At 48.0% G+C, this 71,790-nt stretch overlaps 2 protein-coding genes across 3 annotated transcripts in view; one reads left to right on the top strand and one right to left on the bottom strand.

Annotated features, from left to right (window-relative positions):
- dclre1c (DNA cross-link repair 1C, PSO2 homolog (S. cerevisiae)) overlaps nt 1-18,008 on the top strand; it is a 67,708-nt gene extending 49,700 nt beyond the window's left edge. The window contains exons 11-15 of the mRNA XM_086010828.1: nt 3,761-3,815; nt 4,731-4,819; nt 5,189-5,289; nt 12,207-12,988; nt 17,574-18,008. Coding sequence (XP_085866954.1) covers nt 3,761-3,815; nt 4,731-4,819; nt 5,189-5,289; nt 12,207-12,988; nt 17,574-17,792 — 1,246 coding nt within the window. The 3' untranslated portion in view covers nt 17,793-18,008. The remainder of the gene's footprint in view (nt 1-3,760; nt 3,816-4,730; nt 4,820-5,188; nt 5,290-12,206; nt 12,989-17,573) is intronic.
- Nucleotides 18,009-28,810: 10,802 nt separating this feature from the next.
- LOC147105912 (histone-lysine N-methyltransferase SUV39H2-like) lies at nt 28,811-65,277 on the bottom strand. Of its 2 annotated transcripts, none has more exons than XM_086010826.1 (6): nt 65,172-65,277; nt 50,564-50,709; nt 42,819-43,508; nt 38,226-38,372; nt 34,179-34,308; nt 28,811-29,830 (listed from the first exon to the last, which is right to left on the bottom strand). In XM_086010826.1, the coding sequence occupies exons 1-6, from the start codon at nt 65,203-65,205 to the stop codon at nt 29,718-29,720; spliced, it is 1,260 nt and encodes a 419-aa protein (XP_085866952.1). In that variant the 5' UTR covers nt 65,206-65,277; the 3' UTR covers nt 28,811-29,717. The 2 variants fall into 2 exon arrangements, with proteins under 2 accessions (XP_085866952.1, XP_085866953.1); XM_086010827.1 differs by having other exon boundaries at nt 42,840-43,508.
- Nucleotides 65,278-71,790: the final 6,513 nt, after the last annotated feature.

The following is a 71,790-nucleotide window of genomic DNA, read 5'->3' as shown; positions in this document are numbered from 1 at the left end:
GGGATCTCATTGAAACATATAAAATTCTGACAGGGCTGGACAGACTGGATGCAGGGAGGATGTTTCCCCTGGCTGGGGGGTCTAGAACGAGGGGTCACAGTCTCAGGATACGGGGTAAGACATTTAGGGCTGAGATGAGGAGAAATTTCTTCACTCAGAGGGTGGTGAACCTGTGGAATTCTCTACCGCAGAAGGCTGTGGAGGCCAAGCCACTGAATATATCTACGAAGGAGATGGATAGATTTCTAGACACAAAAGGCATCAAGGGGTATGGGGAGAGAGCGGGAATATGATATTGAGATAGAGGATCAGCCATGATCATATTGAATGGCGGAGCAGGCTTGAAGGGCCGAATGGCCGACTCCTGCTCCTGTTTTTCGATGTTTCCTGGTGATGGTGAGCTGGCAGCATTCGCTGTCATTTCACCTCGGAAACTGATCGCAACTTCAGGATGTAGCGTGTGCGCATTCTAACGTGGTAATCCTGAAGTCGCAGTCAGTCCTTCACTGCTCCGACACTGGCTGCGCTGTGGATCACCTCCCCCGCCCTCCCCCACAGAGCCGGCAATCAGTGAAATCACTAATCTGATGAAAACTTCCCTTTCTCCAAACAAATATCGCTGTTAGAAACCCCATAAAAAGTCAGACCCGTTCAAATGAGGTGTAACTGGGTTTTTAACAGCGATCTGAGTAATAACTACAGATAAACAACCGTTCTGACCCTGAAAAACTAATTTTATGTTGGTGGAACGTCACATTTCTCCATTAAGTTAAAAATGATTAGATTTCAAAATTATTAAAAAAAAATTTTTTTTAAAGCTTGTTCATGATATTTCAGCTTCTACCTGAACCCAATGTGTATGTCCCAATCTTTATTTCACTCTCTGTAACTTTTTAAAAAGTGATTGATTGATTATTAGTGCTTTCTATTTCCTGGTCTGTGAGAATTCTGCATTGTGATTGGCTGCTTAGACAGCTTGTTGACGTCACAGCAGCTCACATTAGGGGATTCCCACTAAACTACGCTGGAACATTGGAAAAGCTGACCCTCTCGCCACAGGGATGATGAGATCTTTGTGCGAAGCGTACTTCGGGGCCAGAGGCGAGCACCTTTGCTTTGCCGCTGACCGCAAATTACGGACCAATACTTTAGATACAAACCCCATTTTTAAAAAAAGTATTGTAATGATAAGGTCATTAAATTATACATTTTTAAACCATAATTCATTTTGCCCAATAAATAATTTTAATCAAAAATTGTTTTGAAAATGTGTTAAGCTATCACACCAACTGAACATGGTGAAGTTCGGTATCTTGGGCTAGTCATAAATGTGTATGTAAACCCTTCATTGTGTTGGGTATGTAGTATCCTTAGAACAGCTGTTCCTGTCGGTCAGTTCTTCTTCTTAGGCAGTCCCTCGGAACCGAGGATGACTTGCTTCCACGTTAAAAATGAGTTCTCAGGTGACTGATGAGTCCAATGCGGGACCTACAGTCTCTGTCACAGGTGGGGCAGACGGTGGTTGAAGGGGCGGGTGGGTGGGGTGCTTGGGTTGACGTGCGCTCCTTGCGCTGCCTGCGCTTGGCTTCCGCTTGCTCCCGGCGAAGAGACTCGAGGTGTTCGGCACCTTCCTGGATGCTTCTCCTCCACTTTGTGCGGTCTTGGGCCAGGGATTCCCAGGTGTCAGTGGGGATGTTACACTTTTTCAAGGAGGTTTTGAGGGTGTCCTTGAAGCGTTTCCTCTGCCCACCTGGGGCTCTCTTGCCGTGTTGTACTGTCAGTCAGTATTGTGCATGACTTGGGATGGGAACATACAGATCTTTTTACCATACAATAAATTATATTTTCACATATACGTAATGGTTAGTTTAGATTGTTAAGTGGTATTTAACTGGGTGATCTACACGTCAGAAATGTCCCTGACCATAGTCCAGGAGAAATCACACTTGACTTGGTGGTTGGCATGTGAGTAAATCTTCTTATCCTCTTGGCTAAGAAAAAGAAAGACTTGCCTTTATACAGCACCTTTCACGACCTCAGGATGTCCCCAACACGCTTTACAGCCAATGAAGTACTTTTTGAAGTGTAGTCACTGTTGTAATGTGGGAAACACGGCATCCAATTTGCGCACAGCAAGCTCCCACAAACAGCAATGTGATAATGACCAGATATTCTGTTTTAGTGATGTTGATTGAGGGATAAATATTGGCCCCAGGACACCGGGGAGAACTCCCCTGCTCTTCTTCAAAATAGTGCCGTGGGATCTTTTATGTCCACCCGAGAGAGCAGACGGGGCCTCAGTTTAACGTCTCATCCGAAAGACGGCACCTCCGACAGTGCAGCACTCCCTCAGCACTGCACTGGAGTGTCAGCCTAGATCTTTCTGCTTAAGTCTCTGGAGTGGGACTTGAACCTATGACCTTCTGACTCAGCGAGAGTGCTGCCCACTGAGCCACAGCTGACACTTTACAACAGTGACTACACTTCAAAAAGTACTTCATTGGCTGTAAAGCGCTTTGGGGCGTCTGGTGATCATGAAAGGTGCCATAGAAATGCAAGCGTTTCTTTTTCAATGTAAGGAACTGAGGAGCTCCAAAACACAGGAAATATACGGATATTTCAAAGTTATTGGGAAGGAAACGCTGGGCTGGAATTTCATTGAGGAGTCGGGTAGGAGGCGGGACTACAACTTTCGGGGTTGTAGTCCTGCCTCCATCGAGTTGTGGCCAACCCACGCGATTTTGACTTGATTGATCTTGTTGAGCCCACCCAGCGGGCTCAGCAGGCCAATTAAGGGCCACCCGGCAACAGGTGACGTCACAGATTGACGTTTCATCTGTCAAGACCTTTTGACAGATGAAATATCAGCGTTTCACAGCTCTTTGAAGCTGTCAAACACTGGCAATCTGTACTCCAGGTTAATTCCTTCCTCTCAGGATGATTTAGAGATCTCTCTGGAACAGAAAGCTGAATGCTGCAATTTTTGACAGCTCGCAGCCATTCCGCTTTCTGTGCCGGTGAGATGAGGGATTCCCGACACCGGAAGGAAGGAAGGCTGTAAAGGTAAGTACATGTAAGTAAAACTTCTTTAAACACTTTACACACACCAAACGCATTTACCTCTGCACTCATGCACCCATCACTCACCTGAACACCGGACATCTCGATCCCTCCAAGCCCTTCATCCCGACGGTCCGCCTCCTCTAACTTGGCGTGGTTTGGAGCCGTCGGGAATCCCACACTTCATCATTAAAAATAAGGATTAGGCTAAAAACTGCCTGTTAACTACCTGCTAACAGGCAGTTAATTGGCACTAATCCCCTTCCCGCCTCGGGGAGGCGGGTCCCAATGTGGGGCGGGTACCCGCCTCCTTCGGATCTGGCATGGAGGCAGGTTGGGGGCGGGATGGGGTCGGGACCCCCGATTTCAGGATTTTAAACCCCCACACGCCTCCAATCCCGACTCCACAGCCCAAGGAAAATCCTGCCCTTTGCATCCGGGGTGCAGACTGTTTATAAAGCAGCATTAGTGAAGGAATGTGTACAGGATGGATATTGATGCTGGCCATGTTTATCGTTCAGGAGCTGTTGGAGCTCGGTAATGAAACCACTTGATTATGTTTCGATTGAAAAAACAGGCTTTCTAAATATTGAATATTTTTGAGTTGTGTTGAATAGAATTGTGCGATTGAGGCAGTTCCTGAAATTAACTGTTGACAATAAATCAGCTGTCTCTTAATGATTTGTATTTGTAATTTCAGAACTGGAGAGAGTTCGTACAGGGCATGTTTCTCATTCCATTCATCTTTCAGTGAGGTAAAGCCGTTACATTTTTTTTATTATCTGAAATAAATGCTTTTCTTTTAATTTCTGAGAAATTTTCAGTTCTGGACTTTCAATCTTAATTTGTATCTCTGCCCGCCATTCATGGCTCAGAATGTGCCTTCTCATATTTGTATGGCCACGGTCGTTTCTAGCGCAATATTGCACAGGTGCCAGTGAGCCGCTTGATCGCTTCCCTGCCTGCCACAGAATCGGCCAAAATCCAGTGGAATGGCAGAGGAGCGTCTGTCCCCAGGGGTCCAGAGAATTGGATTGATCTTTTAAAGATGTGTATGTAGAACTCTGGAGTGGACCCGTTGACTTGTTTGAAATACTAAATGGTGCAAAGGGATTTGGAAGAAAAATTTCCATGTATTAAAACCTATTTTTTTCTCTTCCCCCTCTCTCTCCCCTCGCTCGCGCTCTCTTTTTCTCACTCTTTCATTCTTTGTCTCTTGCACCCTTTCGCTCACTCTTTTTCTCGCTCTCTCACTTTCTCTCGCATTCTTTCTCTCGTTCTTTCGCTCTCGCTCTTTCTTTCTCTTTCTCGCTCTTTCTCTCGCTTTTGCTCTTTCTGCCTCTCGCTCTTTCTGTCTCTCACTTTCTCGTTCTTTCTCTCTGTCACTTTCTCTCTCTCACTTTCTCTCGCTCACTTTCTCTCGCTCTTTCTCTCTCTCGCTCTTTCTTTCTCTCTGCCTCTCGCTCTTGCTCTCTCTGCCTCTCTCGCTCTTTTTCTTTCTCTCTGCCTCTCGCTCTTGCTCTCTCTGCCTCTCTCTCGCTCTTTTTCTTTCTCGCTCTCTCTCGCTCTTGCTTTCTTCTCACTCTTTCTCGTGCGCTCTCTCTCTATTGCTCTCTTTTATTCCTCTCTCTTTCTCTCCCCTCCTTCCCTCCTCCTCCCTCTCAACTCAGATAAAGGATTTTCTTTCCTATATACAGCCTGTGACTGTGTATCCGAATGTAGTGCCTGTGGGCAAGAATTTTGAAGATGTCAAAGAGATGTAAGTATAGCATTTGACCCACGTGCCAACATTCACAATGACCATGTGTTATTTCTCACACTATAGCAGATATCGTTATTTAGAGATTTCTTGACCTACCAGAATAGACCTTTTGACAAACACATTCTCCAGAGGTTGACTACCTCCCGCAGCACAAGAAATGGGTGCAACTGGGAGTTGCAACAGAAAATAGTTAAATATTGAGCAACTATTTCAGAAACACTAAAAATCCAGCAGGTTCTTAGTTGCAAATTGCTCATCTAACCTACACCTGGAGCAGCAATTCCAGTTAGAGCAGATTGGGTTTCTTTATTCTTTGCTTTAATATGGTTCTCGTTGGTGATTAGTTATGTTTCTGTATTGATTTAGTTTGAAGGCATTGTGTCGGAAGTGTTCAGGAGACGGTGAGCCCACTTACAAACCACTGGGGAAGCTGAAGAGATCAAGGAGGAGTTTTGTAAATGAAGAGGGTACGTGTCTTGGAATATCTGGAGTCAGTGATGTTAACTTTTTCTTCCCCCCTCTCCTCACTAAACTACAGCTGAAAGAAAGCAGCATCAGCAACAACATTAAAACTGGCTCTGGGATTATGCCCATTTCCTAACAACTATATATTTTTTTAATTCACTCACGGGATGTGGGCGTCGCTGGCAAGGCCAGCATTTATTGCCCATCTCTCATTGCCCTCGAAGGTGGTGGTGAGCCGTCTTCTTGAACCGCTGCAGTCCATGATCTTGTGTAATAGCAGTTCCTGGCAAGAATGATGGTTCATTCTGTAAACGCCTGCCTGGAGGGGTAGAAAAAAATTCACTGGTCATAACCTGTCCCAGATAACTCTGTTTCAGTTACTTATACTTCAATTAGAGTTCACTGCTGGTGTTATTAGGATCCTCTATAAAGAGAGAAAGACAGACTTGCATTTCTATAGCGCCTTTCACGACCACTGGACGTCCCAAAGCTCTTTACAGCCAATGAAGTACTTTTGAAGTGTAGTCACTGTTGTAATGTAGGAAACTTGGCAACCAATTTGCGCACAGCAAGCTCCCACAAACAGCAATGTGATATTGACCAGATCATCTGTTTTTAGTGATGTTAGTTGAGGGATAAACATTGGCCCCAGGACACCGGGGAGAACTCCCCTGCTCTTCTTCGAAATAGTGCCTGGGGATATTTTACGTCCACCTGAGAGAGCAGACGGGGCCTCGGTTTAACATATCATCCGAAAGACGGCGCCTCCGACAGTGCAGCACTCCCTCAGTACTGCACTGGGAGTGTCAGCCTGGTTTTTTGTGCTCAAGTCCCTGGAGTGGGACTTGAACCCACAACCTTCTGACTCAGAGGCGAGGGTGTTGCCCACTGAGCCACGGCTGACCCTTGGTGATCAGTGACCTGTCTCTCGCTGCTCGGGGTTATTTAAGTTCAGCGCCACTAGTTGATGAGTTGCTCTCATCTATCGTTTTGTAAATATCACGTGTCTCGGTAGAAACGATGAGGCTCCATTTGTCTCTGGCTCCGACATGCTGTTTCCTCGGGAATGAATTGCATTCTTCAGGGAAACCAAGGAGAAAGGAAAATCAAATATCTCAGGCACCCAAAACATTTCTAATTCCAAAATATGATCATTTTCAGGATCAGTTTCATCAGGAGGATAGCACCTTCAAACAAACGAGGTGAACCAGAAATAGAAACAGGAAATGCTGGAAACGCTCAGCAGGTCAGGCAGCGTCTGTGGAGAGAGAAACAGAATCAACAGGCTCGATTTTGCCAGGCCCGAGGAGGCGGGATTGGCATGTGAGGTGTTAAAATCACAAAAACTGGCGGGCGGCTCTGATCCTGCCTCCATCCCGCCTCCGAACAATTTTCCCAGAATCGGGGTTTCAGACCCCGTTTCCATCCCGCTTCCAAGAGGTCCCATTTTGAGAGGCCTTTCTGATTTTAACACTTTTCCCACATCCTGCACGTCTCCTCTGGAACATGCCAGGTAATCCTGGCGGCAGCACAACTGGATTGCTTACTAACAGCTGCAGCTCCAACATTAAAAAGGAGTTTTCACCAATCATCATTTGCAGGTGGCAGAACTTTGTTGTCTCAGGTCTGGGGGAACTTTTAGCAGGCCTACTCATTGTTGTGGAAGTTTGCAGCCTGACACCCATCTCCAGTGTGACCTCCTGGGAAACCCCTCTCCCCACCTTGACTGAGCACTTCCTCAACTGAGGTATATACCAGAAGCATGGGAGCCATTTACTTCCTTTCCTCCTGGACATCAGATTCGGACGAAGACCAGCCGTGGCAGCAGTAGAACCCTGAACAACAGCAGCAGCAACAACAGGAGCGCCAAGCTGCTGCTCACCCACCTGAAGCTGCACAGGCCAGAAGGCGCCAGCGCGCGACCACATTGCTGCCCGGGATGCAAGGGATGCACTCATGTTGGCCAGATTTGCTTAGCCTGCACAATCAAACACTTTTGCCTCGCACCTTCTTACCAGAGCATCGACAATGGACAAGAAGCTGCGGATTCCTATCACTCTGACCACCATACTGACAATTGCAAGTCGCTCTAAGCCCTCAATGTGGAAGTCCCATTTGCGAAATGACACAGGCCACAACTTCAACAGTTTGCCATCAGAATTTTTTATCACAACAAGCAACTGATGGCATTTCAAAAATAAACACAACATAACACCCAAGTGACTACCCTTGTGACTACTTGTGCATTATCTTCCTCTTACGCGTGCTCCTACGTGGTGCTTCCCCTGTGGCTTCAGCAGATGTGGAGGCCCCTTGCTCACTTTCTTGCTGCTCCTGTCTCGACACCTTTGGCGGGCGTCCTCTGGGGTTGCAAACCTGTGAGGGCTCGTCAACATTTTGCTGCTCCTGCGGCTGTGCAGGGGCTGAGATGCCCATCTCAGTTGGGTGGGGACTCTGGTGGGGCTCTGACCGAGGGCTCTGCAGTGGCATGGAAGTGTGAGCGCTTGGAGAGGAGCCCCCACTTCCTTGCTGTCTGCCACCAACATCCCTCTCATGGGTCAACCCCACTTCAGAGCTAGCAAGTGGCTTTATCAGCATCTTGCTGCACTTCAGGGGGGCCATGTGGACCTGTTTCTGCACTGGCAGTCCTACTCCAGAGGACTTCCATGAAGCTCTGGTTTCTCTGCTCAATAGCTGACCATCGCTCCTCAAGAGATGCCAATCTATTCTGAACAATGACCATGTTTTCAACACTCTGGTGACTTAGCTCCTCCATGGCTGTAGCCATCCTCTCCTCTACCATAGTCATCCTTTCCACGGAGGTTGCCATCCTTTCCATGGTGATGTGTTCCTGTGCCAATGCCTCCACAAAGGCTTTGCTCATGTTCGCGATGGACTCCTCCATTCACTCCACACTCGCAGCGACCCTGGAGACAAAACCCGCCAGAGACTCCTGCACCTGTTCCTGGAGTTCCAGCCCCGCTCTCCTGGATGGACCCAGAGGCACAGGGTCAACAGGCAGCTGAGCCGAGCTGGCAGAGTCCTGCGCCCTCCGACGAGGACTCTCCACTGCAGTCCCTGTCTCCGCCATCTGCTGATGCTCACTTGTGAGCTGTGATACACCAGGTGACAACACTATTCTATCTCGCGACAGTCCCACTGAGGTGTGAGTGTCTGCGCTGGTGCTGGGTGCGCTGAATTCTGCTGACGCTGCACCCTCAGAGGTTGCAGCTTCCTCTGAGGAGTCTTGAAGCTCAGGCTGTTCCTCCTGGACAGTGGGGACGGGGGCTTTCGATGGTCCTGTGGGGGAGTAAAGGAAAGAGTTAGAGATGTGAGGCCAAGGTTACATGCACATTGAATTGTGCAGATGATCATAAGTCAATCTGTTGGAGCATCAGAATGATTATCAGTCACTCATGCAATGTCAATGAGAGAGATGCCAAACTATTCAATCACCAGCTTGCTGTGATGCGCCCGCCTGTCCGTCCCCCACTTGCGAATCATCCTCGATCCCGGCGATTTCCAGGGCCGCCTCCTCCGAGGTGGTGAGCTGGGCTACTGAGGGTGGCCCTCCTCCTGTCCTCGCTCTTTCCCTCTTATTGTGGGCTCTCTTTTCCTGCAATGAGGGACACAAGTGGAGTTTGAGTGAGAATGAAGGAGTGAGTGTAGAGAATCCATAGCATAGATGGTTAGAAGGAGACAAAGGGCACCTCCCTGTGTGTTGTAAGTTGTCATTGCATCACAGTGATCGGGAGTGTGAGGGCTGCATGGTCGAATAGTTAAGTGAATGTGACCATAGAGAGAGAGGGAATGGGTAAGGGTGCAGGGATGTAAGTGTCAAGTGGGATGTGGAGGAAGAGGTTGGCAAAGCAGAGTGCTGGTGAGGAGAGGCGATGGGGATCAGATTGAGGGTGATGGGAAAGTCACACTCACTTTTCCTGTGCGGAGAAGGTCATGAAACCTCTTCCTGCACTGCAGCCAGGTTCTGCGGCACATAGAGATTGAGTTGACCTCCTGGGCCACTTGCAGCCACACAGCTTTCGTCTGCTGGGGAGGCTCTTTCCTCCCTGAGGAAGGGACGAGCACCTCCTTATTTGATCTTGCTCCCTCCACCAGAGCTTGGAGGGAGGCCTCATCGAACCTTAGAGCACACTTTGGCCTACTGCTGGACATAGTTGCTGAATGAAGCGATCACAACAATCGGCATAAAGTTTAAAGTCTCCAGAAGAAGCAAGGCTGCTTGCAGGCCTTAAATCCAGCAGCATTGATGACGACATCGGAGGCGACTTTCTGTATGAAAAGACTCATTGGACCAGGGGTTCCCACATGCTGGAAATCAAGTGCCCAATTAGGGCAAAATCGCACTTTTTTCCCACTTCACATCGGAGTCGGGGTCCTGACACGCCCCAGCCCGCCCCCAATGGCAAAATCCAGCCCAGTGTTTCAGTCGATGACCCTTCGGCAGAATAAAACCTAAAGTCTGTCTTGTGTCTGTCCTGTTGGTGCTGATTTATCACCTTTGTTAAGATTATCCTTCCCCCTAAAAGGTCCAGCTAAAACCAGACTCTTGTAATCCAAATCCTGATTGGGATCTGTTTTAATAGTGATTTGCAGGCATCTCAAACTAGAATCCCCACTTTAACTGCAGCATAGGATTACATCGGATATACGGCACAGAAACAGGCCGCTTGGCCCAACCAGTCCATGCCGGCGTTTATGCTCCACACGAGCCTCCTCCCGTCTTTCCTCATCTAACTCTATCAGTGTAACCCTCTATTCCCTTCTCCCTCATATGCTTGTCTAGCCTCCCCTTAAATGCATCGATACTATTCGCCTCAACCACTCCCTGTGGTAGCGAGTTCCACATTCTCACCACTCTCTGGGTAAAGAAGTTTCTTCTGAATTCCCTATTGGATTTCTTGGTGATTATCTTATATTGATGGCCTCTAGTTTTGCTCTTCCCCACAAGTGGAAACATTCTCTGTATCCACTCTATCAAAACCTTTCATTATTTTAAAGACCTCTATTAGGTCACCCCTCCGCCTTCTCTTTTCAAGAGAAAAGAGACCCAGCCTGTTCCTCCTTTCCTGATATGTAAACCCTCGCATTTCTGGTATCATCCTTGTAAATCTTCTCTGCACCCTCTCCAGTGCCTCGATATCCTTTTTATAGAAATTCGGGTCCCAACGCGTGAGTACGGACGGAGTACCCACGCGTGGACCCGATGGAAATGCCGGTTTCTTGCATGCACAGCCATTGCGCGGGAAAACGGCACTTCCGGTCCCCTGAACGAAGGGGTTAAGAGGTGAAACGCGTGCGACGTATGAGGCAGCGCGTGCGCGTTGAACTTCCGTTTTTTTGACAGGTTTGCCCGTGCGTGAATGCCTGCACTTTTTACACATTTAAAAACCAGACGTAAGTACTTAGTTTTAAAAGGTAAGTGGTCTATTAATTAAAGTTAGAATTTTTTTTCCACAGGTTTATTATTTTTAAAGACTTTACAGTAAGGTAAGTGTATTTTTAGACCCGATTTTTTTTAAATTATTTTTTTCAAAAATTTGATTAATTGTTTAAATTAGTTTTTTACAGTTATTAATAGTTCATTTAATTAGTGGGATGTTTTTTTAACTTTTATTTGAAGTTTAAGTACTGTTTTGGGCGCCCGGAGTTTTCATGAGTTTGACAGTTCTTACTATCAAACTCATGAATGAACTTTTGCAACCTCTGATTGGCTGCCCAGTGCTCACGTGATCCCAGCCGACGCATCGAACTAACTACGCCGCTGGATCACGCAAGCACAGCGCGCCGGGAGCTGGAGTGGGCCACAGACAGGAAATGCACGCAGGGCCAGGCCTCAAATGTCGGCACGCTATGTAAGTGTAGGTCGGGGGCTTGCACCCGCGGGAAGCCCCCGACCCGAATTTCTGGGCCAATATGGCGACCAGAACTGTACGCAGTACTCCAAGTGTGGTCTAACCAAGGTTCGATACTGGTTTAGCATAACTTCACTACTTTTCAATTCTATGCCTCTAGAAATAAACCCTAGTGCTTGGTTTGCTTTTTTTTATGGCCTTGTTAACCTGAACAAGTCATTACGGTATTTATATAATAGGAATATGTGTGTCTATATGGATTTTAAAATCGACTTTTACACTCTGACGAAAGGTCTTCGACCTGAAACGTTAACTCTGTTTCTCTCTCCATGGATGCTGCCTGTCCTGCTGAGTTTTTCCAGCGTTTTCTGTTGTTATTTCAAAGGAAGCACCTTTTAGTGAGCTAACATTTATTGGATTTCCTGATACCGTGTGGTATGTGGAGGATAACCTCATTCAGATAATGAAAAACACTGCACTTACACATGAGCAATCTACACTTCTAATGGGTGGAGTTTATGCAGCAAGAACAATTATTAATGTGGAACTGTGTAAATATGAATCATTTATCAGGTGTTGCAAAGATTGTTTTTTTACTGCCTATAAGGAACACAGGAATTGCTGGATGAATAGAGACCAAGGTCATTGTGTTCATTTTCTACCATCCCATAGTTAATTAGCACAGACTGACTGACAGCGTTCCCGTTAATCCGCGCGGCGGTCTGGAGGTCCCGCGCAGGCCGCCCACCGGCCTTTATACGGGAGAAACCGCGCATGCCCAAAAATTCGAGTGTACCGCGCAGCCCTTTAAAGGGACCGCGCGCACAAAAAATTAGAGGGAGCATTGCTGACTGACCTATTTACAACTGGGTTGTGTGAGCCAACTGATGTACTAAGTGGGTAGTAAATACGTGGGATTTTAAATAGGGATGTGTTAACAATTTGCATCATCATTCTTGATGTTTATTTATATATATAATAGTGCTGTGGTATGATTTTTGCTAAATTGCTTCAGTTATGTGAATTTAAAGTTTTTTTTTAACTAGATGGGGACTACAAAGACCTTTTCAATGACTGCCATCTCATTCCACTGAAGCAAAAGTTGCGAGATCCACTGCATTCGCAGCCCAACGATGAAACCAGGGACTTGCTATCTGTTCTGCCTCAGAGAGACCAGAATATCCATTCAGATAGTACAAGTGGACTTTCTGTCTGCTTAAATACTGACTTCTTTGAGTGTGAAGAGTCAAATGATGATGACGATGATGAAGATGAGGAAGATGCTGATGCAATTTACCCACAAAGTGATTTGAGTTCAATGCATAACAAAGAGTCTCCTAATCTTGCAGCACCGCCGTCCACGGGAGAAAAGGCCTGTGGCACCGAGACACCGCGCTGGGACATGTTCTTCAACCAGGAGCCAGTTTTGATTTCTGAAACTGATGAGGATTCGGAGACTGCCAGGGAGCAAGAGGCTGGGTCACAATCGCCCAAACTCTTCAGCGATTCTGAAGATGGAGATTCCACCCATTTTCTCTCACAAAGTTCATCACAATCGACTCACGTATCAGAACAAGGAAGTCAAGGCAGCTTGCACGATGCCGAGTCAATTCACATTCCAGAAAATAAAATGGGCTGTGTGAAATTCCTGGGCGGTAAGGATCAATCAGCATTGAACATAACTCCTGGAGTAGAGGAAAGCAACAGCTGGGAACTTCAGAAAGGGAATCATTCAGATTATGTTTCAAATTTGAAGTGTAATACCACTGCCACATTGTTAAACATCAATGTTGAGGACTCGGAGAACATACCCTTAAGTAAAAATGCTGTGTGGTAAACCACTTTATCGTTACACTATAGTTATCACTGTTGTATTGTTATCACCGTTGTATCACGATACGAGGTCGCCTCTTGTCGCGCTGTTATACCTGGGCTGACCACCTCCGACTCCGCCCATGGCTCCACCTACCTGCCCAGGTATAAAGGTAGTCGACTGGCTGGTATTCCTCCTTGTTGGACCCGATCACCCACGAGGGTGGGCTCTGTTATTTAGTCAATAAAAACCTTTAGTTACGTTCCTAACTCGTCGCCTTTTATTGGACGAATTGATAGGTATATCAATTTTATTGACTAAATTTTAAAGATGTCTACTACTGGCCAGCCAGAAGCCCTCCCAGAAGCACAGCCACACCAGCCGGCTTGGCTGCAAGCCCTCAAACCACCGTACCTGGATCTAAACCCACAGGCAGCAAACGCAGCCCTCAACTTCAAACACTGGCTGGACTGCTTCGAATCCTACCTGGAAGAATCCGGCGCCCCGCAGAGATCCAAACTAAGACTTCTGAACGCCCAAGCGAGCCCGAGAGTATACGCACTCATACAGGACACGACTACGTACGAGGCCGCTATCAACCTACTGAAACAGCAGTACCGCAGCCCGGTAAATTACATGTACACCAGGCACCTCCTAAGATCCCGCCCGCAACAGCCAGGAGAGTCTGTAGCTGAATTTTTACGGGCGCTAAGAGCACTCGGCAGGAACTGTGACTTTAAAGCGGTGACGGCTGTTGAAAATACGGAAGATAATATCCGCGATGCCTTTGTGAAAGGCCTACGGTCCGACTACTCACGGCAAAGACTGCTTGAAGCTAAAGACCTCGACCTGGACAAAGCTGAAGCCCTCGCTCTCTCCCTGGAGGTGGCCCATCAGGACCAGGAGGCGTTTTCCAGGTACTGCTCGCGACCCTGGGACTCGGGCCCGACCCCTACCGCAATACCCTTCGCAGCGCCGCCCCCGGGACCTACCTCAGCGTCGGCGTCCCGGACCCGACCGGGCCCGCCACCCCCGGTACCGGCTCCGACATCGGGCACCCGCGATCGGGCCGCCGGCTGCTTCTTTTGCGGCCAGGAGAAGCACCCGAGGTCGCGCTGCCCAGCCAGGAACTCTACCTGCACAACCTGCAGGAAGAAAGGCCATTTCTCTAAGGCCTGCAGGAGCGGATCTTCAGAGGCCAGCAGTGCCTCATGCGAACTGTGGGGGCGGCCATCTTCTTTCACGGCAACTGAGGCCAGTATCCCCACACGTGAGTCATGGGGGCGGCCATCTTTGATCAAGGCAACCGACCCCAATAGTGCCTCATGTGAGTTATGGGGGCAGCCATCTTCTCCGCCATTTTGTCCTACCTCGTGGGAGACGCCATTTTACCCACCACGCCCGACTGCCACCGGGCCCCCGGACCCGACGACCGCCTCGCCCGCAGACGACAACGACTCGCTTACCTACACGCTAGCCTCCGTCACTCTGGATCAAGCCCGCCCACACCACCTGTCCAAGTCGATGATGGACATCAAAGTAAACGGCCACGCCACGACCTGCCTGTTCGACAGCGGAAGCACGGAGAGCTTCATCCACCCAGACACGGTGAGCCACTACTCCCTCCCTGTCCTGCCAACGCGCAACCGAATCTCGATGGCATCGAGGTCCCACGCCACGGACATTAGCGGCTACTGTGCTGTGACCTTGTCGGTTAAGGGTACAGAGTATAAAAACTTTAAACTCCTCGTCCTCCCCCAGCTCTGCGCTGCCGTCCTACTAGGGCTGGACTTCCAATCCCACCTCCAAAGTGTAACCCTAGCATACGGTGGACCCCTCCCCCCACTCACAGTCGACAACCAGCGAAGGTTAAACCGCCCACCGCGTAACACCTGCAGCCTATCCACCCTCAAGGTGCCGCCACCTTCCCTGTTCGCTAACCTCACCCCCGACTGCAAACCCGTCGCTACCAAGAGCAGGCGGTACAGCGCTGGGGACAGAGCTTTCATTTGCTCTGAGGTGCAGCGTCTCCTGAAGGAGGGCATCATCGAGGGGAGCAACAGCCCCTGGCGTGCCCAGGTCGTGGTCGTTAAGACCGGCGATAAAAATCGCCTGGTCATCGACTACAGCCAGACCATAAACAGATACACCCAGCTGGACGCATACCCCCTTCCCCGCATATCTGACATGGTCAATCAGATTGCACAATACCGCATATTCTCGACCATCGACCTTAAGTCGGCCTACCACCAACTCCCTATCCACCCCGAGGACCGCCAGTACACCGCCTTCGAGGCGAATGGGCGCCTATACCACTTCCTTAGGGTCCCCTTCGGTGTCACCAACGGGGTCTCGGTCTTCCAAAGGGAGATGGACCGGATGGTTGACCAGAACGGACTGCAGGCCACATTCCCCTACCTAGATAACGTCACCATCTGCGGCCGCGACCGGCAGGACCACGACGTGAATCTGGAGAAATTCCTCCGTACAGCCCAACGGCTGAACCTCACCTACAATAAGGAGAAATGTGTGTTTAACACCTCGCGCCTTGCCATCCTTGGCTGTGTAGTAGAGAACGGACTCATCGGCCCCGACCCCGAAAGAATGCGCCCCCTCATGGAGCTACCCCTCCCCCACTGCCCTAAGGCACTTAAGAGAACCCTGGGGCTCTTCGCCTACTATGCCCAATGGGTGCCCAATTATGCGGACAAAGCCAGACCCCTCATGAAGTCCACATCCTTCCCCCTTACGGAGGAAGCGTGTGCAGCCTTCTCCCTCATTAAGGGAGACATTGCCAAGGCCACTATGCACGCAGTGGATGAGTCCATCCCCTTCCAAGTCGAGAGCGATGCATCCGACTTCGCCCTAGCCGCCACCCTTAACCAGGAGGGGAGACCGGTGGCCTTCTTCTCAAGGACCCTACAGGGCCCTGAGATCCGACACTCGTCGGTCGAGAAGGAGGCCCAGGCGATTGTGGAGGCGGTACGACGCTGGAGGCACTACCTGGCAGGCAAACGATTTACCCTCCTTACCGACCAACGTTCGGTCGCTTTTATGTTTAATAACAAGCTGAGGGGCAAAATCAAGAATGACAAGATCTTGAGGTGGAGAATCGAGCTCTCCACCTACGATTATGATATCTTGTACCGGCCAGGTAAGCTGAACGAACCCCCCGATGCTCTGTCACGAATTACATGCGCCAGCGCGCAAAGTGATAGACTTCAGACCCTCCACAACGACCTCTGCCACCCCGGGGTCACCAGACTTTACCACTTCATTAAGGCCCGCAACCTGCCCTACTCCATCGAGGAGGTCAGGACCATAACCAGGAACTGCCAGACCTGCGCCGAGTGCAAACCGCACTTCTTTAGGCCGGACAGAGCAAGCCTGATCAAGGCCACCCGCCCCTTCGAGCGCCTGAGCATCGACTTTAAGGGGCCCCTCCCGTCCTCTGACCGTAATGTGTACTTCCTCAACATTGTTGATGAGTACTCCCGTTTCCCCTTTGCCTTCCCCTGCCCAGACATGACCAGTACCACGGTCATTAAATGCCTGAACGACCTCTTCGCCTTGTTCGGGTTCCCAAACTATATACATAGTGACCGGGGCTCCTCTTTCATGAGCGAGGAACTCCGTCAGTTCCTACTAGCGAGAGGTATTGCAGCAAGTAGGACCACCAGCTACAACCCCCAAGGGAACGGCCAGGTGGAAAGAGAGAACGCGACGGTATGGAAGGCCGTCCTCTTAGCCTTAAAGTCTAAGGGCCTCCCAACCTCCCGCTGGCAGGAAGTCCTCCCGACAGCGCTGCACTCCATCCGGTCACTACTTTGCACTGCCGTTAACGCCACCCCCCATGAACGAATGTTTGTTTTCCCCAGGAAGTCGACTACGGGAACCACTCTACCAACCTGGCTGACCTCTCCGGGGCCCGTCTTGCTGCGAAAGCACGTGAGGGCCCATAAAACAGACCCCCTGGTCGAAAGGGTGAACCTCCTGCACGCCAACCCCCAGTACGCCTACGTGGCTTACCCAGACGGGCGGGAGGACACTGTCTCCTTACGAGACCTCGCACCCTCGGGCACTCCGGAGACACCACCTTTACCCCCCCCCACCACCCCCCCAATTCCAGCCCAGGTAGACGGCATGCCGGAACCCCACGAGCCTTCGCCGACCACGCAGACACCAGCACTAACACCGGATAATGCAGCACCGCCGCTGCGACGATCGGAGAGGCTTACGAGGCCTCCGGACAGACTGACATACCAGAACTGGTAGTACACTTCACCCCGCCGGACTCAAATCTAAACAAGGGTTGAATGTGGTAAACCACTTTATCGTTACACTATAGTTATCACTGTTGTATTGTTATCACCGTTGTATCACGATACGAGGTCGCCTCTTGTCGCGCTGTTATACCTGGGCTGACCACCTCCGACTCCGCCCATGGCTCCACCTACCTGCCCAGGTATAAAGGTAGTCGACTGGCTGGTATTCCTCCTTGTTGGACCCGATCACCCACGAGGGTGGGCTCTGTTATTTAGTCAATAAAAACCTTTAGTTACGTTCCTAACTCGTCGCCTTTTATTGGACGAATTGATAGGTATATCATGCTGCTTATTGCCACCAGGGAGAAAGAGAACAAAACTCAACTCCTGGTTTTAAGTCTGACTCGCAGACTTCCTCAGACTTTGAAATACCATCAACGCCAGACTCGGAATGGCCACAACCAGAGGAACTGACCCTCCTGTACAATAAATTAGCAGCTGGGGAAACTGTGAAAATCGAGACCTATAAAGAGTTAAGTGGTAGCAGATCCTAGTGATGGGATTGTGGGCACAGTGTTAGAGACGGGAGGATTGGAACTATTGGAAAAACCACCTGAGGAGGCTAAAGATGTCCTTCCAACTGACTTGTACTTCCGTCACATACTGACCCAGTCAGAGTAGGAGAAAAATGAATTATAAAATACAATTCTTGTATAGAATGTGTTTACAAATTACAGGTTTCATGTAACATAAATGTTTATTAATATTTGTCCCAAGTTTTTATAAATAATGTCGTTCCTCAGTCATTGAGTCAATATTCCCGGAATCCTCCACCTAACCTCATCGCCACGAGGACTGCAGCAGCTCAAGGAGAAAGCCTACCTTCTCAGGCCAGCTAGGGATGGGCACTGGATCCAGCCTGGTCACTGTTGCCCACATCTCGCCAAGAATTATAAAAAGCACGGCATCCTGCTAGATCTGTGTAGCTGGTACGATAGCAAAATACTGCAGATGTTGGAAATCCGAAATAACAACAGAAAATGCTGGAAAAACTCAGCAGGTCAGGCGACCCGAAACGTCAACTCAAATTTCTCTCCACGGATGTTGCCTGACCTGCTGAGTTTTTCCAGCATTTTCTGTTGTTATTTCTGTGTAGCTGGTGTTGGCCAACTTTGGTGAGAAGGACACAGAGTCTCTTGGCTTCTGGCACGCTCTGCTTTTCCAGGCTACATTGACAAAGAACAAAGGTTTGAATTCAGGTTCCCGAAGATACACTGAGGCAGCTTGCATTGTGTATCTGCCTCTGGGAGTGAGTGACCAAGAGTGAAGGAGGAGGGAAACGGCATAAGGGTGTAATCGCTCTGGTGCTGGAGAAGTCACAGGTCTTCCCCCTTCCTTTAGTATATCAATGCTCTTAAATCCAAGTAGGGTGGCCTCGTTCAGGGGTGTCAAGAACTTGTGATTGGAGCCTTTCTCCAGGTCGGGTTTATTCCTTTATTTACCATCTGGTCTTGCCAGTTGAAAGAATGCATATCTAATGAGACGTTCCTAATGTGCAGCAAGGTTGTGTTGATTTGATGCGTGATGCATTTGCACACACACATCTGGGCTTTCAATTGTAAGTTGCAGCTTGAATGTGTGATTTTAAGTATGGGGATACAAGGGCTGCAAGGTTGTGGGAGGATGCAGCCTGGGCCAGCAGTGCATGTAGCACAGGTGAAGCTACTTTGTGGCATGTAATCTTCGATTATTTACCCGCTACAAGGTAGTGTTGGATAATCTTGCTTTGCCAGTTTCCTTAAAGTGTGCTGTTTCTCCCCACACACCCGTTTCCAGGTCCTGAAGACAGCATTGAGCCTGGCCAACACTGCCCGCCAGGATGCTGCTGCTGGGAAGGCTGTTGTAGAGCCGGGAGTCCACGAGAAGGTGTTGAGGGGGTCTGGTGCAAGGTGAAGGAGGGACCCTCCCGATGCCCGTCGGTGGCTGGACAGGCCTGCCAATCGCACGGTTGCCATCAAGGTTGGGTTCCAGCGGAGCTGCCTGCCTGGAGTCAGGGTCGCCGGGGAGAAGGTGCGGTGGGAGTGCGGCCAGAGGGGTTTATTAGACAGTCAAAGGCAAGTCAGTAAGTACCTCAACAACCCGAATGTTTATCAGCACACAGTCCTGGCGTAGTTTGAACTATTCGGGTTACACCCTCTGCCTGCCAGCCTGATTGAACTGTTACCAAGCTCAGAGCTTCAGCAACCTTCTGATTACAGCCAGAGGAAATGTAGAGTAACAACATTCTCTTTAAAGTTTAGTCAGTGAATTCTTTTAGTTACAAACCATTACTATTTCCCACAGGGGCTTTGTTGAAGGTGCAGTGCTACCGACTAGAAATTCAGGGTCATAAATAACATCTACCCATCATCATTATTCTTAGTTAGATATTGTAGATGTGTATTTAATCACGGAGTACTGGATCCATAAATTTAGTTGGTTATTAAAATCTTCATGAAAGAAGGAACATGCATAGAATCATAGAAATTTACTGCACAGAAGGAGGCCATTCGGCCCATCGTGTCTGTGCCGGCCGACAACGAGCTCTCCCGTCTAATCCCACTGTCCAGCTCTTGGTCCGTAGCCCTGTGGGTTACGGCACTTCAAGTGCATATCCAAGTACTTTTTAAATGTGATGAGGGTTTCTGCCTCGACCACCCTTTCAGGCAGTGAGTTCCAGACCCCCACCACCCTCTGGGTGAAGACAGTTCTCCTCAACTCCCCTCTAACCCTCCGACCAATTACTTTAAATCTATGCCCCTCTCTGCTAAGGGAAATAAGTCCTTCCTATCCACTCTATCTAGGCGCCTCATAATTTTATACACCTCAATTAAATCTCCCCTCAGCCTCCTCTGTTCCAAAGAAAACAACCCCAGCCTCTCCAATCTTTCCTCAGAGCTAAAATTCTCCAGTCCTGGCAACATCCTCGTAAATCTCCTCTGCACCCTCTCTAGTGCAGTCACATCCTTCCTGTAATGTGGTGACTAGAACTGTAGGCAGTACTCTAGTTTTGTTTCCATGTATGCATTAAATTGAATGTTATCCATGAATTGAGAGTCCAGAACCAGGGGTCACAGTCTAAGGATAAGGGGTAAGCTGTTTAGGACAGAGATGAGGAGGAATTTCTTCACCCAGAGAGTGGTGAACCTGTGGAATTCTCTCCCACAGAAGGCAGTTGAGGCCAATTCATTAAAGATATTCAAGAAGGAGTTGGATATATTTCTTAAGGCTAAAGGGATCAAGGGATATGGGGAGAAGGCAGGGACAGGGTACTGAGTTTGGATGATCAGCCATGATCTCATTGAATGGCGGAGCAGGCTCGAGGGGCTGAATGGCCGACTCCTGCTCCTATCTTCTATGGTTCTATGTAAAAAGTAACTTTACCCCCCACGGCCAGCAATAATGTAATTTGGTGAACTTGGAGCCAGCTCCAGGGAATTGGTTTCTGCTCGAGATTGTTTCCTGCTTGGCTCACAACAACTCGCTGGAAAATTCTCGGGTGGGGTGTAATTGGATTTCAGGAATATGCCCCAATCATGTAACCTCTACGCCTTTAGTTGCTTCAGTCTCTCCTGTGATTATTTCACCTTTTAAAATATAATTAAAGACCTTGCACTCGCTTATACAGAAAAAAATACTTGTGTTCCAGGGGGTCCGAGGAATTTTTAAAACACGGGGGGAGGGGGCCTCAGAAGCTAGAAGGTTGTGAGCCCCTGATCAGAGCCCCCTTTCATTTATTTTGGGGGTGCGCCCCATTCAAAAATCGCGTTTTTTTCCTATTTAAAAGCCGGTGAGCCAGCTGCGCTGCGCAGGGAACGTTGCCCTTAACCTGGAGCAAACAGGACACCTGCTCTTTGTATTCCCTCACAGCAGAACCTGCTTTTCACCAGCCATTGAACCAGGAGTCGGGTGCCGCACTCTCATTCATTTGTTCACAGACTTTGGGGCTGAATTTTAAACTTTGCAGAGTGTGTGGGTTTGGGAGCGGGTGGGCAGGCAAAAGCGCTGGAATTGACCGCGTCGGGAAGCCGGCCTCAACCCGCCGGCTTCCGCCTTTAACTCACGGCGTGTTAGGCTGCGCGTGAGGGACCCGCTCGGGAGAGGCGGGCGACCTAATTAAACCAATTTAGAGATAGTTAAGAGACTATGAACAGCCTTTCTTTTACCTGTTGCCGGAGCTTTTACTGGCTGTCCACGGGATTCTTGGGCTTGCTGAACCTCGCCAGTGAAAGTACGGCGAGAGCACAGCGGCAATTGAGGGAGCTGAACAAATGACCAAACCATTCCTGTCTCACACACACACACACACACACACACACACACACATTGCTCAAAGTTAAGTCATGTCTTACCATTCACTCCAACTGACAAGACCACTTACCAAGCAGCAGGCAAAAATGGACAAGACGGGAAAGTGGTGCAAAGAAATAACTTTATGTGGCTCAAAAAGTAATCAGAAATTTAACAATCTAACATTTTGTAACACACCCTTGTGCATCTCGAATGCTTTAATCTTCCTCTTCCTGCCACTCCTACGCCGTGCAACCCCTGGGGCTTCAGCGGAGCTGGAGGCAGGCTGCTCACTTCCCTGCTCTGACTGCTTCGATACTTTTGGCTGATGTCTCTGGGTTTTGGAGTCTGTGAGGGCCCCGCCAAAGACCGCTCCTCCTGCACCTGTGCAGGGGCAGACTCGGCCATCGGGACAGGAGGCAGGATGTGGAGCTCTGACTGAGGGGGGGGGGGAGCAACGGGGGAGAAGTGGGAGCACTTTGAGCACAGCCCCCACTTCCATGTCCTCTTTCATCATCATCCCTCACGGCCCACCCGAACTTCCCTGCTAGCAAGGAGCTGGAGAGCACTTTGCTGCACATCAGTGGGGTGCTGAACGGCCAAGTCTGGATTTCTATCCATCCTAGTTAAGGTGGCGTTCAGAGTGAGCAAGCTGTTGGTGAGAGCATGCATGCCCTCATTTGGTTGCCGCATTTGATGCTCCGTGCAGGTGGCCACCCTTTCCATGGACGAACACATCGTCGCCATGGCCTGCGACATCATGCCGGTCATGCTGGAGATGAGCTCCTCCATTCTCCCTGCAAGCGAGCACATCGCGACTGGAAATCCTGCCAGAGCCTCGCGCATTTTCTGTTGCTCTACCAGAATCAACCACTTTGTCAACGGCCCCCGAGGTTCAGCATCTTCATCCAGCTGAGCAGAGCTCGGAGCGTCATGCGCCCTCCGACGAGGACTCTCCACTGCTGTGCTTGTCTGCTGCTGCTCACATGTGATGTGTGAGACACCAAGTGACCACACTACTTTCTCACTTAGTGGACCCACCAACGTGTGCGTATCTGCGCTGGTGCTGGGTGCGCACGGGTCATGTGATGGTGCACCGCCAGTGTCCGTGACCTCCTCCGAGGACTGAGTGTGCTGTAGCCAAATTTGCTGATGATACAAAGATAGGTGGGAAAGCAAATTGTGAGGAGGACACAAAGTCTGCAAAGGGATATAGAGAGGTTAATTTGGCAGATGGAGTATAATGTGGGAAAATGTGAGGTTATCCACTTTAGTAGGAAAAATAAAATTATTACTTAAATGGCGAGAGACTACAAAATGTTGCAGTACAGAGCGATCTGGGTATCCTTGTACATGAAACACAAAAAGTTAGCATACAGGTACAGCAAGTAATGAGGAATCATAAAAGATAGGAGCAGGAGTAGGCCATTCGGCCCACTCCGCCATTTAATGAGATCATGGCTGATCATCCAAATTTACTACCCTGTCCCTGCTTTCTCCCCATATCCCTTAGGCCTCAAGAAATATATCCAACTCCTTCTTGAATATATTTAATGAATTGGCCTCAACTGCCTCCTGTGGTAGAGAATTCCACAGGTTCACCACTCTCTGGGTGAAGAAATTCCTCCTCATCTCAGTCCTAAATGGCTTACCCCTTACACTTAGACTGTGACCCCTGGTTCAGGACTCCTCCGCCATCGGGAACATCCTTCCTGCATCTAGTCTGCCTAGTCCTGTTAGAATTTTATAAGTTTCAATGAGATCCCCTCTCATTCTTCTAAACTCTAGCAAATATAAGCCTAATCGACCCAATCTCTCCTCATATGTCATTCCTGCCATCCCAGGTATCAGTCTGGTGAATCTTCGCTGCACTCTCTCTATGGCAAGAACATCCTTCCTCAGTTAAGGCGACCAAAACTGCACACAATACTCAAGATGTGGTCTCACCAAGGCCCTGTACAACTGCAGCAAGACATCCTTGCTCCTGTACTCGAATCCTCTCGCTATGAAGGCCAACATGCCATTTGCCTTCTTAACCACCTGCTGCACCTGCATGCTTACCTACAGCGACTGGTGCACAAGGACACCCAGTTCTCATTGCACTTCCCCTTTTCCCAATCTATTGCCGTTCAGATAATCTTCCTGTTTTGGAAATGGAATGTTGACCTTTATTTCAAAGGAGATGGAGTATAAAAGTAGGGAAGTCCTGTTACAACTGTACAGGGCGTTGGTGAGACTACACCTGGAGTACTGCGTACAGTTTTGGTCTCCTTATTTAAGGAGGGCTATACTTGCATTGGAGGCAGTTCAGAGAAGGTTCACGAGGTTGATTCCTGAGTTGAAGGGGTTGTCTTACGAAGAAAGGTTAAGCAGGTTGGGTCTATACTCATTGGAGTTTAGAAGAATGAGAGGGGATCTTATTGAAACATATAAGATTCTGAAGGGGCTTGACAGGGTAGATGCAGGGAGGATGTTTCCCCTCGTGGGGGAATCTAGAACGAGGGGGCATAGTCTCAGAATAAGGGGTCGCCCATTTAAAACGGAGATGAGGAGGAATTTCTTCTCTGAGGGTCATGAATCTTTGGAATTCTCTTCCCCAGAGAGCTGTGGAGGCGGAGTCAGTGAATATATTCAAGGCGGAGATTGACAGATATTTGAGCGATAAGGGAGTCGAGGGTTATGGGGAGCGGGCAGGGAAGTGGAGTTGAGGCCAAGATCAGATCAGCCATGATCTTATTGAATGGCGGAGCAGGCTCGAGGGGCCGAATGGCCGACTCCTGCTCCTATTTCTTATGTTTTTATGAGTTGTCTTCCTCCTGTGGCTGGACAGTGGGCGGGACACTTGATGGGCCTGTGGGAGAGTAAAGACATGAATTAGAACTGTTATAAGAATGTTTTAAGTGATCATATTTCACTGGCTGCTGACATCAAGTCAGCATGAGTGACTGTTGTGGGCCGTGTGGCTGTGTGATATTTAATTCTGAACAGGTTGTTGGGAGGTCCCCCTCTCTCCAACTCCCACCGCCAGCAGCTCTCCAACTCTGCTTATCTCCAGCACCTCCAGTTAGCGGCCTCTCCCGCGTGTTCTCTGCTCTCTCCTGCAAAAAGCAAAACAAGATTCCTTTGAGTGATAGTAATGGATTGAGTGGAAGGGATGGATGGGCAACATCTGTAGAGGGTGACGATGAAGGAGCGGCGTGCTGTTGCATCAAGATGAGGATGAGTGTCAGTGGTGGTCAGATGGGGATGTGAGTCTGTGCATAGACAGAGAGGGATGGGTGCACCTCAAGATAGGTTGGTGTGAGGAGTGATGTACAGGAGTAGGCTTGGGAAGGCAGAGTGAGGGGGTTGGGGTGACACTCACATCAGGATGTAGGGCAATCTGGTGTTGTGCTCACCTTTCCTGACCTCATGAGATCATTAAAGCAGTTCCTGCACTGGATCCAGGTCCTGCCTACCACTCCTGCTGCTACACTCCTCCCACGGTCTCCAGCCATGCCTTCCTCGTCTGGCCAGCTAGCCTCTTCCTCCCGTCAGCAGGGAACAGGATGTCCCTGCGGGCCCCCGACTCCTTGGAGCAAGATTTCCAGGTAGGCATCCCTGAATCTCGGGGCAGCTTTCTGTCATTGAGCTTGCATTTAGTATAGAGCAATATCAAATTATTTACCAATAACCAACTCCGTATTTCCACGATGCACTCTCTACTCCCAACAACCTGTCTTCCGCCTCCACCAACCTTCAACTGTCATCACCATCTCGTCTGGTTTTGAATACCTGTTAATGTCTCTTCACTTCTTTTGTTCTTTCATCCCCTCCCCCATTTCCCAGCCCCCAAACTGGCCTGTTAATGTTTCATTTCCTGTGTTTTTTCAGTCTTGACGAAGGGTTTCGACCTGAAACGTTGACTGTTTCTCTCTCCACGGATGTTGCCTGGCCTGCTGAGTTTTTCCAGCATCTTTTGTTGTTATTTCAACTGTCATCTGTGCTTTGCTTCCTTAAATAGCTCGGCTGAATTCGAGTCGTACATGAAGTCATCATGCCCGCACCAGTGAATTGGTCGGGAAACCCAGAAGTCTGACTCGAATTCCAGTGGCTTCGTTAAAAAGCCACAGCAAAAACCGGCCTCTCCCACTTCCGGCTCGCCGACACAATCCACGGCCCGCCCGCTGCCAGCGCACCCCCAAGGTTAGAATTCAGGCCTTCTGTTTTATGGCTATAGTTTGAGAATTTGCCTTCACTTAATCTGCTGGGCAATCCTCACCCTCTCCCTGTGTGTCATCGCTGCTAAAAAAGCGTTTTAAATTTATTTTGAGTCGTCAATTAAAGGCTTGTAGAAAATTCCGATGCTCAGCGGGAGCTTGGTATTTTTATTGGATCTTGTAAAACAGCACAAGGTCAGCCCTGCGGCAATCCAGCCAGCGCTGATCTTGCCTGGAGAGGGGCTTTGCATTTCAAAGCCCACATGGAAATTCAACCATTAAGCGCCACCTGCCTTGCAGGAAAAAAGCTCGCTTCTACTTGCACAAAAACATAGAAGATAGTAGTAGGCCATTCGGCCCCTTGAGCCTGCTCTGCCATTCAATGAGATCATGGCTGATCATCTAAATTCGGTACCCTGTCCCTGCTTTCTCCCCCTATCCCTTGAGCCCTTTAGCCTTAAGAAATATATCTAACTCCTTCTTGAATATATTTAATGAATTGGCCTTAACTGCCTTCTGTGGTAGAGAATTCCCACAGGTTCACCACTCTCTGGCTGAAAAAATTCCTCCTCATTTCTGTCCTAAATGGCTTACCCCTTATCCTTAAACTGTGACCCCTGGTTCTGGACTCCCCAACCATCGGGAACATCCTTCCTGCATCTAGTCTGTCTAGTCCTGTTAGAATTTTATAAGTTTCAATGAGATCCCCTCTCATTCTTCTAAACTCCAGCGAGTATAAGCCCAATCTCTCCTCATACGTCATTCCTGCCATCCCAAGTATCAGTCTATGCCTTGCAACAGTGAAGCAGAAACGAGAGAACTCTCGTCTTATCATTCCACACGACCGGTGAGCTGCTGTAGCCATTGCCAGTAAATACAAAAAAAAACACAGGAGACTACCAATTTGAAACATTGACATTTTATTACGTCCTTTCAGCAAACATGTCCTACAGCACCTGTTTAATTCACAGCTCAGTACAAAGAGGTATACAAGACTTGAAACAATCCTACAGACAGTAAAGAAAAATATAACCAGTCCATTTTCTCTATGCTCAATCAGGTAAATACATCTTATGTACAGGTGACATGACCCCCCATCAAGGCTATTAATACACCGTGTTCACCCTTTGTGCGACACAGGTCTCCAAAAAAAAAAATCAACCAATTCCTCTTGTTGATTGGCCCATTAGATTTACAGGAAACCTTCGTTTAACCAGAGGTTAAAAGTCCGGAAAGCTCTATCTACCGGCAAAATTCAGGAGCCGTTTCCGATAAGTTTTTTTTTACTTCTCGTTGCTTTTTTCCCACCCCACTCCCACCCCCCCACCCCACCCGACCCGTCAGGCTCTGCAAGGTCAAGCTGAAGCTGTTGCTTAGCTACAGAGACGCTTTTAAGCTGCGGCCGACTGTTTTGAAGCTGTTGCTAAGCAACAGGGTTTGTTGATTCACACGGAGCTGAAAAGCTCCCTATGTTTTAACATTAGCGCTGGTTTATATGGCAGTTTTGATGGGACGGCACCAACTCGGTCCCGTCAGTGCCGGATACCAGAAAGTTTCCTGTATTTCAATTCTCTTTTAAATCGATGCACCGTCACTTTGCCACTCCAGTAGCAGCTTTCAGTTCAAAAAGGTTACGGTGTGTGTGTGCGCATTTTGGGTGAAGTACAGGCTAACCTCTCTGTCCGCGGCCACGGAATCTTCTGTTTGGAGGGCTTCTCGGTAAAGCCTCAAGGCTACATTCAGCCCGCTTCTGGCGTTTTGGGTTTCTACAAAGGATGCCAGAGTACTCGGTCCCAAATGTTCCCTGTAATTAAATTCTCCCACCACCACCACCACCACCACCCCCCCCCCCCCCCCCCCCCCGGGTGCACGGCCCCTGTAGAACACCGCATCCGTGCGGGTTTTCTATTGAAAAAGCCGGCTGCACTGGACCCCTGGAGCGCCGCGCAGCTCACAGGAAGCATTGCTCAGCACTCGAGTTCATTTGCAATGTTAACTAGGAAATTGGGGTAATGACGGCAGCTGTCCCGAGGCGAGATGACTGATAAAAGTCTTCCCTGCTATTTACGATGAAAGTTCAAAATTAAATTTAAAAAAATCAGGAAAAAAAATTGTTTCACCTGCATAAACTGAACACACCCTTAAAGCCTATGTTGCCCTTAAGTGGCAACACGGTCCACTTTATATAGAAGGATGCACAGTTTATCATATTCCGTCACGTCATCACCAATAGGACTAGTGCCGAACTCACCCCAAGGACAGGGAAGTTTAAATGTGCCAGAGGCTCTCTGGCTGGAATTTGAACAGTTGCCACTTGGGCTGTCACTCAAACTGGAATAACTCACACCAGAAGGTGCTTTTTTCCCCCCCTCATCTGCTTAAAATAAAATGCCCCTTAGCTGTTCCACATTTTATTCAAACTCAAGCTGCGAACTCAATATTACTACTGTTTTACGGAGAGCACTCTCCTAAGCAAGTTTTTAAAAAAAAAAACACATACAAAAAAAAAAACCCACTCGTTGAGGATATTGGCATCATCGCTCATTTCAACATCATTGGAAGAAATCTCAAAATGAAGCACGGGGTACCTTTACTGATTTGCCCAGGCTGCATTTAAAAACCTACATCTTGGGGGCAAGGCTCCCTCTAAATAATACCGCACACCACCTTAAACAGGAGAGCTCGTGAGCGGCCCACACTGTACCTTCACAGACCCCTGGAGCGCCGCAACTTAGAGGGAGCGCGACCACGCAACTTAGAGGGAGCATTGCTCGGGGGTTAGCTGGTGGGAGAGAGAGAAGTACTAGTAGTCACTTCTGTAATTAGCGCTCATTGCTTCAAATATCCCCATTCCTATTAAAATAATGAAAATATCTCAAGAACTCATTCTACAATTGCATTTCTAATTAGTTACATAGGCCGGATCTCTATTAATGTAGGGATAAACACTGCAACTAAGCTAAAGGATATTGTCTCAACAGTGCCTGAATATTTAGAATACACCCTGAAGGGATCCTGAAACTTCTGTAAAAGGTACAATTATTTTTATTTATTTATTTATTTTTATAAAAAGAGGCTTAAAGATGTGTTGGCCTCGAAACACAAACTTAAAACAAGCTCGCAGCAAGATTACATCGGATACTGTTTTTGTCAAGATTAATTTTGGGCTCCTAAATTTACAGTTTAACAATTTGCTGAATTCCTCAGATATAATTGTGGACATTCTCCATCGGAAAACTTTACAGAGTGCCTCAAGGGTCAGAAAGTAAGCATTCTGCTCGCGGTTAAAGGTAGTGCTAATTATTTGGCCATAATCGATATGCAAACACACGCCTTTCCCCCCCCCCCCACCTCGACCCTAATAGATTTGTGATTTAGACCAGAGCACAGATATTACATGGGAGCTACTACACAGAGGTGTAGTCTGCATTATAGACCAGCACTGAATGTCTTTGCTGATACTTCTAACACATTCTAGATTCCAGCAGTCCATCTAGCCGACTGCTAAATCTACTCATAGTTTAGCATTTTGGGTAGAAACTCAAAGCATATCTGTTGGAGACTTGGATGGTGAGGGAACTTTGATTCTGAATAAAAATTGTGGGTTTAAAAAAAAAAAAAATCAGTAGAGAGTGCTCTGCTAAAACAGGGTGCGCTGCACAAAGAGCAAAGTAACAAAGTCGTTGGTGAGTGACCGCTTATACCCAGGTCACAAACAGCATCAATTATTTGATGCAAAAGTTGAAGGTTTATTTCTTCCCTGAAAGCCATCCCACAGATCCGCTTTTAAACAAGAGCATCAACATAACATCATGGTTGTGCACTTAAAACTTTTTCACGTGTCATTACCCAAGACTTCTGATGGAATCAGACACACAATTTTTTTAAAAAAGGGTAAACATATTACTACTAAAACAAAAAATATACAATTTTCTTCTTTCCACATATATGTTAATTCATGTATCCTCTGCAGGATATAGATCCACACTTGCATTCAATCCTGCGCTGTTTTTTGGTTGGGCCATTGACTTCAGAGGCTTCAGTAATAGATATATCACCCGAACCTACCAGACAAAATAGTACAATTACAGTTAAACCAGTAAACAAACATTCTATTGCAGAAGTACATCATCTTCGGCAGCACTTCTCAAACCCGCGGCCTCTACCGCCTAGAAGGACAAGGGCAGCAGGCGCACGGGAACACCACCACCTCAGAGTCACACACCATCCTGACTTGGAAATATAGCGGCCGTTCCTTCATTGTCGCTGGGTCAAAATCCTGGAACTCCCTCCCTAACAGCGCTGTGGGGAGTGTAGCAGTTCAAGAAGGCGGCTCACCACCACCTTCTCAAGGGCAATTAGGGATGGGCAATAAATGCTGGCCTTGCCAACGACGCCCACATCCCACGGATGAATTTTAAAATTTGTTTAAAAAGGTTTGAAGGTGAATTTGGGCTCGCTCAATCCAATTCTCACGAGGTAGGATTCTAGGAAACTCAGCAATAAATTGGAAGAATTGCTCAGAAGGATTACAGAGTGACGTAATAAAACTCACTACACACTTGGTTCGAGTATAAAGCAAGGCTTTAATCAACTTCTTTCAAAAAACATGGAGGTCTCGTTGTACTTCACTAGTTCCTGTCTTACAAAATGACCCTGGGCAAGCTGGGCCCACATCCGAGTATTTATACTCCTTGGACAGCGCCACCAGCTGGCCGTCCAGTGTTATTTCATGAGTCGTTTCTGCATCATGATGAGATTTATAACACAGAGTTTGCTCTTGACGGAAATTTCAGCATTACAAGAGCAGCTACTGCAATGTTTGGAGTGGACACATTTTTAGGGCAGAGTAGAGATTTGTCCCAGAGCTCAGATTGCTGGAGGTGGACACCAAGTACCAGAGCTCTCCACTTTGCTAATCTTTTCTTTGCCCTGCGCCCATGCACTTCTAAATGAACAGGAATCCTCATCAATCTTCCTGACTAGTCCAGGCTCAATGAAGCCGATCGCAACGCCCGCAGCACCGCTCTGGCCGAGACGGGCAAAAGCAGAAACCAAGAATCAAATCTACGGCCGTCTCCAGTGTATCTCAGCTTCACCCTGCAGCACATTTACCACTGCACCATTAGGAGAACACAAACTATATTCACGACTATCTTGGGAGATTTCCATCCATTTCTTTTGGCACTGACGCTAGATGCCAGTCACAAAGTGTAATACTGCATGTTCTTTGAAAAGGAGTTGCAATCAATTACAGGAAAATTATGCAGCGAGTACACAAGTTGGCAGGTTGCCGTGATGTCTCCGAATGTAGAATTTCCTTCACTTACTATATCCATAGCAACAAAAAAAGCCAAGAGCACTAGTTACATAACCACCCCCCCCCCCCCCCCGAGTTTCATCTTTATCTGGATTCGGATTTCCATATTACTTAAAAAGGTAGGATCATCAAAGAAAACTGCATGATTATAAAGCCAGCACTCTGCCAAATCTGTCTTTTCCCTTGCAAGGTGATGCAAGTTAGGTCTTATCCACATTGCCTGTGCCCTCAGTTCACATCTCTGGAGTCCGATCAATCAACCATGTTATAGATATAATTAGTGGTTATGGTACTTGACAGGCAACCTCGAGGCCACAAATTCAAATCCCACCGCAGCCTGCAAATGACCAGATTTATTGAATTCTGCTTCACACTTTACTGTCATCAGGGAAAGTGACCATGCAAATTACCAGATAGTTGTAAAAACCTCAACGAGTTGATTAATGTCCTTCAGAGAAGGGAACCTGCCACCCCTTTCTCTCCCCTCCCCCACCACAGCCTGTGTGTCAGCCATGGGTAGGCACTCTCTCCTCCAAGTCAGAAGGTTGTGGGTTCAAGTCCCACTCCAGAGACTTGAGCACAAAATCTAAGCTGATGCTTCTAGTGAAGTGCTGAGGGAGCGCTGCACTGTCGGAGGGGTCGTCTTTCAGATGAGACATTAAACCGAGGTCCCGTATGCTCTCTCAGGTGGACGTAAAAGATCCCATGGCCACTATTTTGAAGAAGAGCAGGGGAGTTATCCTCAGTATCCTGGGGCCAATATTTATCCCTCAACCAACATCACTAAAACAGACGATCTGGTCATTATCACATTGCTGTTTGTGGGAGCTTGCCGTGCACAAATTGGCTGCTGCGTTTCCTACATTACAACAGTAACTACACTTCAAAAAGTACTTCATTGCTGTAAAGCGCTTTGGGACGTCCTGCGGTCATGAAAGGCGCTGTAGAAATACAAGTAATTTTTTTTTTTTTTTTAAATACGTGGCTGTAGTCCACCTAATGTGGTTGATACTTAATACCCTTCAGAAACAAACACTCTATTGTAAGAATACATTTTACTTATGATGGCCCACCACCACCTTTTTAGAGCAAGCAAGGATGGACAGTAAATGCCGTCTCATCAGTATCGTCCAGAAATAATGTCAAATCAGCGACAGTGAAGTTGGAATGAGGAAAGACCAACGCCCATTCAGGCAGATTGTCTGCTGCAGAGAGGAATTAGGAACACATTTTCTCCAATCAAGAAACCCATTATCGTCACAGTAGAAAACCCAGCCTGTGTGTTTACAAAGGTGGCAGAGTAACACGAAGGCCGTTTCCCAACAAGTGAACCAAGGACTGGACACAAGACATCGTCATCACGGTTACTGAAAATTCTATAAAGAAAACATAGAAACATAGAAGATAGGAGCAGGAGTAGGCCATTCGGCCCCTCGAGCCTGCTCCGCCATTCAATGCGATCATGGCTGATCATCCAAATTCAGTACCCTGTCCCTGTTTTCTCCCCATACCCCTTGATCCCTTTAGCCTTAAGAAATATATCTAACTCCTTCTTGAATATATTTAATGAATTGGCCTCTACCGCCTTCTGTGGTAGAGAATTCCACAGGTTCACCACTCTCTGGGTGAAGAAATTCCTCCTCATCTCTGTCCTAAATGGCTTACCCCTTATCCTTAGACTGTGACCCCTGGTTCTGGACTCCCCGACCATCTGGAACATCATTCCTGCATCTAGTCCTGTTAGAATTTTATAAGTTTCGATGAGATCCCCTCTCATTCTTCTAAACTCCAGCGAGTACAAGCCCAATCGACCCAATCTCTCCTCATACGTCATTCCTGCCATCCCAGGTATCAGTCTGGTGAATCTTCACTGCACTCCCTCAATGGCAAGAACATCCTTCCTCAGATAAGGTGACCAAAACTGCACACAATACTTAAGATGTGGTCTCACCAAGTCCTGTACAACTGCAGCAAGACATCCTTGTTCCTGTACTCAAACCCTCTCGCTACGAAGGCCAACATACCATTTGCCTTCTTAACCGCCTGCTGCACCTGCATGCTTACTTTCAGCGACTGGTGCACAAGGACACCCAGGTCTTGTTGCACTTCCCCTTCTCCCAATCTATTGCCATTCAGAGAATACTCTGCCTTCCTGTTTTTGACACCAAAGTGGATAACCTCGCATTTATCCACGTTATATCGCTTCTGCCCAATCACCCAACCTGTCCAAATCATACTGGAGTTTCTCAGCATCCTCCGCACAGCACACACGCCCACCCAGCTTTGTGTCATCTGCAAACTTGGAGATATTACAGCTAGTTCCCTCGTCCAGATCATTAATATATATTGTGAATAGCTGGGGTCCAAGGACCGATCCCTGCGGTACCCCATTAGTCACTGCCTGCCACTCGGAAAAAGAGCTGTTTATTCCAACTCTTTGCTTTCTATCTGCCAACCAGTTCGCTATCCAAGTCAATACCTTGCCCCCAATCCCATGTGCCTTAATTTTACACGCTAATCTCTTATGCGGGACCTTATCGAAAGCCTTTTGAAAATCCAAATACACCACATCCACTGGTTCTCCCTTATCTATTTTACCAGTTACATCCTCAAAAAAATTCCAGTAGATTAGTCAAGCACGATTTACCTTTTGTAAATCCATGTTGACTTTGTCCGATCCTGTCACTGTTTTCCAAGTGCTCTGCTGTTACATCTTTTACAATGGACTCTAGCATTTTCCCCACTACCGATGTCAGGCTTACCGGTCTGTAATTCCCCGTTTTCTCTCTACCACCCTTTTTGAACAGTGGGGTAACATTAGCTACCCTCCAATCCATGGGTACTGTTACAGAGTCTATCGAATTTTAGAAGATGATCAGCAATGCATCTACTATTTCTATTGGAGTTATTTACAAACTGTAAAATGAAGAACAACTTTCTTCTCAACTGAGAACAGCTCACCCCCCTCAAAGATCCTTTAAAAACACAAGAAACGACAGATTAGGTTTGGTGCCAGTAACTCTGTACCGGAGGCCAATGCCACCACCTTCCCCCATTTTGTTTTAGGTATAATTGGAAAATGCAAGACGCACCTTTCATTTGATAGTCGAAGGTAAGCTCTTCCCCAGCTTTTATCGCACGTGTCGAGAACAGTGCAATCCTCGGGAGACGAGTATCCAAACTATCGATAAAAACATTGTAAACTTGAAGATTGGGATCACACTGTGGAAAAGAAAATCAAATTTGAATCCATTCTAGGAAACCAGATTACAATATGGACTTTAAAAAAAATCAACGCATTAAATTGCTTAGTATCAAACGGTTAGATAATATTCTAATAGAAGATATTGTTACAGCGCAGGGCCAGGCCATTTGATCCATCATCAAGTCTGCGTCGGTCTTCACACAAGACACCTAATCTAATCCCACGCTTCTGCTCACTCCCCCAGCTCCTTCAACTATTCCTCTTTTTCCAAGTGACTTATTTCCACCTTTAAAAGAATTTATGAACTCTCTCTCTCTCTACAATGGTTTGTGGTGGAGAATTCCACATTCTAACTACCTTTTGCACAAAAGAAGAATTCTTACACGTGTGTTTGCTCGTTGCTGCAGAAATAAGCAGAACTCTCGGTGAAAACAGGCCCAACTTCTCAAGTTTCTCTTTGTAACCACAAGCCCCCGCATCCCTGCTCACATTCTAGTGAATCTAAACTGCATCTTTTCCATTGCCTTTGTATCCTTCCTAGAAATGGGGAACGAATGGCATCAGTGTCTTGGATTCCATTTCTGATCACGAGGAAGGCCTTAATGAACTGCGTTACCTTAAACATAGAAAAATAGGAGCAGGAGTAGGCCATTCGAGCCTGCTCCACCATTCAATATGATCATGGCTGATCCTCTATCTCAATACCATATTCCCGCATTCCCCATACCCCTTGATGCCTTTTGTGTCTAGAAATCTATCTACTTCTTAAACATATTCAGTGACTTGGCCTCCACAGCCTTCTGTGGCAGAGAATTCCACAGATTCACCACTCTCTGGGTGAAGAAATTTCTCATCTCAATCCTAAATGTCCTACCCCGCATCCGGAGACCCCTCATTCTAGACCCCCCAGCCCGGGGAAACATCCTCCCTGCATCCAGTCTGTCTTGCCGTGTCAGAATCCCAGCCCCAGTCTAAAAACTTTGCTACACCCATGAATGACACTTAGCCAGGTATCTCCACGTTGGTTCAGGATGCATTTAGAAAAGAAGTCAACTCAAGCTTCAGTGTCAGATTTAGGACGGCGTTAAGTCTACATGTCAAACCTTAACGACATTCCAAGTGCCTTATTCTGCACAAATACAGACACTTGCACTGGTATCAAGGTTGCTGCTAAAAGCCTGCATTAAGGAAGTGAGTCAAGTCAACTCAATCTAGGCTGACTGTCTCCTAGTTTAGTTTCACTTGTTTGGCCTCAATATCTCAAATCTCCTCTATGTCTGGGCTCTTTCTAGTCTCTCCAAATGTGATATTTCTCTCCTATGCTGCTGAAGACGATATCTGCAAAAAAAGTTAATTTAGAACTTGAGATCTAACTATTTTTGCAAAAAATCTGTTAAACAGTTTTTGAATTTACGGTCAAGTGCAGTTTTAAACACACGGGCCCCGGAACTTGTGGTCAGCGGTGGGGCGAAGGCGTTCACTGCCAGCCCCTGAAGTACGCTCCGCACAAGGACCGCGCGGTCTCCGTGTGTCGAGAACTTCGGGTTTTCCGACCTTCAATTCAAATCCATGGAACTTAATGGGGATCCCCCAGTGCGAGCTGCTGTGATGTCAATGGGCTGTCTGAGCAGCCAATCAAAAGGCAGAATTCTCAGAGGCAGCAAACAAGGAAGTAAAAGGAGATACACAGGATATACGGCACAGAAACAGGCCATTCGGCCCAACCAGTCCATGCCGGCGTTTATGCTCCACTCGAGCCTCCTCCTGTCTTTCCTCATCTCACTATCAGCATAACCCTCTATTCCCTTCTCCCTCACGTGCTTGTCCAGCCTCCCCTTAATTGCCGTTATATTATTCGCTTCAACCACTCCCTGTGGTAGCGAGTTCCACATTCTCACCACTCTCTGGGTAAAGAAGTTTCTTCTGAATTCCCTATTGGATTTCTTGGTGACTATCTTATATTGATGGCCTCTGGTTATGCTCTTCCCCATAAGTGGAAACATTCTCTCTGTATCCACTCTATCAAAACCTTTCATAATTTTAAAGACCTCGATTAGGTCACCCCTCAGCCTTCTCTTTTCAAGTGAAAAGAGACCCAGCCTGTTCACCCTTTCCCGATATGTAAACCCTCGCATTTTTGGAGCTCTTAAAATTCTAACTTTTTTAAATAGTTAGAGAGAGCAAAACAAAGATCGGGGCTTTCACACGGGGAAAAGGCAAACCTGAAATAAAGATGGACAAACTTTAAAAATTTCTTTAAAAAGTTTCTTAAAAATTTAAATTTTTAGTAAAATGGACAAATTTCACATTGCACAGCATTAAAATTAGTTTTCCAGCCCCTTAACATTTGTTTATGTCGATACGCTGTTAAAACCCCAGTTACACCGAATCCCTTTGGGTCTAATTTTTAGTGGGGAATTTAACAGCGTGATTACTGCAGAAGAGCCGGAGTTTTGTCAGTTTCCCTGATTCGGAAGATTTCACCGATTGCTGGCTCTGGGGGCGGGGGGTCACAGCGCAGCCTGTGTCAGAGCCGTGAATAACTGACTGCAACTTCAGGATTTCCACATGCGCCAAATCCCGAAGTTGCGGTCAGTTTCAAAAGGCGGAACAGCAGCAAACGCTGCCGGTTCACCATCATCCCGGCCGCAAGTTCTGGGCCAATCGAATCAGCGTTTTCCGAGTGTTGCACGGACTACTGCCTTGCACACAGGCAAGGCGGCACAAGCTGAACATGCAAATCAGAGAGACGGAATGCCAAAGCAGTCCCCTCCCCATTTCCGCCGCTGTCTCAAGCTGATCCAGAATTTCCACAACTGTGGCATCCAATTTAACCCCAAGCTGAGCTTGCAACTGGCCCCAATCTGCTCCAACAAAGACAGATGTCCATATCCATCTACTGCCCAAACTCCATACCTTTGTCATTTCTATACTAAACTAATCCAATGCGCTCCTGGTCAGTCTCCCAACCACCACCCGCTGTGCACTTCAGCTCATCCAGAATTCTACTGCCCATAATCCTATCCTGCACCATCCCATTCGCCCATCCCCTGTCCCTCACTGGTTCCTGGTCCCCCAACACCTCAAATTTAAAATGCTTATCCTGGTGTTTACATCCCTCCACGGCCTTTCCCCTCCCAATCTCTAACCTCCTTCAGCTCTACAATCCCCCCCCCCCCCCCCTCAACACTCGCGACTCAGGCATCCCATCCCTCTGCCCCACTACTGACAACCATGCCTTCTGCTGCCTCTCCAACTCCCTTCAAGACTCTCCTTAAAACCCACCTCTGGCCAAGTTCGGCTTTCCTTGGCTCCACTTCCCCATTCCCACCCCTTCCACCTCTGTGCAGCACCTCGGGATGGTTTTCCACGTCAAAAGGCATTAAAATAAATGCCAAATAGTTGTTGTTAAGAGAACTGGCTTGTTGCATGGGCCATTAATTGGAGGGGTTAACATTTCCCGGGTCTGTACTTTTTGTAAATTTAGAATTGTGCAGACGTTGGCGAGTGGGAATTACTCCTCTTCCTCGCATCAGGACCGACGAAGATCTTGTTCATTGCGGACGATTCAAATTTACACCACATTATCTAAAGGCGCACACATCAAGAAAAATGCAGGGAGATTTATAATCAGCAAGAGAAACGCCAGCTAAAACCCATTTGGAACATCAGCTGCTTTCATTTTTGCCCTTCAAAATAACAACATTCTTAAACTGGGAGATCAGAAATAGTCAAGGAGTTACCTCCTGACCGCCTATACATGAAGACTTTTTAAAAACATATCCCAACAGTTGCAATTGCTTTGACTTCCTGTAAATATCATTTCTAAAATTAAAAGTCAGTGAGATTAGGTGGCAAGAATTTTTTTTTTTTTTTTTTTTATAAAAGCTAGAATACAGAACGCAGAGCTCTTTAAAACAAGCACGGTACTTACACTGTGATTCACAAAGTGCGAAATATTTCCAAATCTTGCAGCATCCACAGTGTACTCGTCCTCCACGTAATCTAGGTCAAACAGGTAGGTGATGCCTTCACTGTCATAAAATTTCCCTCGCCTTTCTGCTTCCTCGCTAGTGATTACCTTCCAACAGAGAAAGTGTAAGTAGACAGCTGTAGTTTGGTGGAGCAGAGTCAGGCCCGCTCAGGACTGACTTCATGGCATCATTCTTCACTTCAACAGTCAACGTGGAACCAGTCACTGCTCGTATTTAGGACACAGTCAGATTATAATCATTTTTTAGTAGACCATCATTTATCACTGGTATTGCAGTGAAGTGTAATGAAGGTGGTGTAAAATGGTGCTTACTACTGTACAGTACATCCATTTGAACTGAAAAACACTTAGCGGATTCGGTTCTTCCAAACATGGGCAGTGCAGTTGGAGCTGTAAAACGAGAGGGTGATATACTGGTCCGACACAGAGGGTGCGGAGCAGGGGAAGCAACGCAAGGTGATCACAAAACATTAAAGCAGATTAGATATGCCTAGTGCCAATGCTGCCTTTGACAATGCAACAAGGTGCAATACAAATACATACAGACAGACCTCATTAACTTGCAAATAAATAATTATAAATTAGCCAGCACTGCAAGTAGCTTTTTGTTATTAACAGGCAATGCAAAGGTTGTTCATTTCCCTCCGTCTCTTCCCCATAACCCCACAAATCGTTTCAGATTTCGTCTAACCCCAAATTTCCAAATCTAATAAACCAAGATTAGGTTTGCAATTTTTATTCCACATCCAACTGCAGAAACAAGGGTCAGAAGTGACGCCGCCAGGATTACCCGGCCAGGATGAACATGCACCAAAAGCTACCGCTATTCCTAGCTTCAGGGGCCAGCTCGGCTCAGTTGCTACCACTCCTCAGAGCCAGAAGGTTGCGGGTTCACGTCCTGCTACAGGCCCGAGCTCGTAATCCAGTGCGCTATTGGTGAATGCTGCACCATCTTACAGGCGATGCTAAACCAAGATTCAGCGTGCCCGCTCAAGGTGAGGACAATCTTGCGGCACTGCTCGAGGAGAAACACGGAGTTATCCCAGTGACCCGGTCAACACTCTACCTTTGACAAACACCACCAAGAGCACATTATCTGGTAACCTCATTCAGAGGCCGGTTGTGGGATCTTGCTATGCTTGCCCCATATTAACTAAAAGTGACTGACTGCGCTTTCAAATCAATCTGTTGTAAAATGCAGTGGGACGTCCATGAAAGGTGCAACATAAATGCAAGTTCTCTCATCTTCGCAAGTCACTGGCCAAAACAAACAGGGAAATGCACCGATTTTCTTACGAATACCTGAACTACTGATTTTCACTCCTCGATATAAACTCGAGGTCGATTTTGTTCCATTCCTATTCCTCAGTTGTTCTTGGATTTAGATTTTTTAACTTCCTGCGCATCAGAAAAGCTTTCAACAGTAACAGTGGTACCGCATTCACACACTTGCCAACACCGCGTCGAAATACACCGAGGGCTAATTTTTCATCATATTACAATTACAGGTGAGGGAGGCCATTAGGTCCATTATATGACCCCCTATTGTAGCACAGAGTTGCTTCATAAACAATCCCAAAATTTTTGCCTGTACTATTATCGGAAAGTTTATCCCACACATTGATCAGTGTGTGTGTCTGGATATCAGTCCTAAAATTACCCTTTACTAGTTGAGGCCAGTGTTCCCTAGTTCAACTCCCAGTATAATTTGAAGTGATATTTTGGGTTAACAATACTTTATAAAAATCACCTCACAGATTCCACCTTTTGGGTTGAAAAGCTCAAGTTTCTCCCGTCTTTCCTCATGACGGAGACCCTGGATCATCCTCGTTGCTCTTCTCTGCACTGCCCCTGGCACCTGAATAAATCTCGTTTCTTGAGGACCAGAACTGGATGCAGCATTCAAATACACTCCGACCAGAACATTGCTTCCTCCTGACAGAAGCTTGGGGGAAGGACAGGTTGGGGCGGGTGGAATGGTGGCAACACACATGGAGACGCATTTCTCGCTCATTTCTCCCTCCGCCCAATTCAGAAGCGGTTACTATCTTTAGGGGAATTATAAATTATTACATTCAGGGAAGGAATGAAGACAGAGAAATTCACCGCATTAAAAAAATAGTAAGATAATTTTTTTTTAGAAAAGCATTAAGCTTGGCCTGATTCGCGGGTTATTCAGCAGTCATAAAATGGACTAAAATCAGAAGCATTATGTAACCCAGAAAAGGCCAGTTAAAAATATTTTCCTCGTGATAATCAGTGATTCATAAACCAGGCAGATTAGACAGCACTGGTTTTCAGTTTGTCATAGCAAAGAGGATGAGGAGCAGAACAACAACAACTTGTATTTATGTAGCACCTTTAACATAGTAAAACATCCCAAGGAGCGTTACAAAACAAAATTGACACCGAGCCACATAAGGAGATATTAGGACAGGTGCCCAAAAGTCTGGTCAAAGAGGTAGGTTTTAAGAAGCATCTTAAAAAGGAGGTGGAGAGGTTTAGGGAGGAAATTCCAGAGCTTGGGGCCTCGGCAGCTGAAGGCACGGCCGCCAATGGTGGAGTGATTAAGATCAGGGATGCTCAAGAGGCCAGAATTGGAGGAGCGCAGATATCTCGGAGGGTTGTGGGTCTGCAGGAGATTACAGAGATAGGGAGGGGAGAGGCCATGGAGGGATTTGAAAACAAGGATGAGAATTCTAAAATCAAGGCATTGCTGGACCAGATAGAGGGTCTGTAGGTGTCCAGAGGGAGAGTTGAGAAAGCAGGTTGACATTTGGGGTGTAGACATTTCCTCGGGGTGTCGTTGTAGCTGGGGAGAGGAGGGGAGGGTGTTCTGCACCCAGGAGGCAAGCCTGGTTTTCTTTCCTATTGTCAGGGCTGGTGTACCCACCGTATGCTTCCAGTGTTTCCCATTTTTACTTTAGACCTCACGCCTTTGCGGTGCATTCTTGGCTTCTTTGTTCTGCTCATATCTTCTCATTGCCTCACCCCACTGAGATCGTCTCAGGTCATGTAGCATCCCCCCCTTCCCCACCCCAGCCTACAACTGGTTTTTGCTCATCTCCCAGTCCTGAAGAAGGATAAACAGTCTAATCCTGTTCAACTTCCAAGTTGCTGCTTCACAGAAAGAAAAATTGAATTAACCAGTAATTCAAACTAAGCAACATGGAGCGAATGTTCCAGCTGCTGATGTGGTCTGAACGTCGTGATTCCCAGACTACTGGGCTAAAAATTAATGAAACAAAAAGAGGAAAGGCGAATATTCCGAGCAGCTGATTAAATACAGCTCAGCTGCTCCAAGGACAATGGGGATTCCAGAGGAAAAAAACCCACTGATCGGCACAAATTGGAAAAGCTAGCTCATGTAAATGGGCGCTGCCAAGTTCATTCACAGGATCATTACATAGCGGCAATCTCTAAAAGCAAACGCCAGTGCATTGGCATTGCACCATCGAGTGAGGTTTCAATTCACAAAATAGCAAGCCCAATCTTGGCCAGCCAAACATAGATTAGGTGCTTCCCAACAAAAATGGGTTTTGGTGGGGGGTGGCGGGGAGGGATAAAAAAAAGCAGCGATAGTCAATCTGGTCTGATCTTACGGACTTTAGCCATTATAGGAAAGAGGCAGGTGTTCAAAGGGTAGAGAGTCATTGAAATTTACAGCACAGAAGGAGGCCATTCGGCCCATCGTGTCTGTGCCAGCCGAAAGAGCGCTCTCCAGCCTAATCCCACTTTCCAGCTCTTGGTCCGTAGCCCTGCAGGTTACGGCATTTCAAGTGCATATCCAAGATGCACTGCAGCAACTCGCCAAGGCTTCTTCGGTAGCACCTCCCAAACCCGCGACCTCTTCCACCCGGAAGGACAAGGGCAGCAGGCGCATGGGAACACCATCACCTGCAAGTTCCCCTCCAAGTCACACACCATCCTGACTTGGAAATATATCGGATGATCCTTCATCGTTGCTGGGTCAAAATCCTGGAACCCCCCTCCCTAACAGCGCTGTGGGAGCACCTTCACCACACAGACTGCAGCGATTCAAGAAGGTGGCTCACCACCACCTTCTCAAGGGCAATGAGGGATGGGCAATAAATGCCCACATCCCATAAACGAATAAAAATGTTTTATTTTTTTAATAAGTACTTTTTAAATGCGATGGTGGTTTCTGCCTCGACCACCCTTTCAGGCAGTGAGTTCCAGACGCCCACAACAGTAACAATGCTATTGGGGCAGTCAACCGGGGGGTGCGAGCCCCGACAGACGGGCACACTTACACATGAATAGGAAAAGCTGTAAGGAAGTGAAAGAGAAGGAAAACTGGCCTCAGAAAAGTTCACTGGCCCAACTTTGAATGGCTAATAGCATGCACGTAGATGGCATCTATACCCTCGGCCTTGACAAACAGAGGGTAAAACAGAGTCAAGCCGCTATCTACTTGTGGGCACATTTTTCCAGGGTAGAGACCATTTCATGTGACCAAAGAGAGTCTGTGATTAAATGTTAGTGTGACAGGTTATTTAAGGCAATACCTACCACGAAGTAAACAGCACCTACCTCGCCAACATATTCCATAACAAAACTATTCCTCTTGATTTTTTGGAGGGTTCTTATCCCCCACCCTCTTCCATTTGAAGTTCTAAAGATGCAGAGGTCATATAGTGTACCTTTCTGTACCACTCGGTTTGGACATTGAGAATTGCAACTGCAGCAAGAATTACATTCAAAAATGGGTTTTCCTGGCGCAATCTTAAGTTGCCGCTGCTTGTTGTAAGCGAACTGTGCCCCCGCCTCTTCTGGGCAACAGTTCTCCTCCAAACAGTTCAAACACTCACAGCCAACCAAAGGGTCCCTGTTCAAATTTATTCCGAGAGACGGTTTGTATTGATTAATGTAATGGAAGTCCAATGGGGGAGGTTCGAAGTCTACTTCATTTTCCACCAGAATTTTACCACGATGATTCTTCTTCCTGTTGAGTTCTTCTTCCCATCTCTTGAGTGCTAACCTTTGTTTCGATTTCTTTAGAACATAGTCTGCAAACGCAGATTTGTAATCTTTACAGTTGTTCAATTTTAGCCTTTTTGCTGTTTTCACTTTTTTCAAGAATTTGCTTTGATCATCTTGAAACTGCTTTACAAGTCCAACGCATCGGAGGTTCCTCCTCGGCTCCCACGTGTTCGTAGATTCTGGCCACCCCTTCCACTTCACCAGATAGTAATCTTTACCCTTAAAAAAGATAGAGAATAATTGAAAGTCAAAATGTTAAATAATTCATTGTTGTGTTATAATTTGCTAATTACTCCATCTCCCACAAGACTCACAATTAAAAGGTCAGCAAGCTCACTTTAACAGCCTCAAATGTTGACCCGCTCCCTCCAAAAGGACATCCAGACAACTTGGTTCAGTTCATCGGCTCACTTGTGCCACTGACAATGACAACTTGCATTCATATAGCGCCTTTAACGTAGTAAAACGTCCCAAGGCGCTCCACAGGAGCGATTATCAAACAAAATTTGACACCGAGCCACATGAGGAGATATTAGGACAGGTGCTTGGTCAAGAAGGTCGGTTTTAAGGAACGTTTTAAAGGAGGAGAGGCGGAGAGGTTTAGGGAGGGAATTCCGGAGTTTAGGGCCCAGGCAACAGAAGGCACGGCCACCAATGGGGGAGCGATTATAATCAGCGATGCTCAAGAGAGCAGAATTAGAGGAGCGCAGATATTTCAGGAGGTTGTGGGGCTGGAGGAGATTACAGAGATAGGGAGGGGCGAGGCCACGGAGGGATTTGAAAACAAGGATGAGAATTTTAAAATCGAGGCATTCATAACCAGGAGCCAATGTAGATCAGCGAACACAGACAGGGGTGATGGGTGAACGGGACTTGGTGCGAGTTAGGACACGGGCAGCAGAGTTTTGGATGACCTCAAGTTTACGTAGGGTGGAATGTGGGAGGCCGGCCAGGAGTGCGTCGGAATAGTCAAGTCTAGAGGTAACAAAGGCATGGATGAGGATTTCAGCAGCGAATGAGCCGAGGCGGGGGCGGAGACTGGTGATGTCACCGAGGTGGAAATAGGTGGTCTTAGTGATGGTGCAGATATGTGATCAAAAGCTCATTTCAGCGTCAAATATGACACCAAGCTCGTCAGGTACTCTGTGCTTCTAATTTTAAAGACAAGTTTTGAGAAAAAACTATAAGAATTTATTATATATTATTTGTGAATCTCTTGTAGCTTTGATCATGGTTAGTCAAACAAAATGGTATGCCTTTTAGCTAGGTTTAGCTAGGGTGAAAGGTCACACCTCTGGAGGAAGAAAGAATACAGGAAACTTTCGATTAACCGGCCCCTAAATAACCAGAACGCTCTATCCACCGGCAAAATTCAGCAGTCGGTTCAGGTAACTTTTTTTTACTTTTAGTTACTTTTTTTACTCCATTTGTTGCTGTGCAAGGGTGTAGCTGAAGCTGTTGCTAAGCTACAGAGACGCTTGCAACTTGTGCCGATTGTTTTGAAGCTGTGGGTTTGTTGCTTTATACGGAGCTCGGAGCTCTGTATCTTTTACTATAGCGTTCAGTTATCCGGAATTGTTGATGAACCGGCAACACGTCGGTCCCGTCCGTGCCGGATACCAGAAAGTTTCCTGTAGATATTCTTGTAATTATTGGCTGAGATTGTCTGGTGAGTGGAAAAGAGACGGCGCACGCTGCTGACCTTGACGAAAGCTGCCCAAAGATTTAACGATCTCTTTTGAGTCAATTTCATTCTCATGTCATCTATAGGGGCATCTATTAATTTTAATTTTTTTTTTTTAAATCTATGGAATTTTTATCATGGAATGGAGGGAATGAGACGCCAAACTTATTAAAAATTAGTTTTTCAGGGCCAGAGAGGTTGTTCAGCCGTAATTATGACTTAGTATGCCGTTAAAAACTCAGTTACACATCATTCAACAGGGTTTAATTTTTTCCACGGTTTTTAACAGCGTGAATAGTGCATAAAAAGCTGGAGTTCGCGTCAAATCGCCGATTCTGTGCGGAGTCAATCTGCGAAAACTGCAACAACGCGCCCTGTGAAGGAGCAGGGTATCACTGATGGCAACTTTCGGATTTTCGCATTTAACGACGCACGTGCAGACGTCAGAAGTTGCTGTCAGTTTTGCACATTACTGACACCGAGCGCTGACAGTTTCGCCATCATTACAACCACAAATTCAGGGCCATAGAAACATAGAAGATAGGAGCAGGAGTAGGCCATTTGGCCCCTCAAGCCTGCTCTGCCATTCAATAAGATCATGGCTGATCATCCAAATTCAGTACCCTGTCCCTGCCTTCTCCCCATATCCCTTGAGCCTTAAGAAATTTATCTAACTCCTTCTTGAATATATTTAATGAATTGGCCTCAACTGCCTTCTGTGGTAGAGAATTCCACAGGTTCACCACTCTCTGGGTGAAGAAATTCCTCCTCATCTCTGTCCTAAATGGCTTACCCCTCATCTTTAGACTGTGACCCCTGGTTCTGGACTCCCCGGCCATCGGGAACATCCTTCCTGCATCTAGTCTGTCTAGTCCTGTTAGAATTTTAAGTTTCAATGAGATCCCCTCTCATTCTTCTAAACTCCAGCGAGTATAAGCCCAATCGACCCAATCTCTCCTCATACGTCATTCCTGCCATCCCAGGTATCAGTCTGGTGAATCTTCACTGCACTCCCTCCATGGCAAGAACATCCTTCATCAGATAAGGTGACCAAAACTGCACACAATACTCAAGATGTGGTCTCACCAAGGCCCTGTACAACTGCAGCAAGACATCCTTGTTCCTTTACTCGAACCCTCTCGCTACGAAGGCCAACATACCATTTGCCTTCTTAACCGCCTGCTGCACCTGCATGCTTACCTTCAGCGACTGGTGCACAAGGACACCCAGGTCTCGTTGCACATCCCCTTTTCCCAATCTATTGCCGTTCAGATAATAATCTGCCTTCCTGTTTTTGCCACCAAAGTGGATAACCTCGCATTTATCCACATTATACTGCATCTGCCCAATCGCCCAACCTGTCCAAATCATACTGGAGTTTCTCAGCATCCTCCTCACAGCACACACACCCACCCAGCTTTGTGTCATCTGCAAACTTGGAGATATTACATCTAGTTCCCTCATCTATCAATATATATTGTGAATAATTTTTTTTTTGTTGAGGTTTTAGTCTACCTTGGGAGAAGCAAGAATAGTAAACACTGTTGTTTACGGCATTACCCATTGATCGCAACATGGGAAGTACAGTGGATTATAAATTAGTAGCAAAGTTACTCCTGGCTGCTTAGTGAAATCAGTGGCTCTTCAACCACTGTGTGCAAACTAAAGAGGTATATAAAAGGTAATACAAAAAGAAAATACTGCAGATGCTGGAAATCAGAACTAAAAACAGAAAATGCTGGAGATATTCAGCAGGTCAGGCAGCATCTGTGGAGAGAGAAACAATTAACGTTTCAGGTCGATGACCCTTCGTCAGAACTGGAAAAAAGCAGGAAATGGAACAGATTTTTAAGCAAGTGTAGGAGCTGGGAAAGGGGAGAGGGGATGAAAGAACTAAAGGGAAGGTCTGGGATAGGAGAGAAGGCGGAAGAGGTTAAGAGACATTAATGGTTATTCAAGGCAAAAAGGAGGTGGTCATGGGACAGGTTAAGAAACAACGGATGGCTCTAGATGAAGTGTGAATTGCGCTGGCAGAATGGAAGACAGCTGCCCTGTGGGAGAGAAGAAAAGAAAACAAACAAACAAAAAAGTGTGGGAAAAAAAAAGATAGGAGCCGAGGTTATGATCTGAAATTGTTGAACTCAATATTGAGTCCGGAAGGCTGTAAAGTGCCTAATCGAAAGATGAGGTGCTGTTCCTCGCGCTTACGCTGAGCTTCAGTGGAACAATGCAAGAGGCCGCGGACGGAGAGGTCTGAGTGGGAGTGGAGCGGTGAATTAAAGTGACAGGCCACTGGGAGCTCCGGGTCCCCCTTACGGACTGAACGAAGGTGTTCCGCAAAGCGGTCGCCCAATCTGCGTTTGGTCTCCCCAATGTAGAGGAGACCACATCGTGAGCAGCGAATACAGTATACTAGATTGCAAGAAGTACAAGTAAATCGCTGTTTCACCTGGAAGGGGTGTTGGGGGCCTTGGACAGTGAGAAGCAGGGAGGTATAGGGGCATTTGTTGCATCTCCTGCGCTTGCACGGGAAGGTGCCGGGCAAAGGGGAAGGGGTGTTGGGGGTGATGGAGGAGTGGACCAGGGTGTCGCAGAAGGAGCAGTCCCTTCAGAATGCTGAAAGGGGAGGTGAAGGGAAGATGCATTTGGGGGTGGGAAAAGGAGGCTGTCCCAAGGATTACAGAATCCTCTGGAACCCAACAGCATTCAAAACCCAATTACAAACTTGAGGCCACAACATAGCTCTCTCACTGGATCTTGCCACTTGTCTAACTATACTTGAGTAAGGAAAATACACTAAAGTTTACATAATCAACCACGTACAAGCAGAACCCATCCATTGCTAGATATTACACAACCACAATGCTGAACTGCATTAGCTTCCAACAGTCACCGAGCACTCCACTATTGTTCCGACAGATTAAGCCACCCAGACCAGGACAATAATAAAACTCTGCAATAATGCAATCCATGTGATTTTATACGTGGCGCACACAGGTCAATTATAAAAATGAATAACTGGTCAATTATAAATCAATAACCACTCAAGAAATTTGTGGCTGATCCAACTGTACAACTGCTCAGGAAAACCTCAACCAAGTCTGAAACTATTAACGAACATTCAGATGCAACATCCAGGTGTAAATCAGTACAGGTTATAATCAATGTCCCCTTTATTTTTGTTTTTTGGGTGCACGGCCCCTTTATCGGGCTGTGCGGCTCATTCACATTTCCGCGCATGTGCGGTTATTTCTATTGAAAAGCCAGTGAATGGCCTGCGCGGGACCGCCAGACCGCTGCACGGCAGCCAAACGGGAACAGAGATGAGGAGGAATTTCTTCTCTCAGAGGGTCGTAAATCTGTGGAATTCTCTGCCCCAGAGAGCTGTGGAGGTGGAGTCATTGAATATATTTAAAAGGTGGAGATACAGATTTTTGAACTATAGGGGAGTGAAGGGTTATGGGGAGCGGGCAGGGAAATGGAACTGAGCCCAAGATCAGATATGATCTCATAAATGGCAGAGCAGGCTCGAGGGGCCGATGCTTGCTCCTATTTCTTATGTTCTTATGAACGTTGGTTCGAATAACGTTTCTCAAAGCTGCTAGCTTCAGAAAGGTGGGACTGCAAATCGAGAGCGACAGGCCAGGAACTTTAAGATAAAGGTTTGACTGGCTCCAGAATGCAGAGGTCTGGATAAAGAGTTGGTGTCCCACCTACTTCAGTATAGGATGGTGCAGGAACACAGCACTAAATATTGAAACACTTGTGGGGCATTACTTTTGTTTCTGAAGATCATAACCTATTTTCCACCTAAAGTCAAACCTACATCTCTTTTTAATAACAACTTGTATCTATATAGCACCTTTAAGGTAGTAAAACGTCGCAAGGTGCTTCACAGGAGCGATTATCAAACAAAATTTGACACCGAGCCACATAAGGAGATATTAGGACAGGTGACCAAAAGCTTGGTCAAAGAGGTAGGTTTTAAGGAGCGTCTTAAAAAGGGAGAGGCGGAGAGGTTTAGGGAGGGAATTCCAGAGCTTAGGGCCCAGGCAACAGAAGGCACGGCCGCCAATGGTGGAGCGATGGAAATCGGGGATGCTCAAGGGGCCAAAATTAAGAGAAAAGGTTTGAAGCAACAGACCTATTAGAGTTCTGGCAATTAACAGAGAATGTGCTTTATTAGGATTTCAATTTAAAGGTGAGCCAACTAGAGGCAGCGGCTAAGATGATTCCACAGTAACCTGATCGAGCCTATTTAAAGAATGGGACAAGTAGGGGACACGAGCAGTTTTGACAACAGCTTTACAACAAGTCACAACTGGACCTACTTACCGAGGGGGAAATTTGCAGGGCAATGGGGAGAGAGCAGGGGAGTGGGGCTAATTGGACAGTTCTTTCAAAGAACCGGCACAGGCCCGATGATCAAAGCTGGGCTTATGGCAGGATATTGATAAACTAAGGATAAGGAAGCAAATAGATTAATAAACATGCAGTACCTTCATTATGTGAACCAGGGAATCAGCAAGCATTTGGACAAATTACTGGAGATTAACCCACAGGTTAATGTGGATTGAACTTCAGTTTTTAAATAAACTTAATTAACTGGAAAGGTAAATGGAATAAAATCTGTGCGTCAGCCGTGGCTCAGTGGGCAGCACTCTTGCCTCTGAGTCAGAAGGTTGTGGGTTCGAGTCCCACTCCAGAGACTGGAGCACAAAAATCTAGGCTGACACTCCCAGTGCAGTGCTGAGGGAGTGCTGCACTGTCGGAGGTGCTGTCTTTCAGACGAGACGTTAAACCGAGGCCCTGTCTGCTCTCTCAGGTGGTAAAAGATCCCACGGCCACTATTTCTCAAAGAAGAGCAGGGGAGTTCTCCCCGGTGTCCTGGCCAATATTTATCCCTCAACCAACATCACTAAAACAGATATGATAGCAAAATACTGCGGATGCTGGAAATCCAAAATGACAACAGAAAACGCTGGAAAAACTCAGATTCTTCCCAGCCCCTAAACCTGCATTCCATTTCCTACTTTTTTCCAGTTCTGACGAAAGGTCATCGACCTGAAACGTTAACTCGGTTTTCCTCTCCACAGATGCTGCCTGACCTGCTGAGTTTTTCCAGCGTTTTTTGTTGTCATTTCACTAAAAAACAGATGATCTGGTCATTATTACATTGCTATTTGTGGGAGCTTGCTGTGCACAAATTGGCTGCCACGTTTCCCACATTACAACAGTGGCTACACTTCAAGAAAAAAAGTACTTCATTGGCTGTAAAGCACTTTGAGACGTCCAGTGGTCGTGAAAGTCTTTCTTTTCTTTTTAACTATTCTCTGTTGCTCTTCATCCGCCGTTCTGAATTAAACAAAGACCTAAACTTCAATCCACATTATCCGTGGTGACTGTGTTAGCAGTACATTTATCACCGGAGTAAGGACTAAATGAGAAGAGGCGTTACAAAATCCAGGACAAAGTATCAGCTTCGGGTGGAGTCAGTGCCGTACAAACACACCGAGCGATTTTGAGAGGGTTGGAGGCGGAACAGAATTTTTCACTGAAGGGAGGAATCACTTGTGTGCTTTGAGCCTACCTTTTCTTTTTTATATCCACATAGATATTCCACTTCATATTCTTCCAGATTTTTTTTGCTGATTCCAAGGGCAGGACAGGTGAGTTTTTCTCCCCGACACAGTTCCTGGAGAATTTCGAACGATGCTAAACACGGCACACACCATGCTAGACAACAAAACAAAGAGGACGGAAAGTTAGTTTGTGCGGGTGGGGTGGCCAGGGGAAGAGAGAGAAAGAGATTGAAGGTACAGCAATGATGTAATTACTTATAAAATTGTTCAAGGATTAGTACACCCATAATCTACACCCTAAATGATGGATAACACATTGGAGCCAATACATGTCTGACATTGTGTAGTTCATACAATGTGCAGCACAGGAACAGGCCATTCGGCCCAACCAGTCGATGCCAGCGTTTATGCTACACTCGAGCCTCCTCCCCTCCTTCCTCATCTAACTATCAGCATAACCCTCTATTCCCTTCTCCCTCAGATGCTTATCTAGCCTCCCCTTAAATGCATCTATACTATTCGCCTCAACCACTTCGTGGTAGCGAGTTCCACATTCTCACCACTCCGTGTGTAAAGAAGTTTATCTCAATTCCCTATTTCATTTTTGTTTTTAAATTTGTTTATGGGATGTGGACATCGCTGGCAAGGCCAGCATTTCTTGCCCATCCCTAGTTGCCCTTGAGAAGGTGGTGGTGAGCCGCCTTCTTGAACCGCTGCAGTCCGTGTGGTGAAGGTGCTCCCACAGTGCTGTTAGGGAGTTCCAGGATTTTGACCCAGCGACGATGAAGGATCGGCGATATACTTGTAAGTCAGGATGGTGTGCGACTTGGAGGGGAACTTGGAGGTGGTGGTGTTCCCATGCGCCTGCTGCCCTTGTCCTTCTAGGTGGAAAAGGTCACGGGTTTGGGAGGTGCTGCCGAAGAAGCCTTGGCGAGTTGCTGCAGTGCATCTTGTAGATGGTACACACTGCAGCCACGGTGCGCCGGTGGTGGAGGGAATGAATGTTTAAGGTGGTGGATGGGGTGCCAATTAAGCGGGCTGCTTTGTCCTGGATGGTGTCGAGCTTCTCGAGTGTTGTTGGAGCTGCACTCGTCCAGGCAAGTGGAGAGTATTCCATCACACCCCTGACTTGTGCCTTGTAGATGGTGGCAAGGCTTTGGGGAGTCAGGAGGTGAGACACTCGCCACAGAATACCCAGCCTTTCTTGGTGACTATCTTATATCGATGGCCTCTAGTTTTGCTCTTCCCCACAAGTGGAAACTCTCTCTCTATATCTATTCTATCAAAACCGATCATTTTAAAACCTGTATTAGTTCAAAATATTTTCTTGAGACACAATCTAATCCAAGTTTGGAAGACAAATCTATAATCTAAATACACTGCTGGGACTTTTTCAGTATAAATAATTCCATGCATTCGCTTATACTTCACTGACATTTAAACTTATTTATGTTTAAACTTTGCAACTGAAACTCCAATGCTGCATCTCCAGTGCATCGGAAAATTTTACAAACTTGCCATTGCTCCTCTCAGGAAACTGAACTGACCATTTCACTGCTATCTTGACAGTTGAACTGCTCTTTCAGAAGGAGAATGACACTGTACCAAACACAAAAACCACAAGTGCTACTGCAGCCTTGATAAAATGTGCCCTCCCTTCCTATTTCCAAACACCAAGCCACTGCTTACAGCACACACAAGTTTAAATTTGCTACCTCAGAGAATTCAAGTATTTTGCTTAGCTAGTCAAAAACGTTCCTTTTCTTTGGGATCCGGCGTGATGTTTTAAGCTACGTATTTCTATCACCATATTCAGCTCGTTGTGGGTAGATCAGCACAGGCTTCCTTCCATTAGCGTGGCCACCACCCATATCGATAGTGAACACGATGTAATACAGTGCAAGCATGGCTCAACTGGCCAAATTTGTAAATCGGTTTAAAACTGCACGCTCGATCAGGGGTAGGGAGCAACTAAAGTAGACAGTTCAGATACATTTAAAAACCCACGGGGAAAAGAGAGCAATTAAATCATTATTAAGTTTTGAATTTAGTGTTGAGGTAAGCTTTATGGATAGATACTCCCCCGGCACCCCTGGCCGGCCTCCCACGTTCCACCCTTCGTAAACAGGAACTTATCCAAAACTCGGCTGCCCGTGTCCTAACTCACACCAAGTCCCGTTCACCCATCACCCGTCTGTGCTCGCTGCCCTACATTGGCTCCCGGTTAAGCAACGCCTCGATTTTAAAATTCTCATCCTTGTTTTCAAATCCCTCCATGGCCTCGCCCCTCCCTATCTCTGTAATCTCCTTCAGCCCGACAACCACCACCCCCCCCCCCCCCCCCCACTGGCAGCCGTGCCTTCAGCTGCCTGGGCCCTAAGCTCGGTTTACGACGCTCCTTAAAACCGACCTCTTTGACCGAGCTTTTGGTCACCTGCCCTAATATCTCCTTAAGTGGCTCGGTGTCAAATTTAGTTTGATAATCGCTCCTGTGAAGCGCCTTGGGACTATGTTCTACTATGTCCAAGGTGCTATAGAAATACAAGTTACTGTTGTTGTGTGACAACTTGCATTTTTACAGCACCTTTAATGTAGAGAAGAGTGCCGAGGCACTTCATAGAAGCATAATTAGCCAAAAATTGACACCGTGTCAAAGAAGGAGATATTCGGAAGGGTAACCAAAAGCTTGGTCAAAGAGGTTGGTTTTGAAGGAGGGTCTTAAAGGAGAGGGAGGTACGGAGGGAACGCCAGAGCGTACGGCCTGGATGGGTGAAGGCGCAGCTGCCAATGGTGGGTCAAAGCGATTTTTGGATGCACAGCAGACCAGAGTGGGAGAAATGCAGAGTCTGTGGAGGATAGTAGAGCTGGAGAAGGGAGAGACAAGGCCATGAAGGGATTTAAACAAGTGTTGGGGGACAAGGTGCCAATGCAGGTCTGCAAGCACAGGGGCAATGGGAATGCAGCATAGACCCCGCACAGTTTTGAATGGAATCGGCAGCGGGGCTACAGAGTTTGTGGTGGGGGCCAAAGACAAGTGTTTCGGTCATCCCAAAGTTTGGCTGGAGGAAACTGCACCTCATCCAAGACTCAATGCAAGTCTAACAGCGCCGAGGCTGTGGAGGCGTCAAGAGGTGGGAGAGATGTAGAGCCGAGTGTCGCCAGCGTACAGGTGGAACCTGAACCCATGTCTTCAAGTGACGTCACCAAGAGGCAGCATGTAGATAAAAGGACCGTAATGGGGGGGGGGGGGGGGGGGGGGGGGGGGACAAGAAATAAGTAAACAAGTTGGGTTTCCCGCCCCACCACCATTTTTCTGCTTCCAATTCATTGGTCAACATTTTTAGCCCCGGCACCATTGCCCAGGTATATAAAAAGGCACAAGAACAGGACAGTGACATACCCACATTTGTTTCTCCTCCCCCAACCCCCCTCCAAATACTATGGAGGTTAACACACTGTGTAGGGAATTGTAGATGGAAACTCAAGCCGTGCCTCATTGGAACACCAGCATACTATGACTTTTGAATTTTATAAATGTAATTACTAAACTTCAAATATATCATGGCAGTATATACAGTCACCAAGTAACTAACACCATTTGAAGCCTGAGTGAGCTACACCACACAATCCATCGCATTACGTAGGTCAAGGATCCATAAACAGCAGTAGGATGTAACCAGTTCACCGAATATTGCATTTCAGAAATGGTACACACAATCTGCTGTCCCATGATTATGCAAGACATCATTCACCTCTCTTCATGGGTACTGAACAGCCAACCAACTGGACCAGCCACATAAATACTGTGGCTACAAGAGCAGGTCAGAGGCTGGGTATTCTGCGGCGAGTGTCTCACCTCCTGACTCCCCAAAGCCTTTCCATCATCTACAAGGCACAAGTGAGGAGTTTGATGGAATACTCTCCACTTGCCCGGATGAGTGCAGCTCCAACAACACTCAAGAAGCTCGACACCATCCAGGACAAAGCAGCCCGCTTGATTGGCACCCCATCCACCACCTTAAACATTCACTCCCTCCACCACCGGCGCACTGTGGCTGCAGTGTGTACCATCTACAAGATGCACTGCAGCAACTCGCCAAGGTTTCTTCGGCAGCACCTCCCAAACCCGCGACCTCTTCCACCTAGAAGGACAAGGGCAGCAGGCGCATGGGAACACCATCACCTCCAAATTCCCCTCCAAGTCACACACCATCCTGACTTGGAAATATATTGGCCGTTCCTTCATCATCATCACTGGGGCAAAATCCTGGAACTCCCTCCCTAACAGCACTGTGGGAGCACCTTCACCACACGGACTGCAGCGGTTCAAGAAGGTGGCTCACCACCACCTTCTCAAGGGGCAATTAGGGATGGGCAATAAATGCTGGCCTTGCCAGGGACGCCCACATCCCAGGAACGAATTTAAAAAAAACAGCCCAAAATGAACTTCTATATTCAGGCACATCAATAACTAAGCTTGTGAAAACGTCTTGTGCTTTGGTGTTAGGCTGTCGACTGTAAGCACCCAGTATGCTCTCAGTCAATGACATTCTGTATAATATAGCAAATGGAATCTGCAGATCTGATGGGAGCGGAGACACACCAGAGTCTCACAAAATGCCACCAGTCTCCACTTGGAATGTAAAGCTGCAGAACCAGATTTCGCTCCTCCGATACCAGCATGCTGGACTGTGGCAGCAGTGTCACGTGCAGTAAACTGGGAGCAGCGGAGGAACACACCGTTCAAGCATTTCAGGTGGAGTCCTGTCTTCCAGGACCAAGTTAGACATCATAAAAAGTCCCCAAAGTAAATCGAGTTCAAATGTACAGGGTTCAGATCTGCATTTTTTGTTGTTGCACACTTAAGATCTAGTGGGAGCATTTAACAACGAATGTGCTGGTTAGGAGACCATATCTTCAAATTAAAAAGTGGTGCTTTTACTTCCAGCCATTGTAGGATTAGTATTGAAGGCAAGGATATTTTTTTTTTTTTTTTTTTTTTAAAAAGTAAAATATAGCCACTGTTTCCAGAGAGTCAAGTGTCTTACTAGACACATTACCATGTTTGGATACAGAGAAATAGGCAATGACAGCAATGTTCCCCCTAAGGTGCGTGGCCGCGCACCAATCACGAGGTCCCTCACAGGTGGCTCACCATCTCTCCGCTGTGGCGCATGCCTGGCCACGCAGAAAATTTAAAGGGCCCGCGCAGGGAAAAGTAAAGTTGGAGGGAACATTGAATGACAGCCTTTGAAAATTCAGTATAGGAGACCATTCAGCCCAGTGCGCCAGCACAGGATCTAGCTCTACATTTGTGCTATATACCCCTGTACTCTAATCCAATTTCTGATTACCCATTCAAAGTTACACTTTGCATAGAATTACATGGAATATAATTACAGAAACAGGCCATTCGGCCCAACCAGTCCATGCCGGTGCTTATGCTCCACTCGAGCCTCCTCCCGTATTTTCTCATCTAACTCTTATCAGTATAACCCTCTATTCCCTTCTCCCTCATGTGCTTATCTAGCCTCCCCTTAAATGCATCGATACTATTCGCCTCAACCACTCCCTGTGGTAGCGAGTTCCACATTCTCACCACTCTCTGGGTAAAGAAGTTTCTTCCGAATTCCCTATTGGATTTCTTGGTGACTATCTTATATTGATGGCCTCTGGTTATGCTCTTCCCCACAAGTGGAAACATTCTCTGTATCCACTCTATCAAAACCTTTTATAATTTTAAAGACCTCTATTAGGTCACCCCTCCGCCTTCTCTTTTCAAGAGAAAAAAAGAGACCCAGCCTGTTCATCCTTTCCCGATATGTACACCCTCGCATTTCTGGTATCATCCTTGTAAATCTTCCCTGCACCCTCTCCAGTGCCTCTATATCCTTTATATATGGCGACCAGAACTGTGCGCAGTACTCCAAGTGTGGTCTAACCAAGGTTCCTTCCCCCTAATCCACGTGTATTAGGATTAGTAATACGATGGCACAAATGACAAAGGCCTAAAGCAGGGAAGTCCAAGCGTTTGTCTTGGAGAGTTACTTAGTGCGTACCATGGATCCTCATGGGCCCCACATATTCGTTAAATCTATGTTCCCAATAATGTGGACAGATATAATAGCAAAATACTGCGGATGCTGGAAATCTGAAATAACAACAGAAAATGTTGGAAATACTCAGCAGGCCAGGCAGCCTCCCTGGAGAGAGAAACAGAGTTAATGTTTCAGGTCTGGGGCCCTTCAGTTGCCGATACAAAACAGATCTCGTGCGGAGATTAGGTACTTATCCACCAATAAGACAATGGCACCAAGAACAGATCGTTCCAAAACTCCAGAACCACAAAATGCAAACCAACCAGCAAACAGGAAGTGCAAGTGCAAATAGGATTTACACTTGGGCTTCAGGACTGGGTTTCCAGGGCTCAGAGGCTGCACATGTCCCCAAGGGCGCAAGATGGACATCCTGTATAAAAGGACATTACAGGAAACTTTGTGATATCCGGCACCGACGGGACCGAGCTGTTGCCGATCTATCAAAACTGCCGGACATACAAAGTTAACGTTGAAGCATACGGAGGTTTTCATCTTCGTATCTGACAACAAACACTGTTGCTTAGCAACAGCTTGTAAACAGTCAGCCCGTACCTTGGAAGTGTCTCTGTAACTTAGCAACAGCTTCAGAGAGACTTTCCAGAGCCCGACTGTTGAAAACAAAGCCACGAGAAGAAAAAAAACCGAACAAAACGGCTCCTGATTTCTGCCGGTAGATCGAGGTTCCCGGACATACAACCTCCAGATAAACCAAAGTTTCCTGTACCAAGGTAGCTTTCACTGTCCTTGTATTTACCTCCGCCTAGTTATTGCTCTTCTCCCCCTCTCCAGCCAACTGCTTGGCAGCAGCAACAACAACAGCTTGTATTTATACAGCGCAGGGATCTCGGAGGGTTGTGGGGCTGGAGAAACACATCAAAAACAGGAAATTGGTAAAGAAAATTAAGATGCGAACCTCAATCTCTTTCTTTTTCATATAAGTATTTTGTTCATACGCTGGCATTACTGGCACTGGCTCAAAGGAGGGAGATACTGAAGATCACAGTTAGGCAGCTGAAACCTCAGTAGAGTTACTGGTAAACCCAAGGATGATTCAGCATGACCTGTAGATGTTAAATCAGTCCCCTTAGTGTCAGGGGCAGTACCTCCAAATGAGACAAACAAAAGAGAACGGAAAACATGAGGTGGTTACTTATAATCCTTTGCAACTGACTTTTAAAAGACTCTCGGTTCTCCCTCTTCAAATCAGCTTTGCAGACTCCAATTACCAACTGCTGAAAATCTTTCCACTGAAGTTGGACGCTTTCAACTTCTTCCGATGCAAACCTGGATTATTTTTTATATAAATAGACATTAGCAAAATGTTTTTGGCAGTAACTATGCTAAATAATGGCCTGGACACCAGGAGAACTCCCTACTCTTCAAATAATGCTGTGGGATCTTTAACAGGCACCTGAACCGGTAGATATGACGGCCCCTTAATGTCTTACTCAAAAATAAGAGAGTTTGCGGTGCCAGATTACAGATCACAGCACAAGTTCACTTTGGGTTTTCGAGTCTTTCTTGCTCATTTAACACTAACAGAGGAAAGGTATATGTTTAGTCATGTACTCAAGTTTTATCACCTATTCTTTCTTAAAACACAGGATACAAAGATCCTCCAGCAAACATTGGGAAGACCGAAGCCATGGCCTTCAGCCCACGCCACAAACTCCGTTCCCTTACCACTGACACTACCTCCCTCCCCAGCCAGCGTCTCAGGCTGAACCAGACTATTCACAACCGCATTGTCCGATTTAGCCTGAGCCACGCTTCCAAACCCACATCCTGTCCGTCACAAAGGCCGCCCAAGTCTAGCTCCACGACATCGTCCACCTCAACCTATTTCCCACTAAAACCCTCACCCGTGCCTTTGTCACCTCCCGACTCAACTATTTTCATGCTGCCCTGTCCAGCCTCCCACTCTCCATCTTCCATAAACTTCCAAGATCCAAAACTCTGCTGCCCGTGTCCTAGTCTGCACAAAGTGTAGCCCGCCCATCACTCCTGACCTACACTGGCTTCCAGTCCCCCAACATCTCAAATTACAATTCTCATCCTTGTTAGAATTACACCAACAACTTGTCTTTATATCGCGCCTTTAACGTAGCAAAACATCCCAAGGCGCTTCACAGGAGTGTTATCAAACAAACCAAGGCCTCACCCCACCCTATTTCTAACTTTGTCTAACACTAAAAGCTCACCCATGAAGTCTCCATTCCTCGAACTCTTGTACATCCCTCCCCCCACCCTATCCCACCCCTGGTAGCCGTGCCTTCAGCCACCTCGGACCCACGGCCTGGCATTCCCTCCCCCAAACTCTCTGCCTCCCTTTTCTCCTCAAAACCCACCAGTTTGACCAAGCTTTTGGCCACCCCTACGAATATCTCCTTGGCATCTATTTTTCTGTGAAGCATCTGTTCTATGTTAAAAAGCTGCAATATAAATGCAAGTTGTGTGATGATACGTTACGTTTGAAAGGCATGACATGCTGGATGCAATACTTTTAAATATAAAAGATACATACACGCACACGCACGGTGGTAGAAGTTTGGAACTCTCTTCTGCAAATGGCAATTAATGCTGGATCAATTGTTAACTTTAAATCGGAGATTGATAGATTTTTGTTAACCAAAGGTATTAAGGGATATGGGCCAAAGGCGGGCATATGGAGTTAGGTCACAGATCAGCCATGATCTCACTGAATGGCGGAACAGGCTCGAGGGGCTGCATGGCCTCCTCCTGCTCCGACTGGACTCTTAGCCATGGCAGCACCATATTGTTAAGTTCTAAACATAAATTACGTGTGAACTTAAATTAAGCAAGATAGTACTTGTCTACGCTATAACCACAAGGCCTCACTACTCCTGCCCCAGAGGGCAAAACTCGTCGTAATTTTACGAGTGAAACCCGACATAAAAGCAAATAGCTCGTTATGCAGCACAGCAGCTCGACAACACTTCCTGCACAGGCTGCATTTTCATTACGGCGCCTTTTTTTTTTAATTTAAAAAAAGGCGGAACAAAGCAAGCAGAAGAATTGTTCACAGGGCCTTAAAACTGAAACTAAAAAAGTTACAGCGCTGCAAGCTCTCCACAAACCAAAGGTGCAGATGAAAATAGTTTCTACAAGAGAGTAAACTGCTCATTGCTTGTAGGGGGGGTTTAGCCTCCCCTTTAACAAGTGTTTAAACTTAGTTACTAACCTTCCCTTTAAAATAATTATATATAGAGAGTGAAGTTGAAACAGGAACTGCAGGAGGTTGCAGCCTGCATGCCTGAGCCTCTGATGGTGCAGTAGGGATGTTTAAAAATCACACCTAAAGCTGGAGCATCCCTGCAACTTGCGAGCCACAGCTAGGATTACATCGGATATACAGCAGAGAAACAGGCCATTCGGCCCAACCAGTCCATGCCGGTGTTTATGCTCCACTCGAGCCGCCTCCCGACTTTCCTCATCTAACTCTGTCAGCGTAACCCTCTATTCCCTTCTCCCTGATATGCTTATCTAGTCTCCCCTTAAATGCGTCAGGATCCCTCCAACTCCTGCAATCCGGCGCTGGGATCCCTAGAACTCCTGCAATCCGGAGCCAGGATCCCTCCAACTCCTGCAATCCGGAGCCAGGATCCCTCCAACTCCTGCAATCCGGAGCCAGGATCCCTCCAACTCCTGCAATCCGGAGCCAGGATCCCTGGAACTCCAGCAATCCAGAGCTGGGATCCCTCCAACTCCTGCAATCCATAAGAACATAAGAAACAGAAGCAGGAGTCGGCCATTCGGCCCCTCGAGCCTGCTCCGCCATTCAATAAGATCATGGCTGATCCAATCTTGGCCTCAACACCACTTTCCCGCTCTCTCCCCAGACCCCTCGACTCCCCTGTAGTTCAAATGTCTGTCAATCTCCGCCTTGAATATATTCACTGACTCCGCCTCCACAGCTCTCTGGGGTAGAGAATTCCAAAGATTCACGACCCTCGAGAAGAAATTCCTTCTCATCTCCATCTTAAATGGGCGACCCCTTATTCTGAAACTATGCCCCCTAGTTCTAGATTCCCCCACGAGGGGAAACATCCTCTCAGCAGGCACTGGAGAGGGTGCAGAGAAGATTTACAAGGATGATACCAGAAATGTGAGGGTATACCTATCAGGAAAGGATGAACAGGCTGGGTCTCTCTTCTCTTGAAAAAAGGCCGAGGGGTGACCTAATAGAGGCCTTTAAAATTATGAAGAGTTTTGATAGAGTGGATACAGAGAGAATGTTTCCACTTGTGGGGAAGAGCAAAACTAGAGGCCATCAATATAAGATGGTCACTAATAAATCCAATAGGGAATTCAGAAGAAACTTCTTTACCCAGAGAGTGGTGAGAATGTGGAACTCGCTGCCACGGAGTGGTTGAAGTGAATAGTATCGATGCATTTAAGGGGAGGCTGGATAAGCACATGAGGGAGAAGGGAATAGAGGGTTACGCTGATAGTTAGATGAGGAAAGATGGGAGGAGGCTCGAGTGGAGCATAAATGCCGGCATGGACTGGTTGGGCCGAATGGCCTGTTTCCATGCCGTATATCCGATGTAAGATGTAATCGACCCTGTCAATCCCCCTCAAAATCTTATACGTTTCAATCAGGTCACCTCTCATTCTTCTAAATTCCAATGAGTATAGGCCCAACCTGCTGAACCTTCGGTCATATGTCAACCCCTTCATTCCAGGAATCAACCTCGTGAACCTTCTCTGAACTGCCTCCATTGCAAGTATATCCTTCCTTAAATATGGAGACCAAAACTGTACGCAGTACTCCAGGCGAGGTCTCACCAGCGCCCTGTAAAGTTGCATCAAAACTTCCCGACTTTTATACTCCATACCCCTTGAAATAAAGGCCAACATTCCATTAGCCTTTCCAATCACTTGCTGTACCTGCATACTAATTTTTTGTGTTTCATGTACTCGGACCCCCAGATCCCTTTGTACCGCAGCATTCTGTAGTCTCATGCCATTTAAATAATAATTTGCTTTTTCATTCTGCCTTCCAAAGTGGATAACCTCACATTTTCCCACATTGTACTTCATCTGCCAAATTTTTGCCCACTCACTTAACTTATCTACATCCCTTTGCAAACTCTGTGTCCTCCTCACAACTTGCTAACCCACCTATCTTTGTATCATCAGCAAATGTGGCAATACTACACACTCGGTCCCTTCATCCAAGTCATTAATATAGATTGTAAATAGTTGAGGCCCCAGCACTGATCCCTGTGGCACCCCACTAGTTACAGTTTCCCAACCGGAAAATTACCCATTTATCCCGACTCTCTGTTTTCTGTTAGTTACCCAATCCTCTATCCATGCTAATATATTACCCCCAACCCCGTGAGCTCTTATCTTGTGCAGTAAACTTTTATGTGGCACCTTATCGAATGCCTTCTGGAAATCCAAATACACCACATCTACTAGATCCCTGGAACTCCCGCAATCCGGAGCCAGGCTCCCTGGAACTCCCGCAATCCGGAGCCAGGCTCCCTGGAACTCCCGCAATCCGGAGCCAGGCTCCCTGGAACTCCCGCAATCCGGAGCCAGGCTCCCTGGAACTCCCGCAATCCGGAGCCAGGCTCCCTGGAACTCCCGCAATCCGGAGCCAGGCTCCCTGGAACTCCCGCAATCCGGAGCCAGGCTCCCTGGAACTCCCGCAATCCGGAGCCAGGCTCCCTGGAACTCCCGCAATCCGGAGCCAGGCTCCCTGGAACTCCCGCAATCCGGAGCCAGGCTCCCTGGAACTCCCGCAATCCGGAGCCAGGCTCCCTGGAACTCCCGCAACCCGGAGCCAGGCTCCCTGGAACTCCCGCAACCCGGAGCCAGGCTCCCTGGAACTCCCGCAACCCGGAGCCAGGCTCCCTGGAACCCCCGCAACCCGGAGCCAGGATCCCGGGAACTCCCGCAATCCGGAGCCAGGGTCCCGGGAACTCTTCCCGGAAACTACTACAATCCGGAGCCGGGAACGCCTGCAATCCAGAGCCGGGTCCCAGGAACTCCTACAATCCGGAGCCGGGAACTCCTGCAATCCGGAGCCGGGTCCCGGGAACTCCAACAATCCGGAGCCGGGTCCCGGGAACTCCTACAATCCGGAGCGAGGGTCCCGGGAACTCCTACAATCCGGAGCGAGGGTCCCGGGAACTCCTACAATCCGGAGCGAGGGTCCCGGGAACTCCTACAATCCGGAGCGAGGGTCCCGGGAACTCCTACAATCCGGAGCGAGGGTCCCGGGAACTCCTACAATCCGGAGCGAGGGTCCCGGGAACTCCTACAATCCGGAGCGAGGGTCCCGGGAACTCCTACAATCCGGAGCGAGGGTCCCGGGAACTCCTACAATCCGGAGCGAGGGTCCCGGGAACTCCTACAATCCGGAGCGAGGGTCCCGGGAACTCCTACAATCCGGAGCGAGGGTCCCGGGAACTCCTACAATCCGGAGCGAGGGTCCCGGGAACTCCTACAATCCGGAGCGAGGGTCCCGGGAACTCCTACAATCCGGAGCGAGGGTCCCGGGAACTCCTACAATCCGGAGCGAGGGTCCCGGGAACTCCTACAATCCGGAGCGAGGGTCCCGGGAACTCCTACAATCCGGAGCGAGGGTCCCGGGAACTCCTACAATCCGGAGCGAGGGTCCCGGGAACTCCTACAATCCGGAGCGAGGGTCCCGGGAACTCCTACAATCCGGAGCGAGGGTCCCGGGAACTCCTACAATCCGGAGCGAGGGTCCCGGGAACTCCTACAATCCGGAGCGAGGGTCCCGGGAACTCCTACAATCCGGAGCGAGGGTCCCGGGAACTCCTACAATCCGGAGCGAGGGTCCCGGGAACTCCTACAATCCGGAGCGAGGGTCCCGGGAACTCCTACAATCCGGAGCGAGGGTCCCGGGAACTCCTACAATCCGGAGCGAGGGTCCCGGGAACTCCTACAATCCGGAGCGAGGGTCCCGGGAACTCCTACAATCCGGAGCGAGGGTCCCGGGAACTCCTACAATCCGGAGCGAGGGTCCCGGGAACTCCTACAATCCGGAGCGAGGGTCCCGGGAACTCCTACAATCCGGAGCGAGGGTCCCGGGAACTCCTACAATCCGGAGCGAGGGTCCCGGGAACTCCTACAATCCGGAGCGAGGGTCCCGGGAACTCCTACAATCCGGAGCGAGGGTCCCGGGAACTCCTACAATCCGGAGCGAGGGTCCCGGGAACTCCTACAATCCGGAGCGAGGGTCCCGGGAACTCCTACAATCCGGAGCGAGGGTCCCGGGAACTCCTACAATCCGGAGCGAGGGTCCCGGGAACTCCTACAATCCGGAGCGAGGGTCCCGGGAACTCCTACAATCCGGAGCGAGGGTCCCGGGAACTCCTACAATCCGGAGCGAGGGTCCCGGGAACTCCTACAATCCGGAGCGAGGGTCCCGGGAACTCCTACAATCCGGAGCGAGGGTCCCGGGAACTCCTACAATCCGGAGCGAGGGTCCCGGGAACTCCTACAATCCGGAGCGAGGGTCCCGGGAACTCCTACAATCCGGAGCGAGGGTCCCGGGAACTCCTACAATCCGGAGCGAGGGTCCCGGGAACTCCTACAATCCGGAGTGAGGGTCCCGGGAACTCCTACAATCCGGAGCGAGGGTCCCGGGAACTCCTACAATCCGGAGCGAGGGTCCCGGGAACTCCTACAATCCGGAGCGAGGGTCCCGGGAACTCCTACAATCCGGAGCGAGGGTCCCGGGAACTCCTACAATCCGGAGCGAGGGTCCCGGGAACTCCTACAATCCGGAGCGAGGGTCCCGGGAACTCCTACAATCCGGAGCGAGGGTCCCGGGAACTCCTACAATCCGGAGCGAGGGTCCCGGGAACTCCTACAATCCGGAGCGAGGGTCCCGGGAACTCCTGCAATCCGGAGCCGGGTCCCGGGAACTCCTGCAATCCGGAGCCGGGTCCCGGGAACTCCTGCAATCCGGAGCGAGGGTCCCGGGAACTCCTGCAATCCGGAGCGAGGGTCCCGGGAACTCCTGCAATCCGGAGCCGGGTCCCGGGAACTCCTGCAATCCGGAGCCGGGTCCCGGGAACTCCTGCAATCCGGAGCGAGGGTCCCGGGAACTCCTGCAATCCGGAGCGAGGGTCCCGGGAACTCCTGCAATCCGGAGCGAGGGTCCCGGGAACTCCTGCAATCCGGAGCGAGGGTCCCGGGAACTCCTGCAATCCGGAGCCGGGTCCCGGGAACTCCTGCAATCCGGAGCCGGGTCCCGGGAACTCCTGCAATCCGGAGCTCGAGTCCCGGGAACTCCTGCAATCCGGAGCTCGAGTCCCGGGAACTCCTGCAATCCGGAGCTCGAGTCCCGGGAACTCCTGCAATCCGGAGCCGGATCGGCCGCTCTGCAAACCCGCCCCGCTCCCCGCTGCCACCAAAAAAAAAGCAGAAAATGGACAATGCAACCAAACCAATGCAGACTGCTGCTAATTGCAGCGACCCTGCCGCCCCGCACCGACCAGCCGATACTCACTGCCTCGGGTTTCAGCCATCTTGGACTTCCCCATTCAAACATGGTGGCGGGCAAAGACGCGGCATTAAAAGCCCCAAGCTCCTCCCTCCCTTTAAAGAGATTGGGACAAAGACTTCAACATCTCAAACAAGGCGGCCCAGGCTGCTGCTGCTGCCTGACCCGCGGGCCTGGGCTATATATATATATTTTTTTGCAGCTCTAACTTCTTTTGTGTCTCTGGGTCTGGCTGGGCTTTGCTGTTTCTCCCCCCCCCCTCCTCCTCTGCAATAAACGCTGCGATCTTGTTTTCCTCTCGGGTTATGCTTCCTCTGCATTTCTCACTGGTCAGCTTGAAACTGCACGTAAAAAAAAAGTGCAACGTTATTTAAACAAGGAGCAGGAAAAAAAATGTTTAAAAAAAAAGCACACAAGCAGGTTCACCTTTCAACTGCAAAGCCTTGGTCAAAAACGTGTCCAGCTTCCAATTCTGTACCCACAACATTAGCCCCTTTGTGTGCCCGCTGTGGCTCATTTGGTGGCACCGCCTCTGACTCAGAAAGGTTGTGGGTCCAAGACTGACACTCCCAGGGCATTGCTGAGGGAGGGCTTTCGGATGAGATGTTAAAACCGAGGCCCCGTCTGCTCTCTCAGGTGGCCATAAAAGAGCCCATGGCCGCTATTTCGAAGAAGAGCAGCGGCGTTCTCCCCGGTGTCCTGAGGTCAATATTTATCCCTCAACCAACATAACAAAAACAAATGATCTGGTCATTATCACATTGCTGTTTGTGGGAGCTTGCTGTGTGCAAATTGGTTGTTGCATTTCCCACATTACAACAGTGACTGCACTTCTAAAGTAATTAATAGGGTGTAAAGCGCTTTGGGTCGTCTGAAGGTCATGAAAGGCGCTCTATTTTCAGCTGCCCTCTGGCTTGCTGTGTATGTCAAACATTCTCAGTTCTAGTTAAAAAAAAGTGGATTCTACTTCCCTGTACACCGTCTTAAAATCACAGCAAGTTAGCTTTTATCTAGTACGATAGCAAAACACTGCAGATGCTGGAAATCCCAGTCTTGACAAAGGGTTTGACCCGAAACGTTGACTCTATTTTCTCTCCACGGATGTTGCCTGGCCTGCTGAGTTTGTCCAGCATTTTCTGTTGTTATTTTAGCTTTTTATCTATATTGTTGGAAAATAACACTTGTATGTTTTTATTTTTTATCTCTCTTTATTACTTTCCTTTCAAAGAGGTGTCAGCCGTGGCTCAGTGGGCAGCACTCTCACCTCTGAGTCAGAAGGTTGTGGGTTCAAGTCCCACTCCAGAGATTTGAGTACAAAGATCTACAAGATGCACTGCAGCAACTCGCCAAGGCTTCTTCGACATCACCTCCCAAACCCACGACCTCTACCACTTGGCAGGTCGAGGGCGCATGGGAACACCATCACCTCCAAGTTCCCCTCCAAGTCACACTATCCTGACTTAGAAATATATTGGCTGTTATTCATCGTTGCTGGGTCAAAATCCTGGAACTCCCTACCAGCACTGTGGGAGCACCTTCACCACACGGACTGCAGCGGTTCAAGAAGGCGGCTCACCACCACCTTCCCGAGGGCAACTAGGGATGGGCAATAAATGCTGGGCTTTCTAGCGATGCCCAAACTCAGAGAATGAATAAAAAAAGCAAACATGGTCTAGGTTGAGGAGGGTAGGAGAGAGGGTCGATATGTGTCTGAAGCCCGAGTCACCGTGCAGGAATTTAAAGATGTAGCAAGGTAATATTATTCACGACTAGCTGTTACATTTAATTCTATCTACATTTCTGTATAAAGTATGTGCACCGTTACAGTATGGATGGTGTACAATGTGTGCTTTTCATTGAAATTATCCCTGTATTTTCTGGAAAAAAAATTAAATGCATATTTTAAATGAACCACGATATTTGTTCATGGAAGCATGCCAGCTGCTGCTGTTTTGCTATGACACCTTTCTCTGGCAATTATTCAACCCACGGACAACATTTTCCTACTTTATCTCCAGCAGGGCAAAAATAATCATGGCTAGTGGAATATTTCATCATCTCAGTCTATACTTCTGCCTTTATTCTCCAGTCTAATTCTCAACCAGGTATATATCCCAATCTTTTTTGAAAGGATTGATTGGGACTGCTTCTGCCAGAATCTGTTCCACATATCTGGTACTCTGTCGAGAAAAAAACCAAATTCTTCCAGTCTCTATCTTTGCCTGATGTTTGCTTATTTTAAACCAAATGGTTTGCAGTGCTGTGCTCACAGTCTAAGTCAAATAGTCTATATGCGTAAATATCACCAGTGTCTCTCAGCATTTTCAGACCTGGACATTAATCTCCTCAAGTCTCCTTTTCTCCAGTGGAAATGAGTCCAGCTCTGTGAGTGAGAAGCTTAAAATCCAGAATTGTACTTGTCTCTCTTTGCATCCTCTCCAATGCATCAGAAAGAAATAAAAAGAAAGACTTGCATTTATGTAGCGCACTTCACAACCTCAGGAAGTCCCAAAGCACTTTACAACCAATGAAGTACAGTCACTGTTGTAATATACGGAAACGCGGCAGCCAATTTGGACACAGCAAGCTTCCACAAACAGCAATTAAATAAATGGCCAGATCGTCTGTGTGGTAAACCACTTTTATCGTTCACTATCGTTACACTATGGTTATCACTGTTTATATCGTTACACTATGGTTATCACTGTTTACACTGTTGTATCACTACACAAGGTCACCTCTTGTCACGCTGTTATACCTGGGCTGACCACAGCTGACTCCGCCCATGGCTCCGCCTGCTTGCCCAGGTATAAAGGTGGTCGACTGGCTGGTATTCCTCCTTGTTGGATCCGATCACCCACGAGGGTGGGCTCTGTTATTTAGCCAATAAAAACCTATAGTTACTAACTTAACTCGTCGCTTTTCATGAACTGAATTGATAGGTATATCAATTTTATTGGCTAAATAACAGAGCCCACCCCGGGCCAAACCATAAACCGGTACACCCAGCTGGACGCATACCCCCTTCCCCGCATATCTGATATGGTCAATCAGATTGCACAGTACCGGGTATTCTCTACCATCGACCTTAAGTCGGCCTATCACCAACTCCCTATCCGCCCTGAGGACCGCCAGTATACCGCCTTCGAGGCGAATGGCCGCCTCTACCACTTCCTTAGGGTTCCCTTCGGCGTCACCAACAGGTTCCCGAACTATATACATAGCGACCGGGGCTCATCCTTCATGAGCGAGGAACTTCGCCAGTTCCTACTAGCGAGAGGTATTGCTGCAAGCAGGACCATCAGCTACAACCCCCGAGGGAACGGCCAGGTGGAAAGAGAGAACGCGACTGTCTGGAAGGCCGTTCTCTTAGCCTTAAAGTCTAAGGGCCTCCCAACCTCTCGCTGGCAGGAAGTCCTCCCGGCAGCGCTGCATTCCATCCGGTCACTGCTTTGCACTGCCATTAACGCCACCCCCCATGAACGAATGTTTGTTTTCCCCAGGAAGTCGACTACGGGAACCTCGCTACCAACATGGCTGACTTCTCCGGGGCCCGTCTTGCTGCGAAAGCACGTGAGGGCCCATAAAACGGACCCCCTGGTCGAGAGGGTGGACCTCCTGCACGCCAACCCCCAGTACGCCTATGTGGCATACCCAGACGGGCGGGAGGACACAGTCTCCTTACGAGACCTCGCACCCTCGGGCACCCCTGAGACACCACCGTTACCCCCCACCACCCCCCCAAATCCAGCCCAGGTAGACGGCATGCCGGAACCCCACGAGCCTTCGCTGACCACGCAGACACCAGCATTAACATCGGATACTGCACCACCGCCGCCGCTGCTGCGCCGATCAGAAAGGCTTACGAGGCCTCCGGACAGACTGACATACCCGAACTGGTAGTACACTTCACCCCGCCGGACTCAAATTTAAACAAGGGGTGAATGTGGTAAACCACTTTTATCGTTCACTATCGTTACACTATGGTTATCACTGTTTATATTGTTACACTATGGTTATCACTGTTTACACTGTTGTATCACTACACAAGGTCACCTCTTGTCACGCTGTTATACCTGGGCTGACCACAGCTGACTCCGCCCATGGCTCCGCCTGCTTGCCCAGGTATAAAGGTGGTCGACTGGCTGGTATTCCTCCTTGTTGGATCCGATCACCCACGAGGGTGGGCTCTGTTATTTAGCCAATAAAAACCTATAGTTACTAACTTAACTCGTCGCTTTTCATGAACTGAATTGATAGGTATATCAGTCTGTTTTTAGGTGTTGGTTGAAGGAGAAATGTTGGCCAGGACACCGAGAGAACTCCCCCTGCTCTTCTTCAAACAGCACGAGGGATCTTTTACATCCACCCGAGAGGGCAAACAGTGCCTCGGTTTAATGTCTCATCTGAAAGATGACATCTCCGACAGCATTTACTGCCCATCCCTAATTGCCCTTGAGAAGGTGGTGATGAGCCGCCTTCTTGAACAGCTGCAGTCCGTGTGGTGAAGGTGCTCCCACAGTGCTGTTAGGGAGGGAGTTCCAGGATTTTGACCCAGCGACGATGAAGGAACGTCCGATATATTTCTAAGTCAGGATGGTGTGTGACTTGGAGGGGAACTTGGAGGTGGTGGTGTTCCCATGTACCTGCTGCCCTTGTCCTTCTAGGTGGAAGAGGTAGCAGATTTGGGAGGTGCTGCCGAAGAAGCCTTGGCGAGTTGCTGCAGTGCATCTTGTAGATGGTACACACTGCAGCCACGGTGCGCCGGTGGTGGAGGGAGTGAATGTTTAAGGTGGTGGATGGTGTAGTGTATGTAACTGTTCTACTTTTAAGAGAACTATTGTATGTAACCATCCACCTTTAAGAGAACTATTTTAGGTGTGGCACTACTTTATCCTGGCTGCTGTATACTGTAATACCGACGGTGACCACACCGGTATATAAGTGCTGTGGCAGAATTTATTGGGCAGATTCGCCCTGACCTTCGAATAGTAAAGTCCTGTTAAAGTTACTCTTGTAGTCTGTGTATTACTTCGCTATACAACCCACAGACTTTACAGTGGCGACGAGTTCGATCTTACCCTGCGGCAACAATACTTCTGAAGAAGTAAACGAGCGTCGAGAAGAGGCACCCGCCCTCGTCGTTTTGCTGAGAGAAAACTCGAGTCTGCAGACCAAGGAAGGAGGAAGATTTCAAACACGAAGTCTTCCATCAGCAACAGGCACGGATTGTCCCTTCTGCCACGGTGGTGAGTGAGCCGATCAACACGAGAAGCAGGTCGGCCACGGTGACTGTGAGTAAAGGGAAAATCGAAACAAATAAACGGAGGATAAGGGCGGTGCACTCGACCACGGTCGAGGGGGAAAGGAGCCGGACAGAAGTCGGGCCCAGAGGCGCTGAGACTGGGGCAGCGTGGAGCAGAAGCCACGGTACAAGCGGGCTGGGGAGCGTCGTGAGACGACTAGACTGCGACGGCGAAAAAGGCCGGACAAATACCGCGACCACGAGGCGCTGCGACCGGGATCATAAGGCGCGGGAAGATATAAACATAAATAAGCCACGGAGAACTCAGCCACAGCCGGGGAGGAAAGCACCGGACTGCGAGAAGCTGGGAGGCGCGATTGGGGTGAAAAAGGCCAGACAGTGGCTGAGGCCACGAAGCGCTGCGACCGGATCGTAAGGCGCGGGAAGAGATAAAAATAAATAAACCGCGGAGAACTCAGCCGCAGCCGGGGAGGGAAGCACCGGACTGCGAGAGGGCTGGGAGGCGCGATTGAGAGCCGCGCGAGCGGGAGAGACAGAGCCCGAGCGAGAGCCGCGCGAACGGGAGAGACAGAGCCCGAGAGAGAGCGAGCGAGAGCCGCGCGAGCGGGAGAGACAGAGCCCGAGGAAGACTGAGTGAGATCCAGCCCAGCGGCTGAAACTGTTCGCCGTCAACGGGTTGTACCCAGCACCGGAGAGACAGAGCCCGAGCGAGGGAGACTGAGCGAGATCCAGCCAGCGGCTGAGACCGTTCGCTGTCAACGGGTTGTACCCAGAGCCGGTTGCCCGGCCGAGAGAAGGGAACACGCTGAAGCCGAAGTGCAGGCTGCGAACCCCGAAAGCCAGCGGCCGTCGCCCGAGGGAAAAGCTTACCCCTCCTGCCAGGGGAAGAAAAGCGGGAACCGCCATCTTGAAAGTGGGTGGGGAAAGAAGATAAGCGCGGGAAACCGCGGGAAGCCGCCAGTAGGCGGAGAAAAAGACAGAAGCGGGAACCGCCATTTTGAAAGGGGCGGGGAAAGAAGATAAGCGCGGGGAAACCGCCATCTTGGAAAAAAAAAGAGTTAAAGAAATATTTCGTTGTTGTTTATCAGGGAGGTGAAGATGCCTAAGCGTGGTAACATCAACGATTTTGATTCCGAGGTAAAAGATTGGGCCACGTATGTAGAACGCATTGAGATATATTGTGAGGCCAATAAAATAGAGGATGATGATAAAGCTATAACCTTGCTAAACTCGATGGGGGCGAAGACATACGGGCTATTGAAGCATCTTCTAGCACCAGTTGAACCGACGGATCAAACCTTCGATAATATTGTTGCTGTTCTGAAGGATCACTTGAACCCCACACCGCTGATGTTGGCG

The sequence above is a fragment of the Somniosus microcephalus genome, chromosome 17 (assembly GCF_052327205.1).
Source record: "Somniosus microcephalus isolate GS21.2 chromosome 17, FLI_Smic_1.0, whole genome shotgun sequence".
In the NCBI taxonomy this organism is placed as follows: domain Eukaryota; kingdom Metazoa; phylum Chordata; class Chondrichthyes; order Squaliformes; family Somniosidae; genus Somniosus; species Somniosus microcephalus.
The sequence above is the reverse complement of the archived record's forward strand: the minus strand, read 5'-3'. Positions and strand labels throughout refer to the sequence as shown.

Excerpts from the sequence above, each read along its gene's own strand:
- LOC147105912 (XM_086010826.1), bottom strand. The coding sequence starts at position 65,205 with ATGGGGAAGTCCAAGATGGCTGAAACCCGAGGCA. Across the intron at positions 50,710-65,171 it reads GATGGCTGAAACCCGAGGCA|CATGGTGTGTGCCGTGTTTA; the intron begins GTGAGTATCGGC and ends TTTGTTGTCTAG. Across the intron at positions 29,831-34,178 it reads CTTCGACTATCAAATGAAAG|GTTCGGGTGATATATCTATT; the intron begins GTGCGTCTTGCA and ends TTTGTCTGGTAG.